Source organism: Diceros bicornis, chromosome 9 (assembly GCF_020826845.1).
Source record: "Diceros bicornis minor isolate mBicDic1 chromosome 9, mDicBic1.mat.cur, whole genome shotgun sequence".
NCBI classification, from domain to species: Eukaryota; Metazoa; Chordata; class Mammalia; order Perissodactyla; family Rhinocerotidae; genus Diceros; species Diceros bicornis.
In genome coordinates, this window is record NC_080748.1 from 39,320,064 (window position 1) to 39,392,152 (window position 72,089).

Here is a 72,089-nt window from a genome sequence, read left to right on the forward strand (position 1 = left end):
CAGGCAGAGGTTTCTGTTCAATTGCAGTCACTATGAAACACAGGCTGTTGGAGAAACTACCGTCTCAAATATTGTCAATCTTCAGTCTGCAAAGAAGAAAGAGCTTTAGGGGTCTTGTAAGGGCAATTAAATACTGTGGCCTGGAAATGACATACTTTGGTTTGTCACAACTCCGTGGACATGACCCCACTCGACCACAAAGAGGCCAGGAAGAGCAGTTTTATTAGGCCCCCGGAAGGAGAAAAATTTGGAATATTTGGTAAATAACAAGAACAACTGCCCCAGTGCTGTACTTGGATATTGTAGTTGCAAGTTGAAAACCTCTGATCTACGTAATCCATAAACATTCAACAAAATATTTGACTTGCATATTTATAGATATAATATTCAACTTCATTATCACATTATGGAATTAAATATCATAGATTACAGAGATAGGCAGATTGTGTTTAGAATCCTAACTCTGTCATGTTAATTTTGTCACCTTGAACATTATAAATTTAATTAACTCTTTTTTAAAGAGAGATAATAGTAAGTAAAACAATGCTTTTTCCTATATGAACTTGATGTGATTATCTTTATGAGGCTCTAAATATGGTGCTTGTCCGAAATTGAGCATTCACCATTAGTGGTTATAGTGGTGGCAATGGTGCTATTATGTGTGTTAGTTTTATGACCACCTAATAGTCATATATATTTTATATGTATAAACTTCCTTCAATACTTATCATCATGTGAGTTAAAATACTGATTAGATTATTCCCTTTTTATATAACACAATTGAATCTCTCACTTGCTTAGATCACTTACGGTGACTTCTTAAACATCTCAGGTCAAGGAAATGGAAGAGACTGGAATTAAAATCTGATCAATAGACCCTACCATAGATTAAAAAAAAAGAAAAGAAAAGGAATCCGTGTACAGCATATTAGCATGTAGCTGAATCTTGAAAAAGATTAAAAACACATCCTTATTAATCAATATTGAATCAAATAACATTCTGATTCCACACCAGTAATGCTATGAAACCTACTAATTATTTTCAGGTATGAATTGTGAGGATTTGATGCTAACCTTGATTTACATGCAGTGCCAAGTACAGTGTCAAGAAAACTTGGCAAAAATAACTAGAAATATCTTATTAGGAGAACAATATTCCTAACCTCATATTTTGCTTGTTTCTCTAAATTTCCATATTATCAATTCAACTCTAGTTAAATGGTTAATTACATTTCTTCTCAAATTGATATTGATAGTTCTTTTTTCAATCCTATTCCTGGACTAGATAAGCTTATCCACAAATAGCCTACGGAAATTGTGATTTTTTTGGACATAACAGGTCCCAGTGTGCCCACTCTCTGTCTCACTGGCTTCCAGAGATGCCCAAAGTACTTGTGTCTTCCTTTCTTTAAGGACCAAATGTTCTTGACATGTCACTGTCAGTACTCTCATTTAGATCTCCGGTTACTGTTTCATTGACATTTCATAAGAAGAACATCTTATTAAAGAGACAGTACTCAAAGTTATATGCAGGATGTTGATGGAAAACCACCATTGCGTGGCATTTCTACCTGAGGCAAATGTTCCATCTATTTTTGAACACATACCATGTCCCTGCAGAAGTGGATTCTATAGCCATACATCCCAAACTGAAACTGTAATACTTGCCTATTTTAAATTCCTAGGAGTTTGAAGCATATTTAATTAGATCATGGTAAGAAATATTTATTTAAATAAAATATCTTAAAGACACTTAAAAATATTTACAGTAAGACTCAAAACCACAGGATGTCCGTATAGATTTGCACTTCAATATAAATCTTGGATTCATGACAGTTTCACCACAATCAATACTTACAACCACTTCAGGTAAAATGTCCTTACCTCAAACTATGACATAGGTTCTGCTCTAGGATCCCATTTTATAAAGAAAGAAAATGAAGCTCATTACATTTGGGTCATTTCTCTAGAGTGTGACAAGTTGAACTCAGGCAGTCTGTCTTCAGAGGCACTAGTAGTCACTGTTCTTTCTCATGTCGCATAAAGCTATAAGAAGCAAAATACTATGACTTTGTCTTAGTGTGCTCTGAAGTTTCCTAACCAAGGCACTATTGACATTTTGGACCAAGCATTTTGTTTGGTGGAAGGCGGGGACCTGCATCATAGGATGTTTAGCAGCATCTCTGGCAACAACCCACAAGATGCCAGTAGTACCCTACCCCCACTTGTGACAACCAAAAGTATCTCCTGACAAAATTGCACTTGGTTGAGAACCACTGGCATTGGTTCAGTAAAATCTACTATTATAACATGATTGATTTCAAATGAACTATTATTCTTTAAAGAAAATATACTATTACTTAAGGATGCAATATAACAAAGAAGGAACCAAAGAATACATGTATATACTTTCTCTGCATATTTAAAAAGAAAATATAAAGGACTTTAAAGAGAAGAAACTGTGATTCATATTCATACATATACAAAAAAATTGATCAGTCTGTTGCTTCTTTTCTTAACATATTTTTGTTTTATTCAGATTCTTTCTCTTCTCCATTCAGAGGTAGTTATTTTAGGTCTGTTCTGAATAGAGATAGAGATATATACAGACATATAAGTACTAAACACATGCAAGAGTAAACTATACGCTGTGTAGAATTATTGTTGTATGATTTAAGTAAACTAGAAATGTGAGCAAAATAAGAATGAGAAAATAGAGGTGGCAGTCTGAATTCAAACTCCAGACTGTCTTTTCAGTTGCCAGCAGCTAAAATCTCTGTTCAATTCTTATGTCTTTAGCTGGGCTAACCTTGGAATCTACCCCCACCCCCTACACACACAGGATGGTCCAGATTCAGTCGGATAGTTGGGTCTATACACAGTTTATACTTAGTTTATACATAGATTTTGGACTCCCTTTCTCTGCTGTATTCTTTGAGATTTTTCCTCTCTCAGTATCCAGAGGCTGTGCGAACCCAGATTTCTGTGCTCTGCTTCTTTAAGACAGTAGGACTGTTGGTTTCTTCCTAAATTTTAGTGTTCATGGTGTCAATTGGCACCTTCTTCAGGCAAAAAACCATAAGAAAGAAAATCCAAAAAAACCTTAGCAAACTCAACTGGTGCCTTCACTTGTTCCAATTTCTACCTGATTTTGCTTGCTTTTCAGTGCCTTTAAGTAGTTTTTATTTCTTTGGTTTCCTTTTAAATATTTTCACAGTTTCTAGTTGCTATCCAGGTGAGGGCTAGTCTGATAAAAGAAATTCCTCCGTGAGCAGGAGTCAATCTGCCAAGCCCTTAGGATTCAAAGTGAAGCACAGACCCCAAATCTGAAGTTTTATAGTTTTCTTTTTTTTCAATCTTCCTGATTTAAGAGCACATTTAACTCCCTTAAAGGTATCTACTTTTGGCTAATGGAATTGCATGCCTTACTGATCATAAGTTGTAGAGTGTATTTTATTTGTGCTCATTTACATAATTTGCTGATTAAACTATATATTTAATCTATTGACCTTTACTCTTATATTACTTATACAGGCATATAATCAAGGCTTATACTTTGCTGGATGATGTTTATATCTTATTCACTTATTTGTCCCTATCAACCTCTGAAATACTGGAGACAAGGGCCACATGCTCTCTGCTAAACGTGGCTCTAATATTTTCTTCTTTAAAAAATGCATACTTTTTGTTAGATTTGGCTAATTCCTCTGTTCTTTTTCTTAAATTCTATTGCATTAATTTGTCTTTCTTTTCTTTTACTATCTTTTTCTCTCTCCTGTTTTCATTATATTTCTGTATAACTGTCTCTCTTTATGCCATATTCTGATCAATTATACATTTATCCTTGATATGTTCCAAGATATATGGGCTAAAATTTTTTCCCTGAAATTTTAATCAAAATATGATCTTGCTTAGGCAGGTTAGCTTGATTAGTTGTCTTTCCTCGAATTGAGAATATCTTTTTAAAGTATATTTTTGTGTTCAGTCAACATTCTCAAATTTGGTGTATGCTCTAGTTGGGGAGAGAGGTCAGGAAAGAAACAATTTTTGTAATGTGGTGAATTAAATGTTATGATAGGCATGTGCTTAATGTGCTGTGATTGCACACAGAAGGGACAATTACCTCATATCTGCGTGGGAAAAGACATCAGAAAAACTGGAAGTGGTCTGTGTGAGCTGACTCTTGAAAGATATCTGATTTCCTTAATAAATGTGAATTTATTGGAACAACATTTTTGATACTTGCCATTTTCCTTTGTGGGCTATTCTTTTAAAAAGAAACTGATAACAAGTAAAGCATAAACTGAAGCAATGCTAAGAGTACCAACCATTAGCACATTTTCTTATACCAGTAAAGATATGAAATCCAAAGAAGTTGATTGCCTATTGCCGAGAGCTAGCTACTGGCTATTTAGACTCGGTTATGAGACTCCTTATTAAACTTTGATGTGATTAAACAAGGAGTTTGTTGCCTGAGATGAAAAATAAAAAATAAATTTAAAAAATAGATGATGGATTATTAGATGATATAACTCAAAGAAAGGAAGGAAGACCATTTACAAATGAGAGTTGCAAAGTTTTGTTGGGTAAATAATATTCAAACCCAGGACCTCTGACTGAATTATTAGTTCATGTTAGTGTGCCATGCTATCAGGCCTACTTTGAAAATCTATTTCTTAACTTCAGAAATCACATATTCCTATAAAAGCAGACTATTTGATGATTATAATGTATAGCTTTTTTTTTTTTTTTTTTTTTGCTGTGGAAAATGCCCCATGAGCTAACATCTGTTGCCAATTTTCCTCTATTTTGTGTGTGGAACCCTGCCACAGCATGGCAGATGAATGGTATAGGTCTGCACCTAGGAACCCAACCCAGGTCACTAAAGCAGAGCACACCGAACTTAACCACTAGGCCATGGGGCCAGCCCCCTGTATAGCTATTTTTAAATAAACTTATTTTAGGATAGTGTTTAATTTACAGAAAAATTTTGAAGATAGTACAAATAGACCCATGTATGTCACACCCATTCCACTGCTATTAACATCTTACATTAGTATGGCACATTTGTTACAATTAATGAACCAAAAATAATGCTTTATTATTAGCTAAACTCCTTGCTTTATTCAAGTTTTCTTAAATTTTTACATAATATCTTTTTCTGTTCCAGGATCCAATCCAGAATACCACATTACATTTAGTCAATATGTCTCCTTAGGCTCCTTTAGCTGGAACAAATTTCAGATTTTCCTTGTTTTTGATGACTTTTATAGGTTTGAAGAGTACTGGTCGTATCTTTTTTAGAATGGCCTTCAATTTGGATTTGTCTGATATATTTCTCGTGATTCAACTGGGATTATGTGTTTTGGAGAGGCAGACTACAGTAGTAAAGTGTCATTATCATCACATTATATCAAGTGTTCATACTATCAGCATGATTTATCACTGTTGATGTTGACCTTGATGACCTGGCCGAGATAGTGTTTTTAAGATTTCTCCACTGTAAAGTTAGTTTAAATATTACACTTTTTAAAATATTATACTTTTTGGAAGGAAATCACTGTGTGCAGTCTACACCTAAACAGTGAGGAGTTATATTTCCCTTGTTGAGAACTGAGTATCTACATAAATTATTTGGAATTCTCCTGCATGGGAGATTTGTCTATAATCCTCAATTTATTTATTAATTCACTCATTTATAATAGTGTAGACTAATGGATATTTATTTTATATTTTAGGTAATAATCCAATACTACTTTATTTATTGTGTTGCTCAAATTCTAACTTTGGGTATCATGAGCTGTTTCAGTTGGCTCCTGTGTTCCATTTGAAATATCCCCAACATTTTGTGTGTGTGTGTGTGCACACTGAGCACTTCCTTACTTTCTGGCACTATAAGTTACCCCAAGGTCATCTTGTATATTTCCCGCTTCTGTCCTAGAATAAGCCATTTTTCCAAGGAGCCCTGGTTCCTTTTATTAAAGAATGATATTAGAAACCAATATCTGAGTGTTGTGCTAGGTATGCTTGTTCATAATGAAATTGTCGTTGCTTCTAGGCACTGTCAGCTGATTTAACAAGGATGTATATGTGAGTATGCTAACCTATATATATACACATATCTATAAACATTTCTATACGTAATCATCTGTATCTGCATTAAGCTAAATATTAATTAGTATTGATGTCTCCACTCTGATCCATTACCACTTGTATCATTGTAGTCTCCTCTTGTTTCTCTGTAAATGCCAACTATAATAGTGAGAAACTTGTCTCCCACCACCTGCCGTCCATTTAATCATTCAATTCCAGTACACATATACAACAGTATCAAAATTGTTAATCCAAACCCATACCCCTGTGGAAACAACTTTACCAACTAGAGTACAGTGCTTATGTTCAGGATAATGTTCACCATTGAAGATATATAGATGACAAATTGCACTTCATTTATTCAACCCTCCCCTCTGGGAAAGATTATTAGCAAAACAGATACAGAGAGAGGAGAAATTGAACCACATAGTCATTTGATCTTTTAAAAAGATGCAAAAGTAATTGAATGGAGAAAGAATAGGTTTTTTAACAAATGGTACTATAACAATTGGTCATCCTCAGATGACACAGAACTCAGTTCAGACACAGAACTTTCATAAAACATCCTTTATTATCTTTTGTAAGTTCATTGTGCCTGCACAAATTCTCTTTGTTTTTTTTTTTAATATGAGAATGTCTTTATTTAATCTTGATCTGAGAGGCAGTTTTCTTGGACATAAGATTCTTGATTGATAGGTTTTTTGTTTTAACACTTTAAATATATTGTCCCACTGCTTCATGGCTCTATTGCTTGCAGATGAGAAGTCAGCTATTTGTCTCATTGAACTTCCCTTTGTACATGTTAAGTCGTTTTTCTCTTGCTTCTTTCAATATTTTCTCTCTCTTTGATTTTCAAAATATTGACCATGATGTGTCTGGGTATGGAGCTCTCTGCATCTATCCTACTTGGACTTCATGGAGCTTCTTAGATGTGTAGATTAATGTTTTTTTTTTTTTGTGCGTGTGTGTGAGGAAGATCAGCCCTGAGCTAACATCCACACCAGTCCTGCTCTTTTTGCTGAGGAAGACTAGGCCTGAGCTAACATCCATGCCTATCTTCCTCCACTTTATGTGGGAAGCCACCACAGCATGGCCTGACAAGTGGCACATTGGTGCACACCTGGCATCTGAACCCGGGCTGCCAGCAGCAGAGCATGCACATTTAATTGCTACAGCACAGGGCCAGCCCCTAGAGTAATGTTTTTAATTATTTGGAAAAGTATTTAGTCATTACATCTTCAAATGACTTTACTTTCTCTCTCCTTTCCTGTACTCCCATTACTTGTATGTTGACGTGTTTAGGGTGTCCCACATTTTTCTGAAGGCTCTGTTATTTTTCTTCATTCATTTCTCTCTGTTCTTCAGATTGCAATGTGTGTATTGATATATCTTCAGGCTTGCTGTATCTTTCTTCTATGAACTCAAATATACTGTTGAACTGTACTATTGTGAATTTTTAACTTCACTAATGGTACTTTTCAACTTCAGAATATCTGATTATTTTTTTTAACTTTTTTTTTTTTTTTGGTGAGGAAGATTAGCCCTGAGCTAACATCTGTTGCCAATCCTCCTCTTTTTGCTGAGAAAGATTGGCCCTGGGATAACATCTGTGCCTGTCTTCCTCTACTTCATATGTGGGATGTCTGCCATAGCACGGCTTGATAAGCGATGCATAGGTCCGTGCCCAGGATCTGGGCCTGTGAACCCTGGGCTGCCGAGGCAGAGCATGTGAGCTTAACCACTATGCCCCTGGGCTGGCCCTCTATTTGATTATTTTAATAATTTATATCTCTTTATTCATATTTTATTTGATGAGACATTGCCATGACACCTTCCTTTAACTTTTTAGGGATAGTCTCCTTTAGTTCTTTGTGCACATTTATAATATCTGCTTTAACGTCTATCTGCTAAGTTCACCATCTGGGCCCATTCAAAGATAATTTTTAATGCCTGCTTTTTTCCTGTATAAAGATTACACTTTTCGGTGTCTTTGCATGTATCATAGTCTTATAACATTTATTGAAAACTGGACATTTTGATCATAATCACAGTAACTGTAGATAATGAGTTTGCCTCCTCCTCAGGGTTTTTGCTTGGTTCTTTATTTGTTTACTTACTTGGATGAACTAATTCTTTGAAATCTATTTCCAGTGCATTGTGCAGCCTTGAAGTCCTACTGAGGTTTATTTCTCCTTTTGTTTTTAATTTTTTTTTTACCCTGGATTACTAGAAGTTGCCCCTCAACCAACATAAGACATTTATTGTCAAAAGTGTTGGTTAAGCAATCTTCTCAGTCTTATTTTCCCCTTTACTATTTGATTTTTATAGCTTGGAGGCTGCTATCTCAATTCATGACTGTAACTGGAAAGGATAAACTCACTTTTTTTCTGAAATTATTTCATCTGTATTAATTGCAGATGACTATAGCCTAGTTGTAATTAGAGAACTGCTGTTCTTCAGTTGCAGACAAGAATTTGCTTGTTTAGTCCAAGTTCTCCTGATATTCATCTATTTCCTACCATTGAATTATGAATTTACGGCAAAATGGGATTTTGTTGTTTTTTGTACTATTGTGTCCCCAGGATCTAGGAGAGTGTCTGATTCATAACAGATGCTCAATTGTTGTTGAATGAATGGGTTGGCATGCTTCACTATCCTTTTCTACACTATCTTAATGTCAGGTGTTTGTCTCTTTTTGTGAAGACACTTACTGAAAATTATTGTAAATATACAGATTAATGTGAAATTCCAAATATAGACTTTAAAACAGTGTACTTATCAAGTATAGTTAAATTACAATGTATTTCTGTAACTTCATCTTTTTGTAACTTCTAAAGAAAAGCAACATTATCAAAGGAATCACTTTACTCTTTGTAAGGTTCTGTAAACATGTAAATGTCTTAGCTCTTTGGTGGTTGCCTTTTATGTCTTAGAGGAGCTGCTGTCTAGAAAAATATGAGGTAAATGTGACAAGGAGTGGAAACTATGATATGCCACCTAGATTATCCTCCAGGAATCACTGCCTTTAACTGTCAGAACTTTTAAGAGAATTAAGAAAATTGTCCCAACCAAAGTCCCACCTTCTGTTAAGGGGCAGCCCACATCCAATGACCGATAAATGTAGGGGTAAGGGTCCTGCCCCTCAAACCCAACTCAGGACTTCTCTGGAGTGCCATCCAATCTCCAAATGTCTCTGTGGGTTTAGTGAAAAACTTCATCTAAACTGCATCACAGCTCAACTTCTCCCTCTGCTTAATCCTGCTTCTTCCTCTTACATTCTGTAGATGTTAATGGAAAGAGTACACTGTAATAAACATCCTGCATACTAATCTGTGTCTCAGAATATTCAGAGTAAGCAAACCTATGACAATGTCCTTTTATATAACTAAAATTGATTAAATAAATTTTTATACTTTTATGCAGTACAATACGATGGAGACTTTAAAATGAACTATATACCTATCTCCATCTCTATTGCTGTATTTATCTACATCTATATAATATCTATACCTATCTATATATTTATATGTCTATATCATCTTTATCTATATATCAATATTTAATGTCCAGGAAAGATAATTTTGGTAAAAAATGAAATTTTCAGGGAACTATATTGAGTGTGATTATGACATAAATAAAATTATGGAACAATTAGCTTAAAGAGAAAGATCTGTCAGAGTAAATGTCAAACGGGTACTGTTGGCTTTGAGGAGTGAGATAACATGGAGCTCTTGTTTTTTACGTATCTTTTGCTTAATACTTTGTAATGATTATGTGCTATGTTTATAATAAGAAAAAAGGATTCACAAGGCCATAATAAAATTTTTAAAAATGATGCTGCTGATAATTATAATGCACTTAATTATGTCCCCCCAAAATTCATATCTTGAAATCCTAATCCCCAATGTGATTGTATTGGGAGACAGGGTCTTCAAGGGGGCAATTAAGGGTAAATGAGGTGACCAGAGTGAAACTCTAATCCAATAGGTCTTTAAAAACAAAGGAAAAGTTACCAGGAGTGTGCACACAGTAAGAAAAGACCATGTCAGGACACAGCAAGAAAGCATCAGTCGGCAAGCCAGGAAGAGAAGATTCACCAGAAACCAATTCCTCTGGGATATTGATCTTGGACTTTCAGTCTCCAGAACTGTGAGAAAAAAATTATGATTTTTAACCCACCCAGTCCATGGTATTCTGTTATGGTAGTCTTGGCAGATTAATACAATGATAATGATAATCCCATGATCAACAATATTTTATTTAAATTTTGCAAGTGTTCCTGATCAAGTTCTGTGAATATAACTCCTGAAGAAGCATTTTTTTTAAAAGGCCGGTGGTCAAACAAGTTTTTTGTTTTGTTTTGTTTTTTTGTGTTTTTTTTTTTTGAGGAAAATTGGCCCTGTGCTAACATCTGTTGCCATCTTTCTCTTTTTCTTTTTTCTCCCCAAAGCCCCAGTGCATAGTTGTGTATCATTGTTGTAGAGTTGTAGTTCTTCTATGTGGGACGCTGCCTCAGCATGGCTTGATGAGCAGTGAGTAGGTCCGCACCCAGGATCTGAACTGGTGAACCCTGGGCTGCCACAGTGGAACACACAAACTTAACCACTACGCCACCGGGCTGGCCCCTGAAGAAGTATTTAAAGTTTAAATGCAATTAATGTTTTATTCAGATGTAAAAATTGTCATCTTGACAAATATGAATCTTCATTTAGGAGCGTATCTCAGCATTTGTTATAATATGTGCCTTTTTTTTTCTTACTCTCTGTATAACTTGTAATTCTTCAAAATTTTTCTTTGGTTTGTTGTTATATTGTCAATATTTTAGAGACCACTATGGATTTTCTACAAACATCACACTTTCTTTTTCATTTTTTATTGTTAATTCTTGCATTGATTGTGTGTGAATCAGCCATACATCATGAAATTAATTAACTTAAATTTTATGTATTTGCACATCGCTGACATAATTCTGTTGTCATGTTGTTGTTGTTGGTACATGTTTAGTGTTAGTATTGTAGAATCACTGTTATTATTCATACTTAGCTAATATGATAGGGTTCATTGAATATTTTAAGCTTTTTCTCAAAACACTAGAATAAAGCATTTCATAGTGTTATGACTATTATGGTACCATTACCAAAAGTTTGCCAATTGCATTAAAGTTTTTATGGATATCACGAAGTATAGTATTTTTCCACATGATTATCCTCTAAGTTTGCAGTAATGTTTTATACAGGCAGAACAAGGGGCTTCTGTTTAAAATAAAAGGTGCAAATCCTAAGCACACGAGTTTTCTGCATTGAAAAGATACACTCAGCCTGTTATTTTGAACCAATTGTTGATGCATCACCAGAAATGGTTGAATTGTCAAAATAGATCCACATGAGCCATGTGTTCTGTCTAACACTGATATTTGCTAATGATTAGAGAAGAATGCAAACCACTAGGAAACAGCCACAAACTTATCATCAGTCTCTGGAATTTCGAGATTTCCAAAAGTTTCTTTTGGCACCCTGGGATGTAGTTCTATTTCAAAGTGACAAATGCCAACAGCATGCAGTACAGGTTAACACAAGGAAGCACTTAGGTTTGGGTTCTTTTCAGTTTTTTTTTTTTTTTTTTTTTTTTTTTTGCTGAGGAAGACTAGCCCTGAGCTAACATCTGTGCCAATCTTCCTCTACTTTGTATGTGGAACACCACCACAGCATGGCTTGTGAGTGGAGTAGGTCTGTATCTGGGATCTGGGCCTGTGAATCCGGGCCGCCAAAGTGGAGGATGTGGAACTTTAACCACTACACCACTGGGTCGAGCCTGGTTCTTTTCAAGTTTTATACCTTGATTGTTACGTAGCTAGAGGGTCCATGTGACCTACCTGAGCCAATCACTTGATAATCTCCGTTGTTAATCCATCTGCATCCCATAAATCCAAATCTCAGTTTCATTTATAGTAACCAATCAAGTTAGATAAGAACTTAGAGAAGAACCTAAAAGCCCCTTAGCATATTTACAGGGAGATCTGGTAGAGGGTCAAAAAGTGGGTTCCCTAGAGAAGGAGGAAGGAAGTTAGAAACCTGATGTTAACTATTTTATTCCTAGTTGCCATGCGAGAAGTTGCCCAATGAAACTGACTCTCATTTTTTAAAAGAACAGAGAAATTCAGTTTTGTGTGAAATCTTGAATGTATGATATTGGCTGAAATTTCGTGTATGATTTAACACATAGGCTGCTAGATTGTTTCTTCTACTGTAGATATAGTCAAGTCTTTCTTCCTCTCTTACTAAGTGTTGTCTTAAATCCAGCGCAATGTTCAAGAAATAATTTGCTCACTGAAGAGCATCGTAGGGCCATTATATAACATTTTAATTACGATATTTGTTTTCTGTTAAGAGAAAACAAACTAAATTGGATTAAAAAATGAAGTATATTATTCCACATAATAGGAAGCCCAAAGGCAGGGCAATTCAGAGACTGGCTGATTCAGCTGCTCAGCAACATCCTAGTTCCATATGAGATTTTCTCCTGGCTTTTTCCTGTGTATCATGATATTCCCAGAGCTCCTTCCTCATTAGATGACAAACAATGGCAAAAAAAAAAAAAGTATCATGACTAGGTTATATACCCCTTTAAGAATGAGATAAAACTTCTAGGAAGCACCCAGTAGACTTTCTCTCATATCTCACTGGCCAGAATTGTAACATATGTCCCTACCTGGACGAAGTGCTTTGTGAGAAGATTGAGCCTACCACCACTAGCTTAGAGCAATGAAGATAAGAAGATGAGCTCTTGAGGTTGCCATGGGACCTTGCCTCTACTGAAGCAGATGGTCACTTTCCAGGTATAGTGAGTCAAGAATAAGTAAAGAGCAACAAGCAACAGTCTATTTCATATCCTCTTTACATCAATTTCAATTAATATAACTTACATTAAATTACTGTCTGTCCAGTCCCACCAAACTGCTGGCTGATTTGCTCATTTTAGAACCTGTGGCTTTCTTCCCTCAAGTTGCCATCATGCTACAATATGTCATCAAATAATTGTCGTGATAAATTACAACAAATTTCCTCTCTATACTTCATATGTCACAGCAATGATTTTGGAATAGGATAGATGCCTTGACATTTACCAAGATTGTTTGCCAATGTACTTTCAAATTACGTGATGGCACAGAATGTGATGGTATCCTCTGTAGCATTTGGCACAGTATCACAAATAGAAGGGACTTGACATACATTAATTGACTGATTTAAATATCAAATTGTTGTTAGTCTGAAATAAGCTCATTGTTTACATTTGATATGTGTCCCTTCAAAACTAGTTGCATATAAACCCTAATATAATAAAATCCCTTTATTTCTGCTTCTGTTGGAAATTTATGTCTTTACTCAATACTTCATTTTAGAATATAGTCTCCATTGCTTTTATTTTCCTACATTGCACTCTTTAGTCATGTATTTTCAGACATCCTTAAAATATTTCTGAAAAAGCTTAAAATATTATAATGGTAGAGGCAACCCCTAACATAAAAATGAAAATCACAATATTGGGGTAGAACCAATCATTATTTAGAAAAAAGTTTAATATGTGTTTGTGGTAGATTATCTCATTTTCACTATAAATTTCCTCTTCAATAAGATGATTTAAATATTTATTGTTCCTAACATGGATGTATGCATGCAGTGTTATCTTCACAGTTTTTGTTGTCATTTGTTTATTTCTACAAATAATACCACAAATAAAAAACACATAATGCACAACATAAATCACGAAGAAGACAAAATTTCAGAATGCTTAGATTAGAGCACAATTTTTTCCTATAGGAAAATTATAGAATTTTAAAAGTTTCTTTTTCTTTTGGAAAAAAATATTATCAAGAGAAAATCATCAGTTGGAATTTAGTTATCCCCACAATCTTAAGCAATTTCTGTTAATAAGCTAGGAACCAGTTCTTTTGCAATACACTAAAAATTATTTAGGATTCCCTAAGAAGCATGAACATTTTTTAAGATACATTTATGTTAAGACACTCTCAAGTATTATTCTCACACTATATTATTGAAGACAGATAAATATATCAGAGTATTGCTGACAGTTATGGTGCACTATTTGTCAGGCATTATTCCATGTGCTTTTCACATAATTAATAGACTTAATCTCCACAAACAAGCACAAATAATGGAGAGAAGGTCCATTATTGTCCCCTTTTTACCTGTAAAGCCACAGAAGCACAGTGAACTTTAAACATATCACCCCTGGTCAGGTCTTACAGCTGGTAAAAGTCAGAGCCAAGGCCTCCTCAGGCCTATACAGGGCTTTCATATGAATTAGAATAAAAAAGCATCTCTTTGTCCAAGAAAGTGATTGTGAATGTAATATTATTTCGTAATAAAATGTATATCGACTGTAAATTCCTGACATATAAATTACAATAATAAAATTATTGAATATAAAACAAAATCAAATTTAACCTAATTATGAATTCAAAGCCACTAGGATATATTTTTTTAATCAAATAATATACTTCTTCCAATATTGGAAACAAATTTACTATGGAAATTTCAGTGGATTTTCCTTGCTCAACAACTTTCCTTTTTATAGAAACTGTTGCTAGTTTTGTATTGTAGACTTTTTTTGTGACAAACCTTAAATAATGTTTTTTAAGACTGTTTTTTTAGAGCAGTTTTAGGTTTACATCAAAATTGAGAGGGAAATACAGAGATTTCCCATAAACCTGTCACCGCATAGGCATAGCCTCCCTCATTGTCAACAACACCCACCAAAATGGTTCTTTTTTTTACCAAGTATGAAACTATATGACATACCATTATCACCTCAAGTCCATAGTTTACCTTAGGGTTTACTCTTGGTGTTGTACATTCTATGTGTTTGGACAAATGTACAGTGACATATATTCATCATTATAACACCATACAGAGTATTTTCACTGCCCTAAACATGCTCTCTGCTCTGCCTATTCATCTCCCCCATACTTCCTTCCCCCTCCCCCTAAACACTGATCTTTTTACTGTCTCCATAGTTTTACTTTTTACAGAATGCCATATATTTGGTATCATCCAGTATACGGCTTTTTCAGATTTGCTTCTTACACTTAGTAATATGCATTTAAACTTTCTCCATGGCTTGATAGCTCATTTCCTTTTAGCATAGAATAGTTTTTCCATTGTCTGGATATATCATCATTTATTTATCCACTTACTGGAGGACATCCTGACTGCTTTCCAGTTTTGGCAATTATGAATAAAGATGCTATGAATATCTGTGTGCAGGTTTTGTGTAGGCATAAGTTTTCACATCCTTTGGGTAAATACAAAGGAGCATGATTCCTGGATCTTACAGTAAGAGTATGCAGAGTTTTGTAAGAAAATGCCAAACTGTCTTCCAAAGTGGCTATACCATTTTGCATTTCTACCTGCAATGTAAGACAGGTCCTGTTGCTGTACATCCTCGTCAGCATTTGATAGTGTCAATGTTCCAGATTTTCGCCATTCTAGTAGGTATGTGGTGGTACGGCCTTGTTGTTTAATTTTTGGATCACTCTGCCAATCTATCTTTTAATTTGTTCATTTAGACCATTGACTTTCAAAATGATTATTGACATAGTTGGATTAATATTTACCATAGTTTTTACTGTTTTCTATTTGTTTCCCTTGTTCCTTGTTCTTATTTTTGTCTTCCACTCTTTTTCCACCTTTTGTAGTTTTAATTGAGCATTTTATAAGATTCCATCTTGTCTCCTTTGTTAAGTCTATCAGTTGTACTTTTTTTTAACTTTTTTTAGTGATTGCCCTGGAGTTTGCAACATACATTTACAACTAATACAAGTACACTTTTATTTTTTTTATTTTTATTTTTTGTGAGGAAGATCAACCCTGAGCTAACATGTGATGCCAATCCTCCTCTTTTTTTTTTTTGCCAAGGAAGATTGGCCCTGGGCTAACATCTGTGCCCATTTTCTTCTACTTTATATGGGACGCTGCCACAGCATGACTTGACAAGCAGTGTGTCAGTCCATACCCAGGATCCAAACCTGCGAACCCCAGGCCGCTGCAGCAGAGCGCATGCACTTAATCGCTACGCCACCAGGCTGGCCCCAATACAAGTCCACATTTAATTAACACTGTACCACTTCACATGTAGTGTGAGTACATTATAATAACAAAATAGTCCTAATTCCTTCCTCCCATGCCTTGCATCATTACTGTTATTCATTTCAATTATATGTTGGCATACATAAGCATATATATGATATATATGTCATATAAGATATATACATAAACATATATAATCAACTATATTGTTGCTATTATTATTTTGAGCAAACTGTTATCTGTTAGAACAATTTAGAATAAGGAATATAAAACTCTTAATTTTACCTTCACCTATTCCTTCTTCAATGCTCTTCCTTTCCTTATGTAGATCTGAGTTTCTGATTTACATCATTTTCTTTCTCTTTAAAGAATTTCTTTTAATATTTCTCGCAAGGCAGGTCTACCGGTAACAAATTTCCTCAATTTTTGTTTGTCTGAGAAAGTCTTTATTTCTCTTTCATGTTTGAAGGATAGTATCACAGGCCTTAATTAGATTTTTTAATGAAATTTCATTATTAGAACCAATAATTTACTCATGTCCCAATATTGGCAAATTTAAATATGTTCCAAAATCCATAAAATTATTCAAATAAATATGTGCTCATTGATTTGTATGAGAATAATATTATCCAAAAGATTTAAGTTATTTAGTTTGTAATACATGAGTATAACACCAATAGTAAATATTCAGCAGTTAATTTCAATGATAAAATTATACTTAGTGGGAAAAAGTCATGATTATTGTAATTTTTCATTTAAAAATATTACCAATAATACTGAAAAAATCCTTTCAGTAATTTATGATATCATTGTGTATGATAGCAAATAACATGGATTGGACATTTAGTTTTTGATTGTAGACAGGTTGATGATAATAGTCATAGTTAAAATATCTTCTTGTCAATTTTAAAGAATTTTTTTACAGGTTGAGAACTTGCCATCAATGTCAAGAAATTCTGTAAGAATAGTGCATGCTGCATTTAACTCAGATTTTAGAAATAATGACATTGATTTGACTTGCCCATTATGAATTAAATTATGTTTTCAAAATTATATTTAATAAATAAATATTTTAGCAATTAACTCATAAATTTTATAAAAACTGAAAATTAGTTGGAAGATGTTAAATCAATGGTTCTAAATGGATTTAACAAGGTTAAATAATACATAGCTTAAAAATGTCTTAAATTTATGGAGAAACTTGTATTTTTCTTTCCACTATAATTCTGTTGCGTATTTACAAAACAGTTTTATCTAAATTATTTTAGCTTAGGCTCAATTTCTATAATAGGTTAATAAATATATATATTATTTTTCAATTTGTGTTATCTCCTAGAAAATATTCCAAAGAACGTTCGGTAATAGGAATATACTTATTTTGGAAATCCAAAAATTTAATAATACTTGAATTTACAGTTCTGCATGGCTTATATTAGGCATTGTATGTTACTTAATCTTGTAATGTTTAGCTTTTATTATCCATTAAAATATTTTATTCATTTTATCTATTACAATTTAACTTATTTGGGAAATGTTAGCCATGTAAGTATTTAACATCATTTGGTATTGATATTTGCATTTTGCAAAAACACACTGTAATTTTAGAAAATCTTGCTGTGATTTCTGCAAAACGATGAAAATTCCCACTGATGCTCACAGAGGTTTTTGGTTAACCCTCTGGGTACAGGGCATAGTCTCACTGAAAACCAAAATATGTTGGAGTGACGTCAGCAACATGGAGGAGTGAGCTGTTCCCTGTGTCTCTCCCCCTTTTAAACTACAGCTAAATGGACATTCATTGACCAACAGAAGAAACCTACACAACACAACAGGATGCCTGAGGGACATGCATAGCTAGACCTCTGAGGGTGGATTGACTGACTCTTTGGGAAGCGGTGGAGATAGGGGAGCACTCCCTTCCCCTGACAGCCCTGCGCACACACAGGATCTCTTCCCAGCCTGGTGTGAGCACCCCGAAAGTGGGAATGTGACCCAGGGTGGCTGTAAGAAGAGGTAGTGGCAGCCCTTAGCCCACTCATGATCACTTTCCTGCCGGGGGGGAGCCCACTGTGCCCCTGTGGCCCCAAAGTGTGGCCCTGGCTGGGTCCCCACAGGAAGTCCCACCCACCCACCAAGCACAGCAGCCTAGAACAGCAAGCAGAGTCTGCAGCAGAACTACTATGTGCACTAGGGCAAGCATAATCCAGGGCTGCACCAGCACCCATAGTACTTCTGAGCCCTGAAAGAGGGAAGGTGCTCCAGGGCGACTGCAGGAAGAGGCCGCAGCCACCCTTATCCTGCTCATGATCGCTTTCCCAGCTGGGGTTGGGGAGCCCACTATATACTGGGGCTTTGGGGAGAAAAAGGGGAAAAAAAGAAGGAGGATTGGCAATAGATGTTAGCTCAGGGCCGGTCTTCCTCAGCAAAAAGAGGAGGATTAGCATGGATGTTAGCTCAGGGCTGATCTTCCTCGCAAAAAAAAAAACTCTGAATAAAGTGGGTACAGAAGGAAAGTATCTCAACATAATAAAGGCCATATATGACAAACCCACAGCCCACATCATACTTAATGGTGAAAAACTGAAAGCCATCCCTTTGAGCACAGGAACAAGACAAGGGTGACCACTCTCACCACTCCTATTCAAAATAGTACTGGAGGTTTTGGCCAGAGCAATTAGGCAAGAAAAAGAAATTAAAGGAATCCAAATTGGAAAGGAAAAAGTGAAACTTTCGCTGTTTGCAGATGACATGATCCTATATATAGAAAACCCTAAATAATCCATCAGAAGACTATTAGAAATAATCAACAACTATAGCAAAGTTGTAGGGTACAAAATAAACTTACAAAAATCAGTTGGGTTTCTATACACTAACAATGAAGCAGAAAGAGAAATCAAGAGTACAATCCCATTTACAGTCACAACAAAAACAATAATGCATGTAGGAATAAACTTAACCAAAAAGGTGAAAGACCTATACACTGAAAACTATAAGACGTTACTGAAAGAAATTGAAGAAGACACAAAGAAATGGAAAAATATTCCATGCTCATGGGTCAGAAGAATCAACATACCTAAAATGTGCATACTACCTAAAGCAATCTACAGAGTCAACGCAATCCCAATTAGAATCCCAATGACATTCTTCACGGAAATTGAACACAGAATCCTAAAATTTGTATGGAACAACAAAAGACCCCGAATAACCAAAGCAATCCTGAGAAAAAAGAACAAAGCTGGAGGCGTCACAACCCCTTACTTCAAAATATACTACAAAGCTATAGTAATCAAAATACAAAGCTATAGTAATCAAAACAGCATGGTACTGGCACAAAAACAGACACACACACAGATCAATGGAATAGAATTGAAAGCCCAGAAATAAAGCCACACATCTGTGGACAGGTAATCTTTGATAAAGGAGCCAAGAACATAAAATCAAAAGAGGAAAGTCTCCTCAATAAATGGTGTTGGGAAAACTGGACAGCCATGTGTAAAAGAATGAAAATAGACCATTATCTTGCACCATGCACAAAAATTAACTCAAAATGGATTAAAGACTTGAATGTTAGACCTGAAACTATAAAACTCCTAGAAGAAAATATAGGCAGTACACTATTTGACGTTGATCTTAGCAGCATCTTTTCAAATACTGTGTCTGACCAGGCAAGGATAACAAAAGAAAAAGCTAACAAATGGAACTACATCAGACTAAAAAGCTTCTGCACAGCAAAGGAAACCACGAACAAAATGAAAAGACAAACCACAAACTGGGAGAAAATCACTTCTCAGACAAGGGATTGATCTCCAAAATATACAAAGAACTCATACAACTCAACAACAACAAAAAAACAACCCAATCAAAAAAATGGGTAGAGGATATGAACAGGCATTTTTCCCAAGAAGATATACAGATGGCCAACAGGTACACGAAACAGTGTTCAACATCACTAATTATTAGGGAAATGCAAATCAAAACAACAATGAGATATCACCTTACACCAGTCAGAATGGATATAATTACCAAGACAAAAAACAGCAAACATTGGAAAGGATGTGGAGAAAAGGGAACACTCATGCACTGCTGGTGGGAATGCAAACTGATACAGCCACTAGGGAAGACAGTATGGAAATTTCTCAAAAAATTAGAAATAGAAATACCGTATGATCCAGCCATCCCACTACTGGGCATTTATCCAAAGAACTTGAAACCAATGATCCAAAGAGATATACGCACCCCTATGTTCATTGCAGCATTATTCACAATAGCCAAGATGTGGAAGCAACCCAAGAGCCCATCAATTGATGATTGGATAAAGAAGATGTGGTATATATATACAATGGAATACTACTCAATCACTAAAAAAAACACAAAATCAACCCATTTGTAACGACATGGATGGAGCTTAGGGGTATGATGTTAAGTGAAATAAGCCAGACAGAGAAAGACAAGTACTTCATGATTTCATTCATATGCAGAAAATAACAAATACATGGATAAAGAGAACAGGTTAGTGGTTACCACAGAGGAAGGGGAGTGGGAGGTGGGTGAAAGACGTAAAGGGACATGTATGTACAGTGATGGACAATAATTAGTCTACTTGGGGTGACCACAATGAAGTCTACTCAGAAATTGATAAACAATAATGTCCACCTGAAATTACATAATGTTGTAAACCATTATGATCTCAATAAAGTTACCGGAAAAAAAAATAGATAAAATAAAATAAAATAAAGTGATAAACTAAAAAAAGCCCAACAGATGTTTATTATATTTTCAACAACAGCACAATAGAGTTATGTGTATTCTAGATTTTGCCTCTGTAGAATAAAGTTACATTTTTCAGCACAAACTTTAATTTTCAATATTCATCACTATTGTTGATAAACATTTCGCTTCATTCATGGCTTTTTAGAAAATGAACTAAAATTGCTGCACTCATTCTCTTTTTTCTATTGTTTCCATCCCCTAAAGAATCTTTGAGGTAAATATAGTAACAGGTATCTAGTGATATTTCCTCTATTTGAAAGGATATGTACTGATAAATTTCTTAAAATGCCCTACTTGCATACTTTTTGGAAATTTCTATTATTTTTATATATGAGATTTTCTTTTCAACAAAATTACCCAAATTTTTATTATCAAATTATATTGCTATGTAGCTAAAAATGTCAGAAGGGTGGTTGATTTAATGAAATATTAGTCTCCCCTTTTTCCTTAAAATTCAACGCTTTTATTTGACAGATATATAATTATACATATATGTATATAAATTTGTATACTGCATTTACAGTGATATTTGTTGTTGTTAGTGCCGTCAAGTGGATTCTGACTCCTAGAGACCCTGTGTACAGCAGAGTGGAACTCTGTCTGGTCTTTTTGCACCGTCCTCTCACCTTCCAGTGCTATATCAGACAATGCTCCCCTGCTATTCACAGAGTCTTCAAGGCCAATTTTTTCAGAAGCAGGTGGCCAGGTCCTTCTTCCTAGTCTGTCTTAGTCTGGAAGCTCCCCTGAAACCTGTCCACCCTGGGTGACCCTGCTGGTATTTGAAATACGGGTGGCATAACTTTCAGCATCGCAGCAACATGCAGCCCCTGTAGTATGACAACCAAAAGCCGACAGATGGGTGGTGTGGTTCCCTGACCAGGAAATGAACCTGGGCCACACCAGTAAGAGCACCAAGTCTTCATTACTAGACCACAAAACACTGATATACATGTGTACTATATTCTGCTGAAATTAATAGATCTCATGTTTTTCACCCTTTTTTTAATGACATTCTAATTTCTCCAAAAATATATTCAACAATCGGGATTGTTTTATAAAATTTTCTTTTCAGATTGATTTCTGTTTCCGTGACCTTACCCTTGTCATTTTAATTTTTTTCCTGGCATCTGGAGAAAATAGCGTTATGGCTTAATACTTCAAGTTAGGCTTCGTAGCAATTTAAAATATTGAGTACATAAACCACTATATTTTAACAATAGTTATTTATTTACTGACAAATTTTCCTAAATAAAATTTTTAAAAAGCCATACTATAATTATATAGTATTTTCCTGTTCCTTAAAATTATGGGTTATTTTAGATGTTTTTAATCAATGAGATCTTTAAATTATCAAACCTACTCTTCCTTTTTAATATGATAAAAATGATATCATTCCACTTTGTTATGTCACTTTATTTAAAATTGTCATCATACACTGATTCTGTTAGAACAGATCTTTTGCTGCTTTCCATAAATAAACTGTTACAACATATACATAAATTTCCAATCCAGCTTTAATAGACGCATGATAAAAGTAAAAAAAAGTTTCGTGTGCATAACATGAACCCACTCATGAGGCAACCCCACATGGAGTCTGGATCCAATCCTAGGCAGTGTTCCTCCAGACCTAGGGCAGTCCTAACCTGTACACAGTAGGCCTTTGCTTCTTTTAGGGCAGATACCTGGCAGTAAGGCCCAAGGGGATGAAATAAATTTATTTAGATTAGAAGGACATATATCCTTTATTTTCTACCTTACATCTATTGAGGTTCACATTATTTTTTCCCTTCTTAACTTTTGCTTTCTCTATTTACCCTTTTTCATTTGGATATTGAGTATAGTTACAGTTATGGGTTGAATTATGTCCCCCCAAAAAATGTGTTGAAGTCCTAACCCTTACTACTTCACAACGTGACCTTATTTGGCAATAGGATCGTTACAGAGGGAATTAGAGGAAAATGTGTTCACTAAGGTGGATCCTAATCTAATAAGACTATAAAAAGGGGAAACTTACACACAGAGGTGGATGTGCCTAGGGGGAAGACAGTGTGAAAACACACAGGATGAAGATAGCTGCGTAACTGGAGCTATGCGACTACAAGCCAAGGAACACCAATGATCGCCAACAAATGTCAGAAGTTAGAACAGTCAAGAAGGTATTTCCCTACAGAACGTGGCCCTGAAGACAACTTGATATTGGAGTTCTAGCCTCCAGAACTGTGAGACAATAAATTTCTGTTGCTTTTAGCCACCCTTTGTTTGATACCTTGCTACAGCAGAGCTAGTCAACTCACAGTTACTAAGTTCTTTATGATAGCTCGTATGATTAAGGGAAAGTTACTTTAATATTACAATTTTTCAAGGAGATTCCTAAAGACTAGGGGTTTGAAAACCTTCAGGAGTCAAATAAATGTCTAATAGTTTAAATTTTGGAAATGCATTAATTTATAGTAAATCAAAAACTTCTTGTATCTCCAAATTTGGTTCAGCATCCAAATGTCAAATTCAAAGACAATTTTTGCACTCCAATATTTCTCATCCATCTCATCTTCTCTTACTTCTATACCTTAATTGGGAAGTTTCTATTCTAACTTATCTATTTTGCAGTACAAGGCAAAATTTATGATGACCATCATCCAACTAACTTCTCATATTTCTCAATAATCATTGAAAATACATATGATCCAAAATTTTTTTTCTTTTTTCTCTTTTTATTTGGCTTGAGGATGTGGTGTGCAGATATGTCTTACCGTGTTAGGAAGAATTCAAAGATTTCCCTCATGAACTTTACCTTCTGTTGTTATTGTCATGATTATATTACTGCATAGCAAAAGGGACTTTGCAGTCGCAATTAAAATTACTAACCCAGGTGGGCCTAAACTAATTACACGAGCCCTTTAAAAGCATAGAACTTTTTTCTGGCTGGTAGCATAAGTGGAAGTTGGAGAGATTCAAGAATGAGAAGGATTCATTGTGAAGGACGTGTTCTATTACTGAGAAGAAGCCAGGGGACATGGACCTGAGCACAGCCTCTTGTTGTTGCAAGTCATCCCGAGCCAACAGCCATGAAAAAAACAGAGACCTTGGTCTTAATGCCACAAGGAACTGAAGTTAACCAACAACCTGGATGAGCTTAGAAGCAGACTCTTCTCTAAATAGGCATCCAGATAAGAGTGCAGCCTTGCTAACATCTTGATTGAGGCTTGTGAGATCATAAGCAGAGAACCCAATTGAGCTCACCTGGATTTCTGGTCTGCAGAGCCACGAGAGGACAAATGGGTGTTGTTTTAAGCCCCTCAATTTGTGATAATTTTTTGCACAACAATAGAAACAAATACGCTTGTTAATTGTTATTTCTATAAATAAAATTAAATTTAATTTCACTTTTTAAATCATTCCTATCTAAACTAGCAATAAGAAGTTAGGTAAGAATACTTGTCCATCTATTATTATTATTAAAATGTTACATATTACACATTCTGTTAAATATTGCAACATTTATTCTAGATGTTAATAACAATTTTGAATATCTTCTATAGATACGCTATAATCTCCTCATGCCAGGACCATATTTTATTCCTGTCTTGTAGCAAGGTCGGTAAATATTGAACAATAGGTTAAGAATTGACTTGTGCAGATGTAAATTCTGTTGAGGAAAAAGTAAATGCGTGTGTGTGTGTGTACATATGTACATATATCTATACGCAGATATATGTACATAATCTGTATCTTGCTCTCTCTGTATATATGTATCTTTATATATATAAAAATATATATATTCTTTTGATAGGGATAGTTTTACTAAGCTCAAAATAAATTAGAAATTTGGGTTTGTCTTCAAGTGATAGTGTGCAATGGTAAAGTAATACTGAACTGGGAACTAGAATAAAAAGAATTACTATTGACTCTGCAACTAATTTGATTTCTAAACTTAGGCAAGTCATTTAAAAATTTGGGGCTCTTGTTTGTTCATTGGTAAAATGAAGGAGATGTGTTTCAGTTCCCTGACTATATAATGTTTAAGGATATAACAACTGCTTAATCCGAAGAACAGTGAGCCTGTAAGAAACAAGGAACTTAAAAATCATATGATTCAGGCAGATGCAGATTGTGTGGGTTAGAGTAGGCTAATTGCCATAACAAATATATCCAAACGTGTATAGTGTTTCAAACACAGTAAACATTGACACTCATTTAACAGTAAAAGGCCTGTGCTTATGCACGGTATTAGGCTTTCCTCTGTACAATGATTCAGAGAACTAGACTACTTCCATTTTTGCCTCCTTCAGTTTCAACATGTGATTCCTAAGTCACCTTATTGGTAAGCTCACTCTTATTTGAAAATAACAAGAACATATTGTGTTATCAAGAAAATAACACAGAGGAATGCAATACGTAGTTTTTATGGACCGAGGGTGTATAACCATTTTCCAACTGTATAATTTGGTGGTCCTATGATCTTTTCAATAATGTAATAACTCAAAAATGTATTGGATTTCGGTTCTACTTTCTTTTAATCAGTACCATGCCATGATAACCAAAGTACTTTTCTAGATATAGCTATATATCTGCTTTATCTTTTGCATCATTTTGGTAGTATGAACTGCAAACATTTAAAATGTAAAATTAAATAAATTTTGACATAGGTATATATCCATGAAAGTATTGCCACAATTTATATAATAAATATATCCATCACCCCAAAAGTTTCTTCATACTCTTTTACGATACCTCCATCTATCTCCTCCTCATCTTTACCCCAGACACATTGCCAAGCAATCATTGATTTGCTTATTGTCAATATAGATTAGGTTTCCTTTCCTATCATTGAAAGTAAATATAGTCACAACATGTATACTTTTTTTGTCTGGCTTTTTTCATTGCTTTTATAAATATTTAATTATTTTTGTAAATATTTACAAATATTTTATTTTTTTGAAAGATAGTGTCTTTTGCAAAGAAAGTTGCTATGAATATTTGCACATTGCTTGTAGACATATGCTTTCATTTCTCTTGTGTAAAATACTACAAAACCAATGGCTAGATTATATGGTACGTGCATGTTTGAAAATTTTTAAAGAAATTTACAGATTATTTTCCAAAGGGTTATGCCATTTTGCATTTCTTTCAGAAATGTATGAAAGTTCCAGTTTCTCCACATTCTTGGCCACAAGTGGTAGGGTCAGTCTTTTCAATATTAACCATTCTAATAATGACATTGTGATATGTTATTGTGGTTTCAATTTGCATTTCTCTAATAAATAATGAGGTTGAATATTTCCTATGTGATTATTTGGTATTCTTATTACTTCTTGTTGAACTATCAGTTCAAATATTTGCCCATTTTTTATTTGTTTTTGTATTTTCTTATTATTGCATTTTGAGAATTCTTTATAAAATCAGGATATAAGTCCTTTATGTGATATTTGAATTTCAAATATTTTCTCCCAGGGTTTTTCCTTTTTTAATAAAATTTCCATAATACTATCCTTTAAAGAACTGAAATTTTTAATTTTGAAGTAGTTAAATTTATCATTTTCCTCTGTACGTAGCATGCTTTTTGGATGTTGTAACTAAGAATTCTTGGTTCACCTAAGAGAACAAAGACTTCATTACGTCTTTTCTTCTAGAGGTTGAACATTTGTAATGTAATTATGCCAACTTCTTAAAGGTTCTTTTCTACTAATTCTATCATTTGTGTCGTTTCTGGGTTTGTTTCTATTGATTGATGTTCTCCTCATTAAGAATCATGTTTTCTTGCTTGTTTGAGTATTTTGTAATGTTTATTGAATAACAAACATTGTGCTTTTTTAACATTGTTGGTTCCTGAATATTTCTAATTTCTTTAATTGTTTTTGTTTTGTTTTGGACATTGTAATTTTACGTGGAAATTGTTTGATATTGTTGAGACTCATTTTAAAGATTTATTAATTTGGGACAGAGAAACCATCACTTTAAGGCAAAATTTGTCTCACTGCTGAACCAAAACCCTACTTGAGCCCTTGAATACCTGAGTGTTCTGCCTGAACCCTATGATTTTCCATTCTGACTGAAGGAAAGAGTAATTATCCTGAAAATTCTGTGAGTTCCAGTGATTGTTCCATTAAACCTTAAAGATATTTCTGTCTACAATCTTAGTATCCTTGCATGTATGCACTGGTCAGGACTCAGATGAAGACTCAAGTGGGGAATTTTACATATCTTTAGTGCTTCTCTGTCTCCCTCTGTCTCCTTCTACTATTTCTTTGCCTTTATTTTTCTCCTTTTTCTACATAAATAAAATTAGTTTTTTTTTCCTCTTGCTAAATCATGTGAAAATGACACGGAAGAGGTTCATCGTATTTGAAATATGATTTAGATGGTTTGACTTAAAGTTAGATCCAAAGGCATAAAGGAAATCCACCTGTGGGGGAAGGCGGGGCAGAGGAAGGCTCCTCTAAGTAACACGCAGCTTCTTCAAAGCAGTTGAAACTATGTAACCTCCCAAGATGCCAATCGTAGATTAGGAAATGTGAATATGTGTGTCATATACATTTGTATTCCAGAGATAGAGGAAACAAATTAATTTTCAATATAAGCAACAAATAATAGTCACAATGGTAGAAGATTTGCAGGCTGGGCATTCACAGCTAACTGAGCTTCATTTCCCTTAAGAAATTCCACGTAAGGAACTGAAGATTGAAAGGAAGCAAACTTGATTGACCTGATGATGGATAACTATTCTCCAGAGCAGGCAGGCCAGGTAGTTAACCATGCACTTGCTCCAACGAGTATAAAAATCAACTCAATCACCCTTTTCTCATACTTTGTATTTCCCCTGACTTTTTTGGGTTAGTATTTCTTCTCCTGGAATGCCTACAACTTTGGTTTAGAACATGTTGATGTATGAGAAAAAGGTAGAATAGATAAATTATTTTTTTCAAATAAAAAATGTTGAAGAAGGAAAAAAGAATTAGTGTTATTCAGTTGTTAAGTACTTTCCTAAGTATAACTCAATGATGAAAAGTAGGAGGTACTTTTTATCAGGATTCCGTCTCTTGATATTTTCTTAGTTCAATACCCATTCAACTCAAATATGAAAACCAGGGGTCTGAAAGTCCTAATCAATGATATGTAAGTTTAGGACTAATGATACAAGTTGTAGTATTGTAAGTTTTAAGTTCATGACATTTTCAAAATAATTATATGAATTACATTAAATTGATCATGAATTTGTTCCAAAGCTATAAAATATTCACTTTTGAAAAAATGTAGACAGCAGCATTTTAACGCACATCATAAGAAAACCCTCTTGTTGCCCAGAAATAAGTTCAAAATTCCGTAACACTGAGATGCTTCTTTCTTTCAGCCTTAGAAGTTTGAAAATTAAATTCAAGAACTGTTTAGGCATTGTTTATAAACATAGGGAATAAGAAAGAAAGGTCCTTTGCTCCTGATTTCTTTGAAGAACATACACAACTTGTTGCAGTCATAATGACATCTTTGTTCTCCTAAGTAATTGAATTTTTTTGACAAATTACATATAAAGTATAACGTTATTCTTCATACGCCTACAGGATGGAGTAATTTGTCAAATTTGGTACCACACAATGCACTCCTTCTAAAATATAGAGTTTAAAATGTGTAATACAAAGTAATAGAGGATGATAGCATTTTTTTGTAAATGAAAGAAAAGAAAGTTTAAAACATCAAAGCAGCATGGAACTCATCCCCATTAGACAATCTAGACTTTCAACAAGAAAAGAATATATAGAAAAAGTAACAATAAACTTTGTGTTGTCCTTTATTTCCTTGTTTATTTTGTGTAAAGGATATAAAATATCAAACTATGACATCAATTATCTCTCAGGTTTTGCACAATTTGTTCTGAATGTATAGCTCTATACATTAGTACCTATTAGTACTCTTGTTATTTAGTTTATGTTATCAATGACACAAGTAGAATTTCTGTTCAGTTCCTCTAGTCCGGTACTAACAAAACATTCTATAATGTGGACACAGTGCATAGCACTTGATAAGAAAGCTAATGTTCCAATTTACAATAGAATATAACACATTTCATTCAGAATTTTCTATTTGCTTTCCTTCTCAATAAAAGACAGTATTCTCTCATATACTTTATGTGTATGTGCTCAATGTATAGAGAGACTGTAGCATTTTCTGAATGATGATACAAAAAATCAGAATTCTCTGCATAGGATACAAAACATTATCAAAGTTGGAAAAATCGCTCCTGTGCTGCACTCTGCTCCCTATGCTATATACAGAGACAGCATTTCCTTCTCTGAAGCAGCCCAAAATGCCACAGATTCACAGCAAGGAAATAAGATTTCTTTCAAGTATTTTAGAGGGATTCTTTCCCTTCAAGTTTCCAGCTTCTGTAGCTAAGGAAAGAGACAGAGAACACGTAGCAGTTTTTCTAATTACATTGAAGTAAAAAAAAAAGTCTCAAAGTTGAAATTAGCTATATCTGATTTTTAGGTGGTTACATTTTTTGCATCTTTTCATTATAGGCTGAATTGAGGTCACAAGAAAACTGGAGTTGATCTTAAATCAGGAGCTATAAAACTTTTTCCTTAGGCTTTTCTCTAAGGGCAATATTTGAATGTGATACTATATTGAAAATAACACAGAAACAGGCAAAAGAAAGAGATGCTTATACAATTTATTGGCTTACTATCGTGTGGCTAGTCAGCATAAATCAGTTTAGATGGATATGCGTACTCTAGTATTTTCATAGAGCAAGGACTGACAGTGCCTGTACTTTAATTTTTCAGATAAATTACTTCAACTGTTTTGCATATTTTTCTTTGATACATACAATTGTAAAATCTTAGCGAGTAGATGAATTATTGGGTATGATATTTAAGGCTTTTTTTTTTTGATAAAATATCTGGTAGATATTAAAACGGCATTTCAAACGCAGTTAAATTTACTTTTGTGTTTGAAAATTGTAAGTTAAATTTAATCCAAAATATATATGTCTAAAATTTGTAGATAATAAATTATTGATGTACTTTTTTATTGCACCCAAACGGCAACTTCTTATAAATGATAGCACTCTATCAAAAAGCCTAATAGTTGTTCTTTTATGGGGGATTTAATTAGCAGACTCTCAATTCAGTGATATATAGCCACCAAATCTGTTCTTTCACTGAATCTCCATAGGCCTCCTGGGTTCTACAGATGCACAGATTATTCTAGATCCTTCAGGGGAAATTGTGTAACAGATTTCTGATGGAAGAATACCATGAAAACCACTGCAGTTTACATCTTTTGACCTGATTATTGTTGAAGTCACATGGTTAGTATTCTTGATATGGACTCTAAAGGATTATACCCAAAACTCACATTGAGATAACTCAAATAGCAAGAGGGATCTAGGGTGGTTGTGGGACAGATAGCCCCAAAACTAAAGAGGGGAAGCGACATGTTTATTGCTATGGGTTTCTCACTTTCCTATTTTCATGGGAAAGTACAACTTAATGTCTGCAGCTGATATCTCTTTTTAGCTAGTAAAATGAAATTGTATCACCAAAGAAAAGTAATTGAATGGACCAGGGAACAAATCGTTCATTTAAACGTGTTATTATGCATTAGTATTTTTGACTTGTGTAAAAATGTGCATTATTATATATCACACACAGATATATATTTTTCCTGAAACAAGCTAATTAAATTGATTGTGCATATCATTGAGAATATCTATGTGACTCTTTATTTATTCTGTCTCACCTTCTATCCCGTAAATTCTGGTTAAATTTAATGATGTTTAAGAGCCAACAAGGCCCTGATGACTCTATGAAAAGACTTCTATACTCCAGAAATGGAGGCTGGCTTTCAAGGCCAAGTCTTCACTTCTTTTTAGCCTCGGATTTTAGCTTCTTTAAAAGGCAAAGGTTCTGGGGGCCCAGCAAATTCAAGTTTTCTCAACTTCTTGTCTTACTACAAGAGAACAGGAAATACTCTGTGCTACATCAATGAGGAAAAGGGATGCAGAATAGACAGGCTGAGGTTGGTGATGGAAGTGGGGAAAAGTAGGGGTAATTTTACCTAGGTGCACTGCTTAGGCTAGGGCTGACTGGAATTTTATGTAGTATCATGTCCTACAAAATTGGCATCACAGATAAAAGATATGTTAAAGCTCTAAAATGATCAAATAATCAGACTGATTTGTTCTGGAACCAAACAAGAAGTAATAAAACTGTGATGATTACTTTAAATTTTTCTTGTAATTTTTTTTTTGAGAAGTAAAATTTCTTTTGAATTACAATTCAATTTGAATTCATTAAGGATTCCTTTTCTAGGACAACAATAAGCACCAGCCGAATTAAATATATCTCACAAAACTAAAATAGTTCTAAATATTAAGTTTCACATAATAAGATTTCTCAGATTGTAAATAGATGGCATAGGGCCAGCCCCATGGTTTAGCGGTTAAGTGCGCGCGCTCTGCTGCTGGCGGCCCTGGTTCGGATACCTGGCCGGCACTGACGCACCGCTTCTCTGGCCATGCTGAGGCCGCGTCCCACATACAGCAACTAGAAGGATGTGCAACTATGACATACTACTATCTACTGGGGCTTTGGGGAGGAAAAAAAAAAAGGAAGAGGATTGGCAATAGATGTTAGCTCAGAGTCGGTCTTCCTCAGCAAAAAGAGGAGGATTAGCATGGATGTCAGCTCAGGGCTGATCTTCCTCACCAAAAAAAAAAAAACAAAACCAGTTAATTATTCAAATAAATATAACATAGTCTAAAAATGCCATGAATCTCACATTCTAATTCTCTTGCTTACACTGGCTCCTTGGCTTGCTCGTCTTCTCTTTCTCTTTTATTTAAAACTTAAATTTCCTTCACAGTTCAAATCAGTTCCTAACATTTCTCCTTAATAGCTTATTTGACCTACTTTAGACTTTACTCTTCAAATAGCTGCCTTGCTAGATAGATTTTTTTTGTATAGAACCTATTTTCACAATTAGATTCTAAAACACTACAGAATATAGATGAATATTTTTATACTTCCTTATTTATCTAGATCCAAAATAACTCATCACTTGAGCATGTATTAAGATTTGTTCTAGATTATACTAAATTAGGAAGAAATTTTGATTAAACTTAAATTAAAAGAGTACCATTTTTGCAAATCGTATTCATTCTGGAATTATTAGACAGCTTTTGTGTGTGAGTGTGTGTGTGTGTGTTTGGGGAAGAGAGAGAGAGAGAAGAAAACAAGATACCCATGTTCCATGAGGCATACAATCTAGAATCTCCAAACAGATGAAGGTACATTAGTGCTAAAAAAACACAAAAGATTTAATTTTTTTAAACCAATCTTCTCAAAAGCAAATTCTCAAAATGAAAATGTTTATATATTTTCTTTCATAAAGATGATGTAAGCTTATTTAATAATTCAAGCAATAGTGAAAAGCTTAAAACATTTTAAGAAAAATTTTCTGCTATTAAATCTCTCTCTCTCTTTTTTCTGTTTCTCTTCATTACCGCATAAATGAGCATCTGTGTTTACACACCTAGACATAACTGTATAGACATGGGGACTTTATACGGCACATTCTCTTTTCATTTTGCAATGTATCTGTCTCAGATATGCTTTTATATCATAGGTTAATGAAAGTGTGGAAAGTCAGCCAGAATGCATCAAACAGCCAAATGTTTATTTATAATGTTATTATGATTGGTTTGCATGCCGTACCAGCTATTTACTATTTCTAATATCTCCTTTACATATAGATATAACTAACCCTTTATTAATAGCTTCACAAAACTCCATTTTATACATATTCCTTATTTATTTAATCAATCCAAAATTGTTGGCTCCAGACTTTTCAAATATGAGAAACCCTATGTTAAACATATTTATAACATATCTTAGCATACTTGACTCATATCTTCTCGGAACAAATTTAACAAGTGGAGCAAGTGGCTACAATAAATTTTGATAGATATTGTCAGAATGTACTCCAAAAGAGTAGTTTTAGTTTACATAACTTCCAAGATTGTAAGATTTTCCTTAATCCTTGGTAGGACTGAAAGGTAATATCTCATTTTGATTTCACATTTCTTTTTGTTTTTGCATTACTGGATTTTAAAAAATTTCATCTTTTCCCCATTTCTTGTACATTTCTACATTAGCTTGTTCATTTTTTCTTGTTGATTTCTCTAGCAGTGGGAAGATATTTGCACTTTATAAAAAACACAAAAGATTTAATTTTTTTAAACCAATCTTCTTTATAGATTTATAGTTTCAGCACCCTAAGGAACCTCTGTGCTCTGCCTATTCATTTCTCCCTCCTCCTAACCTCTGGTAATCGGTGATCCTTTTACTGTCTCCATAGTTTTGCTTTTTCCAGAGTGTTATATAGTTGGAATCGGCGGCGTGTAGTGTTTTCAGATTGCCTTCTTTCACTTAGGAATATGCAATTAAAGTTCCTGCAAGGCAGTCTTCTCATGGCTTAATAGCTTGTTTGTTTTTAATGTTGAGTAATATTCCATTGTCTGGACATACCACAGTTTATTTATCCTGTGCTATGGATGACCTATGGAAGGACATCTTGGTTGATTCCAAGTTTTAGTAATTATGAATAAAGCTGCTATAAGCATTTGTGTTCAAGTTTTTGTGTGAATATGTTTTTAATTCCTTTGAGTGAATGCCAAGGAGCGTGACTGCTGGATCGTATCATAAGCGTATGATTAGTTTTGTGAGAAACAGCCAAACTGTCTTCCAAAGTGGCTGTGCCATTTTGCATTCCCACCAGCAATGAATGAGATTTTTTGTTGTTTCACATCTTCACCAGCATTTGGTGTTGTCATTGTTGGTTTTGGGGCATCCTAATAGATGTGTAGTGGTATCTCATTGTTTTAATTTGCATTTCCTAATGACTGATAACATGGAGCCTCTTTTTGTATGCTTATTTTCCATCTGGTTATCTTCTTTGGTGAGACGTCCAGGTCTTTTGCTCATTTTTTAATTGAGTTGTTCCTTTTCTTACCGTTGAGTTTTAAGAGTTCTTTGTATATTCCAGACAACAGTCCTTTATCAGATATGTCTTTTGCACATGTTTTTTCCCAATCTGTGGCTTGTCTTATTTTCTTGACAGTCTCTTCTGTAGAGCAGAACTTTTAAATGTTAATAAAGTCCAGTTTATCAATTATTTCTTTCAGGGATCATGCCTTTGGTGTTGCATCTAAAAAGTTTTAATTGTGGTTTTGTTTTACAAATATTTAACTGGTAAAATCTATCACTTTGAAAAAAGTCAATCAGACTTGTCTCATTCTTTGATATGCCTTCTCCATCTCCAACTTCTGTAAAAAATATGCAAATATATTTTTGGTAAGCACATTACAAACACCAAACTATTAAACAAACCAGCAAAGAAATTTTATGAAATTGTACAATCAGAATCAAAATATATCTTTAAGTAAACTTATTTATATGAAAAGTCTGGGAAAAATCATGCAATGTCTACATCTTTTGAGTTACCAAAATAATACTTACTGGGTGCCTTATATGTGCCGGGCACTAATCTCAGTGCTGAGGATAAAACTACAAATAAAATAAAGGCCTTGTTTTCATGCAATTTACAATTAAAAGGATAAAAATAAAGTATGGTGAGGTAAAGGGTGCTTGGATGAACAGGTTTGTGAGAAGCCCTCACTATTAACATCACATCACAGAGATGTGAAGGAAATAGCCATAAACATATGTGGAAGAAGAGTCTTCTACACAGAGGTATAGAAAGTTCATAGGCTGTAGGAAAGATGTGTACTTGGTGTAGTCAATGAAAAAATAAGGAAACTAATGGAGAGATAGTTGAAATAAAGTCAGAGATGAAGGGGAGTTGGGGAAGACCCAGTATGATCTTGTTGGTCATTGTAAGGATTTTGGATTTTACTCTAAGTTACGTAATAAAATATTGTGGAATTTTGAACAGAGGAGAAGCAAGATTTAAACTATATTATAAAATGAGCACTCAGTCAACTATGTCGAGAATATTGTGTGTGTGTGTTGTGTGTATTGGTGGGGGGAAGATATATTAGAAAGTACTAGGAGTAAACTGGTACATATCCTAAGTCACATCTCAATAATACAGCGTTGTTAGGACAAAAATAAACAATTGACACCAATATGTCATTCAAATGCAAATTTACAAATGCATTTGTGTTGATTAAAATTAAAATATCTTTCATCTTTTGTAGTTTTTTTTTTCCTTTTATGTATATCACTTGTGTAAACTTGAGTTGCTTTACATTTTCGTTTTTTCCTTTTACCATCTCAACATGGGTTGAAGTGGTAAAGAACTGCCTGAAAACTGATTCTACTCTTCATCCAGATCCTGTATATTTACATCAGAAAGTTTTCCCGGCAGTGGTTGAATTTACATAGAATTTTTTATTTTTTCCATGAACCAAATGCTTTTGCTGCACAATATATATGATCTATATAAGAATGATGGAAAGTTCATGGTAAGGTGGAAGAATTCGAGGAATGGGGAAGGTGGGAAAAGTGGGCATGGGGGAACCTGACTCACTCAGCAGTTCCAAGTGCAGTCATTTCACTTTTGCTCCCTGTGATCGCCCCACCAACCACTCCCTATGTGTAGAATCAGAGCCATGAGCACGTACTGATTTTCATCAGAGAAGGGTTATATTTCATGTATTTTGAATTACAACTTTTATTATTTTCCTCATAAATTTAATTTCCTTTATTCTTCCTATAATATCCATGGTCAGTTTAATTCTATGATGTACCTGTTTTGTTTTCCAATAGAGTTATGTTTTCTTTCATTAAAGTACATTTCTTCTAATTTCAATAATAACATAAAATAGAGGAGAGAGAGATGTGGAAACTCAGTCATTTGCATACAGGCATACTTAAAAAACACGCTGTGAACAAGAATTAGGATTCTACTTCCACCAAATATGCTAGAAAGAATATGAAAGAAAACATAACTCATCAAATATGCTAGTAGAATCTAGTTCTTTTTCACACTATGTTTTTAAGTGCGCCTATATGCAAATGACTGAGTTTCCACAAACAGAATGTGTAGCAAAGCTTATGAACACAGACATGTACACAGTTCAAGAGACAGAGAAGCATTGGATTGAAAACACAACATTAATAGCATTAAATTGTCATTTTTCAAGGTTGGAATTATCTGATGAAAAGACTGATACTGAAATTATCAAATTATTGCAGTGGAATGTCTCTGGGATGGCGTTTTGATAGCATTTAAACCTATTGGTCTAGCTTGGGAAATCAGATAGAATACTGAATCATTTTTGTAAACTTAAATCATTCAATATATTGTCAAACATATTTCATGGCATTTTACTAACCACCATATGTTAAAATAGTAAATATGCAAATAGTCATGCATATAAAAGTAAAAATAAATAAACACTAATGTTCTCAGACAAGCAAAAGAAGAGAACTTAACAACAGCAAAATGGCTATATTTAAGATTACCGTTTTAGGCCCTTGTCAAACTTAATAACTCAATAATTGAAAGAATTCTAAAAAATTACTTGAAAATCTTACTGTTAAATTTCTTTAGCTTTATCGAAGTCCTTTATATTTCCGAAAAGATGATATTTGTCAAATATTGAGAGGTAGTCACAGATCCACATAATGCCCTTCTTTTTCTCTCTCTTTTTTAAAACATACAATTTAAATAAAGTGGAAACATGGCTTCATTGAGATAGACCTCAAAAACCTAAAAATTATATGCAATCAGATTGATAATTATAATTAGCAATAATTTTTTTCTAAAGAACACCAACAGACTCACAGAATACTATAGTTCAGACCGTTTAAGTATCAAAAATTTTGTATTGTGCTTTAGAAAATTATGTTACTATTTCCTTTAGCAGAATCCAGTGAGTTGGGAATGGAAATGCTGCTTTTTCTTGCAAAACAATCAGTGTGTGATTGATTATGCCTGTCCATACACATGTCTGATGGATTTAAAAGTGATAGTATCTCTAATTGCAAATCCAATACCTGATTAATGTTGTTCTGAAGTTTAGTGACCTTTTAAAACAGAAACATAATTCATATCAATCCCTGTATTGTTACTCATCAGAATATCCATTTTCACTCATTTGGATATGTGCTGCTATTGTGCAATGTGCCATTATTCCTTAACAACTGGGGCTTAAACTACTAAATTGCTTTTATATAGAGAAAAATAAATGTAGATGTAAGCCATATAGATGCCTCTGATTCACAATATGCGTTACAAGTGGAATGCTCTTTTGGAAGAGAGGAATCTGAGTAGAGTAGACTATAATAGGTTTTGGTTCATAAGGAGCCACAAAATGCCCTCAACCTTAGCAACATCTCTGGATAAATTAAAGAAAACTTCATAGGTGCATCAGTGATATGCACACAATAGGAATTCGTTAACAATTGTGTATGAACAACTATAATACTGACATTTTATGCAACCATGCAAATTTATGCAGTAGTGTCAGAATAACAAAGCTAAATTATACAGGTAGACAACTTTACAATGATTAATAAGCAATTTCAAGCATTTAGGTTGTTTTTCAGTAAATGTTATGCAAATATGCTTGAATCAAGAATTAAAAGCTAAGCAAACATGCCAAACTTTCAAATAACTGCTAACACAAATGTTAATCTGACACAAATACTCTTTTGTTATTTATTTTACTTGTCAGACACTCCGTGACCTATGTTAAGTAGAAATCACTAGTGTGCTCACATATTACAAAGATAGAATAAATTTACATATTTTTAGTTCTCATTTTTTTAAATGAAGGAGTAAACTGGAATATAACCGAATAACCCACATATTGAAATTATATATTTCCTCTAAAATTGTACTTTTTTAGCTCTATTGAGTTATAATTGATATATAGTAAATTGCATAATTGAACATCTTTGAATTAGTATGTTTTGACATCTATACACCCATGAAGCTATCATCAAAATGTTCAAAATACATCCATCACTCTTCAAAATTTTCTTATACCCTTTTTGATACATATTGTCTGCCTCTCCCACATCCCTTCAACCCCTCACCTTCCCCAGGTAATCACTGATCTGCTTAATGTCATTCTAGACTAATTTGCATTATATAAAATTTCAGATAAATGGAATTATACAGGATGCACTTATTTTGTATGTTATTTTCCAGTCTGCATAATTATTTTGAGATATAAGCATGCTGTGGCATGCATTATTAGTTTACTCCTTTTTATTGCTGAATTGTTTTCCATTGTATACATTATCACATTTGTTATCCATTCACCTATTGTTAGATACTTGAGCTATTTTCAGTTTTACAAACAAATATTCTTTGAATATATGTATACAAGTCTTTGTATGGCTAAACATTTTTATTTCCCTGAGATAAATATCTAGGACTAAAGAGTTATGTTATTTGGTTTCAAATATTTGCAGATTTTCCAGATATCGTTCTTTTATTTTCTCATTGAATTCCACTGTGATCAAAGAACATACTTTAAATAACTTGAATACTTTTTACATTTATTACACTTTGTTTTATAGCCCATAATATGATCTGTTTTGGGAAATGTCCCAAGTGCATTTGCAAATTAAGTTATATTCTGCTGGTATAGGGTAAAGTGTTCTGTAAATGTTAATTAGATCAAGATGGCTAATAGGGTTATTTAAGTATTCCATATGTACTGATTTTCTCCCTATTTCTTCTGTCTATCGAGATACATATTAAAATTGTCTCTATAACTGATAATATGTCTATTTACATTTTCAGTTCCATTAGTTTTTACTTCATATATTTTTAAGCTCTGTAGTTAGATACATACCCATTTAGGATCATTATGTCCTCTTGATTAACAGACATATTTATCATTATGAAATGACCATGTTCATCCTTATTGATATTCTTTGCAATGAAATCTATGTTGTCTTATATTTATAGAGTTCCTCTCACCTTTTTCTTAAAACTAATGTTGGCATGATATATCCTTTTCCATTCTATTACTTTTATTTAGTGCATATTTATACTTAACGTGAATTTCTTGGTAGGCAGTATATAGTTGGGTGTTGCTTTGTTTTTTAATCCAATCTGACAATCTCTCTTTCAAATGGGGTATTTAGACCATTTATATTTAGCAGGTTTACTGATATGATTGACTTTACACCTATCAACTTGCTCTATCTTTCTATCTTTTTTTCTTATCTGTTCCTTGTTCCCCTTTTCCTACTTTCTATTTGGTTTTGGATTAACAGAGTATGTTTCAAGATTCTGATTTACCTCATTTATTAGCTTATTATTCATTACTCTTTCCTTTGTTACTTTAGTGGTTGCTTAATGGTTTATAATACACATATTTAATTTGTCAACACATATGTTAAAGCTATGTTAAACTGCTTCATGTATAATATAAGATTCTTACATTATTATATTTCTGTATATCCCTTTCTGGACTTTGTGTTATTGTAATTATATATCTTAATTCTGCATATTTTGCATCTTCCACACAATATTGCATTTATTTTTTCTTAAACTGTTAATTATCTTTTAAAGAGATTTAATTGCTTTTTAAAATCTCATATATACAGTTACCATTTCTGGTGGTATTTATTCATTTTTATATACCTATATTTCTGTCTGGTATAATCTTCCCTCTGCTTAAAGGACTTCCTTAACATTTTTTATTGTGCACGTCTGCTGATAACGAACTTTTTGAGCTTCGGCATGTCTTAATAAGTATTTTACCTTTGTTTTTGAACAATATTCTTCACTGAGTATGAAATTCTGTATTAATAAGTTTTCTTTTCAGTACTTTAAAGACATTGTTTCACTATCGTCTCATTGTCACTGTTTACAATGGAAAATCTGCTATTAATTTAACTTTGTTGCTCTGCACAAATGTCTCTTATCTCTGACTTGTTTTTTTAATTTCTCTTTATCACTAATTTTAAGCAATTTGGTTATCATGTGCCTTGGTGTAGTTTTTGTAATGTTTATTTGTGTGGGAGTTTGGGTGGAGAGTTGTTACACTTCTTGAATCTGTGGGTATATACTTATCATCAAGTTGGGAAGTATCTTAGCCATTATTTTTCAGTTAGATTTTTTGCTCCTATGTCTCTCTGCTGTCCTACAGAGATTCCAATATATTTGTGTCAGGCCACTTAAAGTGTCCTATAGCTCACTGATGATGTACTCCTTTTAATAAAAAATTCTCTTTTCTGTGTTTCATATTAGATCGTTTCTATTTCCGTGTCTTCAAATTTACTAATCTTTTATTCTGCAATGTCATCTTTTGTTAATAACATCCACTATATTTTTCATTTCAGACATTCTAGTTTTTATCTCAATACATTTAGCTTGGAACTTCTTTACATCTTCTATTTCTCAATTTAACATATTCAATCTTCCCACCAACTTCTTGAACATATTAATCTCAGTTATAATTGTTTTTATACCCTTGTTCACTAATTTTAACAACCGTGTCAGTTGTGGGTCATTTTGATTGATTGATCCTCATCTCAAGAAGTCTTTCTAGCTCTGTCTTGATTCACTTCCCTGTTCTGCAGCCTGCAACTCATTCAAGGCAGTAAATTGGAGAAATTGTAGAGCTTGCCTAATGTATTTCTCATTTCTTAATTATCGCTCTTCTTTGTTTGATATCTGTTTTCTTGAAAACCATTGTTTCATTATTTTTTCCAAATTTTTTTGTTGTTTGAGGCAAGAATTAAAGATGATTCTTGTTGACCCATCTTGCCAGAATTGGAAGTCGTGTCTTTTATATGCCACGTCTCCAATAAATTATTGAATCGAAAGGTTTGGAGTCAAGAATATAGTAATTTTATCTAAAAATCTTTAACAATTTAGTTTCCATTACAACAACATTACATTGATATTTACCATTGGAAACCCCTCTTTTTTTTTTTTTTTAACTGGTTCCTTTTTGTTTTGTGATGCCAAAATATTTTTGGAATTGTAAAGCATTAAGCATTAATCTTGGGTAATTTACACTACAAAATCAAGGAAATGATTAGATATACCATTACTCCAAATACCATTCCCCAAAATAATAGAGTGGCTTAAAGCATATAAATTATTCTATTAAGGGCAAGTGGAAACTTTGCCTAAAATACAATAAACATCTTTTTTATGGGTATTGAAGAGATTCTGAGACAGTCACAACTTCAGAGATCAAGATCCTGAGGAAAACGGAACTACAGAGAAATGAGATTAACACTATATTATTTTTATTCTTAGGGTATTCTTAAGGCCAAGATGCCAAGGAATTGAGCAAAAAACTGATTATAAAGTGAAAGATTTTTACTCAGCAGGCTCAAAGAAACAAAAGTTGGTGTCAAAAATCCACCAAACATATAACTCTGCTAACACCTGTTTCTCAGTTGGAATTTCTGCTGGTCTATGCTTAGAAATGGGAGGAAAACAGAGACTGACACTCAACCTCTAGTTAATTATGTTCCTGTTTAGATTTAGGTGTTCTGACCCTAATTTAGCTCCCTGTTGGAGAATAAGGTAAATTCTCTCTAAGGGCAGGTGATAGTACTCAAAAGCTTTATTGTTTTTACATCTAATAGATGACATCTAATAAAAAATTTAACAGGCATTTCAAGACAGAAGACCATAAAAGAAAAGAAAAAGAAGAAAATAGGATTATGAATGATCTTTGTATTGGAATTTTTAGCATAGAAACAGTGATTAATACATTCCAGAAGATAGATGACAAGATGGAAAACATTACTGGAGAGTTGAAATCTATAACCAAGAAACAATGGAAACTCTGTATTTAAAATTAAGAACAGTGAAGATTGGTAGTAGCACGAAGGGAGACTTATGGAATGGGAAGGTAGGTAAATAGAAAATATACAGTCTGAAAGACAAAGAATTAAGAAATTAAAATACAGAAAAGAGTAGAAGACACCTGTGGGACATAGTGAAAGGTCTAACATTCGTGTATTTGAACTAGCAGGAGAGAAACAGTGGGAAAATGGAGTAGACGCAATGTTTGAAGAAATAATGGTTAGAAATTTTCCAAAAAATCTGAAAGAATTATACTACATATTTAAGAATCTCTGCACATTCCAAGCAGAATAAATGGAAAGAAAATCGTACTTAAGTACAGCACAGCTAAACTACTGAAATCCTGAGATAAAGTAAAAATATTAAGAGTAGTAGGGCAGCAGTGGAAGGGATTCATTGTCTTCAAAAGAGCAATAGTAAAACTTGCAATTAACTTCTCCCTAGAAAGGGTGGAAACCACACAGACACACACACACACAAACACCCTTATATCGTATTCATGGTGTTGGAAGAAAATCACTACGATATAAAATTCTATAATAGGGAAATATTTTAAGCAGTCAAAGTAAAGTAAAAATATTTCCATACCAGTGGAGGAAACAGTGGGTAGGAAATTGGCAAGAATTTATTCCTAAAAGGAATTTTTTATGCTGTGGAAAAAAATCCCAGGTAAGAAGAAAAAAAAGAATAAATGAAAGGGAAAATACATAGGCATATTTAAATAAATAATGCTGTACAAAAACGTAATATTTCTAAGGCTCTCTTGTGGGACTAAAATATATAGAGAACTATACTTCGTGACAAACACAAAATACCAAAAAGTGTTTAAGGAAGCTATGTTCTGAGACCCTTGTATTGAACTCTTGTATTGAAATGTGGTAAAACTACTAATAAGCTAGGATTTACATTGTTATATGGGAAGTAACTAAAAGAAGAGTGGAAAATGAACAAATAGAAGCTAAAATAAGAGAAAATTCATAATAAATATACTTAATCCAAATGTATCCCAAGGAGAGCTAAAGAAATATGGAACAGATGGGAAAAACAGAAAATACATATTTAGATTGGATCTCTAAATCAAAATGTCAGCAATTACATAAAATTCTTATGAATTAAATTTCCTGTTAATGATTAAAGAAAAAACCCAAAGCCTAGGGACATGCAGCTTACAAGAGATACACACATATATAATTAGATAGAAAGGGTTAAAGCAAAAGTATGGATAAAGATATATCACAAAAAATTTAATCAAAATAAGCTAATGTGTCTATATTAACGTTATATACAATACAATTTGACAAGAAAGATTTATGGAAACAAAGATTTATATATAGAATAATAAAAAATTTAATCCTCTCTTATTATATAACAATTCTAAATCTGTATATAACTAGTATTATGACTTTTAAATGTGTAAAGGGAAAATTGACAGATATTAGAGGAGAAATATACAAATAATATTACTTCTCTCTGTAACAGATATAAAAAAAAAACGAAAATATCAAGAAGATAATAAAATACCTGAACAGCCCGATTAACAAAACTCACATAAATGGCATATATGAAAGTACACTGAACAATGACAGAATAAATATTCTTGGCATTATCTCACAGAAATTTTACCAAAATTGATGAAAGTTGGGCTCTAAAGAAAGTCTCCACCAATTCCAAAGGAATAAATATTGTAAAATATGTTTTCCAACCTCAATGGAATTCAAGTAGAACTCAGTAACATGAGATAACTAGCAAAATTCTCATCTCTATATAGCTAGGAAAATAGTAAAAACACTTCCATTCAAAAATGAAAATTAGAAAATATTTTCAACTATATAAAAATGAAATATATCAAAAAGTGTGGAAGGCAGATAAAACTGTGCTTCTAGAGAAATCCATAGATTTAGATGCAAGTACTAGAAAAGAAGAAAGGCTGAAAATTCAACAATATAAGTATACTTCTCAACTAATTAGGAAAATCATAGAAAATTAAACCAAAAAAAAGTGAATAAAGGAAATGAAAATTCCAATAAGCAGAAAACTATAGTATATTATCGAGACTAATTAAATATCTACATACGTGACTTCTAAAAGCTACAGATTCGGAGAAGCCATTTGCAACTGCGTACATCAGCAAAGAATTTCTATCTAGAATGGATTAGAGTGAACCTATGAACTTGCTGATTTCTATCTAGTTTTAAAACAAAATAATTTCCTAGTTCTCAATCTAATATAGTCTCATAAAATAAAAATACAGACAATACAAAATTTTAAAAAGCAAATATGTTTGTAGGAACATCATAAAAATGATATGACAATGATAAATCCATGGAAGGAACACAATTCTTAGTCATCAGGAAGATGCAGGACGTGGAGCAACTGAATACAAAGAACATTATTGCTGAGAGTTTACATTGGAAAACTCTCTGCTATATGTAAAAAAATTCAACGTATGCTTGCTCTTTGAACGAGCAATTCCACTCACAGTTATATACAAAACGTGTGTGTGTGTGTGTGTGTGTGTGTGTGTGACAAAAGACATGGTTAAGAATATTCATTTATGATGGCCCCAGCCAGAAGCAATCCAAATCTGCAACCATGTATGGATAATAATGCATGGTATATTTTAAAGCAGAATATTGTAAAATGATGGCAATGAACAGACCACTGCTGCTTGCAACAACATAGATGAGCTTCTGTATAATAAACAAACAAACCAAGACACAAAAGGATACCTACTGTATAATTCCATTATTGTAAAGTTTAGAAACAGGCAAAATTAGTGTATAGTGACATAAATCAGGCTAAGAGCTAACCTTGGAAAGTGAAAAGAGGAGAAGGTATGGGGGGATATTGAATGTTGGTAATTTCTCATTTCTGGATCTTCATGGTGTTCTTACAGATGTTGACTTTGAAATAAAATCATGGAGCCATCCAATTTCTTCACTTTTTATAAATATATTTCCATAAAAATTGCTTAAAAATAAATACTATTACCTTTCTTCCCTTCTCTGTGTCCTTTGATCATTGATACATACATTGCCCTGCCCTCTCATTACTCTTACCTTCAGTGAAGGATATAGTGATTTAATGCTATAGGAAAAAGTTCAAATGTATAGACTAGACAGGTGAAATTTTTCACTGAAAAGGAATAAAGTATCTATAAAAAATTAGTTCTGACTTGCCTCCATTATTATATTCTTCTAAACTAAGTTTAAGAAATGATAAATGGAAAGAAGAGAAAAGGGAGAAGACAGGAAAGGAGGGATGCAAGAAAGAGAGAGAGAGGAAATGAAGGAAATATGACAGAGAAAATGGGCGTGAATTGAGAGTAGGAAGTTAATGGAATTCAGAAAGTGCTAAAGAAAAAAGGAAATAAGAAAGGGAAGTCAGAAAACTTGCTTTCGGTCTTTTCACTAACATTAAATACTATTTATAATTTTGACAGTTAGGTACATAGCTATGAATTCTTCAATGAGTGCTGTTTTTCATTTTACCAGCTGCCATGTGACAATGACATGTAAGTAAATCTCTTTTACTATCTCATAGTCCTTTGATAGGAATTTTTTCATTGTCTCATTTTCAAGGTGAATCTCTCAGCCCATATTTTAAATTAAAATTTTCTTTTTGCTAGAGTTTATTGCTTATAAAGTTTTAATAAAATTATATCAAAACTTCTTATAGCTAGATGAGTAATACATAAAGATATTTTCCCTTATATTTTAAAGCTCTCTCTTTATATATATATGTATATTTTTTTTTTGTAAGAAAGATCAGCCCTGAGCTAACATCTGTGCCAATCCTCCTCTTTTTGCTGAGGAAGACCGGCCCTGGGCTACCATCTGTGCCTATCATCCTCCACTTTATATGGGACACCGCCACAGCATGGCCTGACAGGTTGTGCGTCGGTGTGCGCCTGGGATCCGAACCCAGGCCACCAGCAGTGGAGCACCCGCACTTAACCGCTATGCCAGGGGGCCGGCCCCTAAAGCTATGTATTTTTAAGCTATTTATCAGTGCATTAATATATTCAGCTTTGAGTGCACTATGTTTTATGAAGAGTTGACATTTCTCTAAAATTTCAAAACTCCTACCTCGTCAGTATTACTAATTAAATATATTCAAAGAGAAGTTTTTAGGTGTTGAAATATACGTGAGGTTTTTTGGGACAAATTTGGAAATGTAAAATGTTGTATGTATACCAATACATATATAATACTTAGTAGTAAATATATTCCCAATAACAAAAAACATCATGATTTCGTAGAAAAAAATGGATTTAGTATGGAAGTAATTATATCCATATTTTAGGATAAAATATTTACCTGAAATATGCAAACAATTATTTCATTGATCCTAAGTGAACATTTCACTGATACTAAGAAATGTATTCTGCATATTTTTATATTTCTAATAGTGAGATGCATCTGACAATTGTTGTCACAATTGTAACAGTCTTACATTTATTGTAAGACTGTTAGCAGTTAAGACAGAGCTGTCATTACCTGCCATGTATGACCTTGGTCTCAGCTATTCATATTGTAATTACTTCAATTGAGTCATGCGTGTTATTGGAACTACACACGTCAAGTTTGATTACCGTTTAAAATGACTTTTAAAATGTTCAACTATGTCTCAGCATTGAAACGCAAAATATTATTGTGTATGCAGAGGCACAGATGCAGAACCACAGGGTATACATAAGGGATTAGTGGAGGAAATATTCATTGTTGAAGGAATGGTTGCATTTTCAAATTTTCTTGAAAGCAATGAGCAAATACTTTATGGGGCTTGAAAAAGGAAGACACTCTCAAGTAGGAAAGCTATCTTATTTTATTAATCTGAAACATGCAAAAGAATTTCCAATCGCTAGCCATGGGAAAAAATGAAACAGGAAATTGTCGAATTCCTAGTAATATTTGAACAAAATAAAGAGAGGGAAAGAGAGACTAGACTATAAACAATTTATATATTTTTTGGTTATCAGTTTGTTAGAACTTCCAAGAGATTTTGTAAAGAGCAGCTTAAATTCCAGGAACAAGTAATTACCTTGAGCAAAGAAAACAAATAACGAATATATCAAATAAAACATACCGATGTAATACTAGCGTCAAATTTTGAAAAACGAGTTTCAGTGGCCGGGAAGAAAATTCTGGAGACAACAATTAAGTACTTGTCTAAAAATTGCTAGATAACCAATGCTCTTGACAGTGGGCATAGAGTACTCCATTATGTGGAAACATGAAATTGTTGACTATGATTAGAAAAATTGAAATAGAAGATTTAGACTATATGAGAGAGAATTTATAAAATTTCTTTTTTTTTCTTTTTTTTCTTTTTTATTGAATTAACTTTGGTTTATAACATTATATAAATTTCAGATGTACATCATTATATTTCTATTTCTGCATAGATTACTTCATGTTCACCACTCAAATACTAATTACAATCCATCACCACACACATGTGCCTAATTATCCCTTTCGCCCTCCTCCCTCCCCATTTCCCCTCTGGTAACCACCAATCCAATCTCTGTCTCTATGTGTTTGTTGTTGTTTTTACCCTCTACTTATGAGTGAGATCATACAGTACTTAACTTTCTCTCTCTGACTTATTTCACTTAGCATAATACCCTCAATGTCCGTCCATGTTGTCACAAACGGCTGGATTTCATTGTTTCTTATGGCTGAGTAGTATTCCATTGTGTATGTACACCACATCGTCTTCATCCATTCGTCCTTTGTTGGGCACTTAGGTTGCTTCCAAGCATAATAATGCTGCAATGAACACAGGGGTGCATGTATCTTTACGCATTGGTGATTTTATAAAATTTCTTAATCATTTTTTTCATGTATATATTTTTTGTTTATATGTACCCAAAATTGGTATATGAAAAATATCTAAGAAATTTAAAATAGCTCATTCAACAATTGTAATATTCTATCCAAAACAAAGGTAAAAGCTTAGACAACACATGCACCAACGCTGCTAGAGAAGCATTTACTTTTGAAAATGCACAGAGACAGGAGCCGCAGCAGGAATGTGGGCTCTCCTCGTCCCACTGCAGTTTAGGGCAGAACACAGTGATTTAGCCAAGCTGGATGTTGGTGTACAGGAAAGACTCAGACTCTGGGGTTTTTAGCTGCATAGTTAAGGAAGTACATACTCTCTCTCTGGATGAAGCAGTTTATGGGATTCAATAACACATGATATGGCAGAAACATGGGTCCAGTTCTATACGGAAATCTCAACTGATTCACCGTTTGAGGAATATCAACTCCTCCCCTGCATGATCATAAGCCTTGGAGCTATGCCTTGGGATTGTAGCAGAAAAGACATGACAAGCTTTTCATAAGCATTCACGAGGGAAAAGAAGGAATTGGGTGATAGCTCAACGTGCATTATTCTTCTCTTCCATAGTAGTAAATTTATAGAATGGTGCATTATATGATTAAATGTGTCTTAGAATTGATAAAATGTGGCAACTGAAGCAGTTGTCCATTTTGTTTCCCCATTGAAGAAAATTGATAGTTGCATGGATTCTGTTTTCAATATTGATTTATACTCATAAATATATCAGCAGTGTTCTAAACTTGTTCCAGAGAATAGTAATAAATGTAAGTGAGAATATATAACACCGTTTTCCCTTCATATATTACTGCATATATAAAATAAAGGTTAAGTTTGAGCAATTCTTGGCTATCTTTGGCTATCTTGGCTTATAAACGTTTAAATAAAACAGGGCATGACTGGAACATGCCATTAATAACATTAAATGTAACATTTATTAAATCATTGTATACTCCAATGTTTCCCTATTATGCTCTTTATGAACTTTCTATTAAAATGTTCTATACATTTATCATTTTAAAGGTAATTTTATTTTGTTATACTGATATCCTCACATCTGGTAATAAAGTCCTTACAGTAATGCAATGTGAATTTTTAATATTTACTTTCTGATAATAAATAAAGATCTTGATATGTTTCATAAGGTATGCCTAAGTAAAATCACTTATATTACATTTTTATCAGTGAAACAGTGTCAGGATCCAAGATCAATGATCTTCTAGAAATATTAGTGATGTAATTTCTATGTTTGCAGCTACACTGAAATACTGCATAAAAGAATATATTCTCTTTGAAATTCTCATTATTGCTTCACGTAAGTGGTGACTGAGAATGTCTGAATACTTTTCCCAAAATCATCTCTTTAGCTCTGATATGATACACTGTTGGTCAGATGAGAGGGCTATAGAATTTTTTAAGCATTCAGTAGTCTATTCAATTTGGATATGATAAGATTCTTTTAAAATTTAGTATAATCTTTTATATTTAAATAGTTGAAGTCTTTCCATACTAATCAGCCTTCTGTCTGCATTACTAATATTTTGGCTCTCTATGTTGTTAACTTACCAGGTCCAGTTTGGTCATGCACTGTTGTTGGGTTATTTTGGTAGATACTAATAATATCAATAATCTCCCATAAATCAACATAGGTGAGGGCATGGCTCCATTTCCTCACAACTGAGATACCAGGTGGTATATTATAATAAAAACAAATCTAACATTAAATTCTACCACAAATAAAAACAGGTATTGAGAATATAACACAAAAAAATTATAGGCTTGATAAAAACACAGCTATCTATGCCAACAAGTATTTTTAGAGTTTACTGTAGGGAGATGTGATAACACTATATTTTAGGATTCAAATAATTTTCCAGGCAGGCCATGTGACAGAATCCTCTTTTCATGGTAGAACGTGGACTTGGTCAGCGTTCTAGGCATGTGACACGACATCAAAGAGTGAGAATAGTTCATTATGTATAGATCTTCCAGCATGCTCAGTTTTTAATATTTTGTAGTTAGATTTCTCAGCTTCAGAGGTAGATACGTTATGAACAATTACAACAACTGTTTGATAGAGGACCTCACACGGATAACACTAGTCAATCTCATAAATTTGCTGAGCAATGACCTTTGCCAAGCCATCAATGGGAAGAATCATGGGCATTAAGGAATCATTGTTATACAATGCTTCCTTGCTCTCTAAATATAATCTTTAGGAAAAGTCCTGACTAAATCACATTCATTTATTAGATGAGCTAATAAATATTGGGAGCCACATCTAGAAATCTCTTAGCAATCATATGAGAAAGACCGCACCTAACACATGAATGACTTTCATAATTCATCAAATATCACACAAATTCACTCTTGACTGGAGAATTTTCTGAGCATTTTAGACCAGTATTTACTTAGGTCAGTACTGAGTGCCCAGATGGTGTTAAATGGCGATTCCTATATTCAAATATAGTGGATTGGAGAATTGTAGGAAAATAGTAGTAGTAACAGGATTTGTGAATCTCTTCTAATATCCTCTCAAAAAAAAAAAAAAAAGGACAGAACAACTAGATTAACAAAAGACCCGCTAAACTAAGGGATCCATTAGTCCCACCAACTGCCAAATGTGAGTGGAAGGGGACTGAGAATTACACCATTGATAACTGTAAGAGGAGGAAGCGGAAGGAGACATTGGGCTTCTTGTGGTTCTTGAAGAGGAGAAACTCTACACCAGCCAAAAAGTACTCACTAGAAAGCATAGCAGGTGAAGGTAAGGATGAAAACTGAACCTGGAAGGTAGCCATGCAGGTCTAATATACGAGTGAGCGCAAGGGAGTGCACGTGGCATGATGATGTCTTTTATAACTGGAGAATTCTGAGCTCTATAAGCTCAGATATAAAACCTCAAACTAAGAAAGAACTGCTGAGAGTAAAATCCAAATTTATCAGGGCAGGGACATTAGAGGAAAACAACTAAGAGTCAAAGGAAATTTGGGGAAGTTGGGCAGAAGGATGTCTCACGAAGTAGGAGACCATTTATTCCACCACTTTGCAAAAACAAGAGAAGAAATTTAAAACCCAGGAAGCTAGAAAAGTAATCTTGACCCACTTCTCCCTCTAAAAGAACGAGAATACTTCTTTTCACATCAAAAATGAGCAAGAGAAAAGTATTTTGATGTAATTCCACACAAAGTTGACAAAGGAAAAAAGAGAATGAAGAGCAGAATAACATCCCTACAATCGATGAAAGAATGTTAGAAAGGTATTATTATAAAATAGATGGAAATAATAAGTTAAAATTTTATCATGTAATAAATTAAGAAAAATATAGAAGCAATAAAAGAAAAACAAAAAAGAGTATTAGAAAAACTCACAAATCAGTTAATTGGATAAAAGGAATAGTTGACATTAGAAGTGACAGAACTCAGGAAAACAATGTAATGAAATGTAAACATTCATAACAAATATAAAGACTAAACCAGAAGGAACTCAAGAGATTATAAATTCAAAACATGCTTTAAGAGAAGCAAAAAATGTGAAGTAGTAAAATTTTAAACATCAAAAGAAATGAGAAAAAGAGTTAAAAGTATTTTTTAAAAAGGGAGAGTTATGGTACATAGGCAAAAAAAAAAGGTGCAATTCACTTATAGGAATATTCCAAGATGAAAACAGAAATGAATGGAATATGACAAATATTTATAGCAGCACTTGAAGAAAATTTTACTGAAGTAAAATTGAACTTGAAACTGTACAGTGGTATGTACCATATACCTGAAAAAAAATCAACCCAGAATGGGAAACTGAGACATTTTATAGTAAAAATATTGGACTTAAAAAAAAATAATCTGTGTGGTATTCAGGCAAAAGGTCAAGTCACTTTTAAGTGACAGAAAATCAAATTGTCATCACACTTTTTGACAGGAATTTATGCTAAAATGAAATGGAATAACCTATGTAAGATACTCAAGGGAAAAAATGTGAATCATAGATTTTTTATAAAGACAAAATGACCTTAAAGCATAACGAATGCACTCAAATATGAAAGACATGTTGGAATGGTGTTCTTACGAGCCCTTTCTGAAGAATTTGGTAAAGAATGAAATTCAGACAAGAAAATGTCTGGTAAGAATTCCACATACAGAATGGTGGCAAACATTAAACGTATATATACCTTTAGAACAAAGTCTATGTTATGGCTATATGGGAGAGAGTAGATTATATAATAGCTGTTGACTCTGCTAATTGCGTTTATAGTACAAAGATTATACAGCACTGTAGAGATGTTACGCTGTGAAAACCATCTAGATAATAATCTCCACCAATCAGATTGTTGGAAAGTCCCGCAGACTAAAATATTATATGTTTTTTGTGTTAAACTTTAATAATTACCATTAACAGGTTTATACTGGGCAAATCAGAATGTCAATCTAAATTTATTTGATGAAATATTGCTGAAAGGCCTTCTTCAAAAACATACTTATCCACATAAGGCTATACCAACACTTCCAGTATGCTAAGTTAGGAAAAATGTCTCAATTAGGTACAAAGGGACTTAGGTTAGTAGATCAATGTTGGCTTCATTTAAATAGATAACTTCCTAGTTAACAACCCAAAAAGACAAACTAGTAGAAACATTATGATAAAACCAAATGTTTTATACGTAAAACAGTCTTACAGTATACCACTCTCAAATTTTCTGAGGATGATTGTCTGCCAAGAATAATGACTATTTTTATCTATAGAATTCCTGAATCCACCCAATAGAGCATTCTGTGACCACTGTAGAAGGAGAGAAGTTGCCTTAATGTGGGAGGGTGAAAGACAAGGAATATCAGGATTAGAATATGACCAATTTACATACAACAATTCATCTACTCAAAAATGGCAAGAATTATTGAATATTATGGAAATGCCCAGGCAAGAATGGTGGCTTTGGATGAATTGAGTTTCATAAATTCTTATGATGATATATTAGATGTGGTAAGGGCTGTGACTAGGGTATTCTCAGATATTGAAGAGAGTTTAAATAACAACATGAAACAAAACAAAGAAACAAACAATTCATACTTTCATTCCCAGGTAGCTATAGTGATATGTTTAATCACCAAATTAATAAAATAATAATTTTGGAGCAATCTAAATGGTCTATCACAAAGGAGAAATATGTTGAGAAAATTATGATTACTAGGTAACAATTTTAGAGGAAATCTAAGTAAAGAACTGAACATTATCATTCTTTTCCAGTAGGAAAGGCATCCCCATATAAATGAACAGCCTTGAACAATCAGTGGAAGCTCTACTTAAAGAGCTTTTAAGACCTACTTTTAGAGATAAAAGCTAATCACTATTAATCACTATTAAATTGTAGATTTTTTAAAAAGTCACTACTTCTCAACTCCTAATATGACCATTAGTTTAGGCAAGAGTAATCAATTGATATTGGCAATTGTCTGGCACACGGTTGGTCGGGGGGGGGGGGGGTGCGGGGCTAGATATTCATGTTCTGCCAAGATATGTTTTGATAACAAAAGGAAAAACAATACATGAAGAAGGAATCCAATTGTCACCATTTTAATCAATTGGCCAATATCAGCATCAATCATATTGCGCTGACTGAATACAATGTAACATTTAATGCAAAATTAGGCACCAAATGTCATGTATAATATAATTTTAAGAAAGAAAAGTTTAACTTGAGCCTAATAAAGTCTTTTGTTTTCACTTCCCGATTTACAAGAATTACAGAGAATTGGGGTAATTTAAACCTCCCCAAAATAGGGCAGTCAGATACATCTGCTTCCTTCAACAGATAAGAATATTACTAACAAAAAGGACTGTTAAAAATTGAGACAGTCTGGAGGTGCATAACAACCAAATGTGGTTGGTCCTGAATTAGATCACGATGTGGAGAAATAACTTGTGAAGATAATTTTGCGGGGAAAATGTTCAGCTGGTATATTTAATGAATTTTTATTAAATTATTATAAAGTTTTTGAGAATGTAATCCTCATGATATAAGGGGATGCTTTAATTTTTCTAGAGGACCATACTGAAATATGTAGGGATTGAAAATTATATTGTTTTTAATTTTCTTTTTGATCTGTTAGCATTAACTGTAGTTATTTATTGATGTAAATTAGTTTTAATGTACAATTTAGAGTTGTGTAGTTCATATTTGAAGTAAACTAAGAAAAAATATATACTATAGACATTTTTAGTTAAGATTAGTCAGAGATATTTCAACTATCTTTATCTCCGACCAGCAGTATAGAATTTATTAATTAGCATAATTAATATTATACATAATTTTTTTCCCTTTAAAACGTGTTTAAGACATGTGATTTGAAGGGAAATATTGTTTAAGCATCCTTATCTTCTTTGAATAATGTTTAAAAACTCTATAAGAATCAGAAGGTGGCCCTTCAGAAAGATGCCCTGGGCCTGGACTCCCATCTAGTCCTGTATGTTTAGCTAATAAGAAGATCTTCATGCAGTCAGATTAAAATGTAAGTTAAAGTCTGCCTCTAGGATATTGTCATAATAATCTCAAATAAACCTTTCATACAAAGTACTTTTCAAGTATGTTAAAATGACAGAGTTTGAGCATTATCAAAGTTACAGGTTATATGATAGTTTTTTGTCTTCTTGCTAAGGCGTGTTTGTGTGTGTCAGAATCTCATTCTAGATTTGCTTCCACTTGGTAGTAGATTTAAGTAGGAGGAGGAGAAAGACTTTTATATCTCATTTGTCTCTAATTATTTAATTGTATTGATATTGGACAAAAGAAAGTAATAAATGTAATTGCCAACATTGGCTTAACTCAGTTTGCAATATCCTCAAATCACAAATATGATTTATTTCCTTTGTTATTATTCTCTTCATATTTAAATACTCTAAAGTTTCCAATTCTTTATGTTAGGCAAACTTCCTGTAGTCTTGCCTTATGATTATAACAATATATTTTTACTTAGAGAAACTTTCTTTAAATGATCCAGTCACAGCTTATTACTTTCTTTACTATAATAAACATGTGCTCGCCTAATTGTTTCAGAGCTATCTACTACCCTGAAATAAAACCTAGAAGTAAACACTAGTGAAAATACTAATTCTATGAATTACCCAAGAAATACTTTTCAATTTCCCACTTGCAAACTCTCAGTGCCTAAGAAAACCATGCAGCACAAAGTAAGGCTATATTATTTATTATTAAATTCAATGGAAGACAGGGAAGGTAGGCTTCTTAATTATCTGTGACTATCACAGTGATTAAAGTGTATTAGATGGAAAATAGGTGGATGGAAACCACGAAACATATGTATGAAATATATATTTCTGAAATCTAGCCTATTAACATTTAAGGCAGAAAAAGTATTCAACCTTAAGTAAGAGTCACGTTATCTACCAGTATTCTCTTTTAGAAAAAGTTTATTCCATTGGTTAAATATGAAGGACATGAGTAAATCACCTCCAATGTTAGTTCAAATTTCATGCTTTAAATAAATGGGGTACTTGTAAGCCGATATCATGACCACATTTGGAATGTCTTGCTGGTGCAATAAAGTCAGTTCAGTCAGTAGAAGTCATCCTGATAGTAATTCCATCATCCTCAGGAAAACAAATCATACTTCTTGGAATCACATCTCATTTTCAGCCAATGTTGAGTGGCTAATAGAGTTGTGTATCATTTTTTCAAACTGAATAAAATTTTTCTTCCTAATTAATCATCTAAATGAATGCCCAGGTTTCTTCACCTTCAGTTCTGAATATGAATCAATTTCAAACAGAAGCTTAATGAGAAAGAGAGCAAGTAAAATTTTGCCTCAGAAGGAAGTGATGTACAAAGGGTCAAAATACTCAATCAGCACTGTCTTCATTAGAACTACTTGCATAAATGAAGACTAAATACTTCTTAGACTAAAATAAGAAGTTTATTATTTCATTCATTAGCCTATTTTGCTTTATGAATCCTAATTATTACAAATTATTAATACTTCATTTATTCATATGCAGAGATAACTATTGCTATCCCTCTAGATTACGTTCTGATTTGTAACACTCAATTGCAAGAGAATTAATATTTGTGGTATAATTTATGGTCAGGTTTTTATTTGTAAAAAAAAATCCAAAATTAACAACATTCGTGCCCTAATCAATCAGACTCATCAATCACATGATTTGATAGAGAGACATGTCTAGTCATCTTCCCCACTTTCATACAAAAAATTAATTTAGGTAGGACAAGATCTACTGGAAAGAATTAACAATCCAATTAAGGTCACCTTGATATTGGCTTTCAGTTTACATTTTTATTAATATGATTAATCTTTTCCACCATTCTTGGTGGTAAATAGAAAATTTCCGTTTGATATTTATAAATATTTTGATGAAGAAGATGAAGTTCAGACTGCAAAGTTTTAGTAAATGATCATATGATTTGTTAATGACAATGTTAAGATCTCAACTCAACTCAGAATTTTTTGACTTCTATCTAGTTGCATTTTAAATTACAATACACTGGCTTAAACGATATATTTTGGCTTGAGAATCAATTTAAATCTAATCTAAAAGAATTTAGTAAAAACTGTCATTATTGAACACTCATTAAGGCCAAATACTCTTCAAGAGTTACACTTCATCCTATAGAAAATCATTCAAATTGTTATTGCTAATCATATTTTACAATCACCGTATATATTCATTCTTCTCAATGTTTTATTCAAATATGTTTACTTAAACTTGACAGTGATACTAAGATGAAAGTAAAAGTATCACTCCCAATTTGAAAATAAGAAAAGTGAGGTATAGTAAATTTATGATTGCCCAAATTTATATGGCTAGGAGGTTGTAGGACTGCAACATGAATGGTGGTCTCGATTTGAGAACTTACATTTATAATGATGATGACAATGATGATGCTATGATAAGCAACTTAATAAATGCAACAACTATGGGACAATGATGTCAATGATACTAAAAGTGATGATGTGATGACTGGGAGAATGTTAATGAACAGATAACTGAGGTGATATAAGAAGGGATAGTACTTATTTAGTTAGATTTTGGGTTTGGAGATCACTTTGTCTATGTTTAAACATGAGCTTGGTCACTTGTCTCCTTTCTGACCATAAAGAAATTACTTAAGCCTTAATTTCTTTATTTGAAAAATGGGTAAAATAACAGTCATTATCTCATAGGATGTCGCTGTCAGGGTCTGCATAGGTTATCTCATGTAATCTCTACCACAACCCAATATGGCAATTTTACAGATGGTTGGAAAAGTAAATCTTGGGAAATTTAGTTAATAAATTTGTCCATGCTTTCACAGCAAGTGTGTGAACGAATTTGGATTCATACTCTGATTTGTCTGACACAAAGTTCACATTCTTTCCACTGGGCCGCATAGTTTTACTAACAGCATATTTAATAAAACACAATATCACTGATGAAACATTTGTAGAATCTTTGAATGAAATTTCAATGCTGATCATTTTTAGCCAACTAAACAAATGCAGAAATTACTCTGCCAGAAAGCAATGTGTAACCCATTCAAGTCATACCGATGGTTTTTAGAAATTGTACGCAAAAGCCCTTTCACAAAATGGTTGATTTTTCCCAATACACACATCTGGCTATCTCAAAGCTTTTTTAAATACAGAAATATAATTTACAGAAGTATAAGTTTACAAAGCATGGTGGTCATGAACTCTTCTCCATATTTCAAAACTGGGCAGCCAGACACAGAGCTCCTCTGGGCAGTTGGCCCAGTAAATCATGTCACAAATATAGTACTGGTCGAAAGTACCGAGTGCCAAACTAAACTCCTAAGGTTCTATTTCAATCCAGCGGATTCTATTGTGGCTGATTTTGGAAGAAGGGCAGGTTGGCTTACTGCCCTATTTCTCACTCAACTCTGTGTTGAAGGCAAAGAGCCAGACCTTGAGAGAAATCTATGGGTTTTTTTTTTTAATTCCTTTCTTCTATATAATTACATACATTAATTGTATTCCATGGATAGTTGGGAAAACAATTCAGAAAAGGAATCTTGCTGTCTCTTGACTATGTGTAGTTAAGATGGAAATTGGGTCATACTTTGAATAATTACTTTATGACCAGTTGAATTTAATAAGCTGTGGGGAATAAGAGTGAGGAGACAATTGGTTTCCTACATTTAAGTAGGAGGCAACACGTCTAAAGGCAATAGCAGCCAATTGGTCTCAAAATAGTTTATAACAGGACTAGAAATTTCAAGAGTAAATAAAAGGTTACCTACTTATAGTCTTCGGGTTTAAATCTCAGAATAGAGCTTAAGCTGAAGTAGATACATTGGTAGTCAGTGGCATAATCAAATAGAAGAGAAACTTGAGAAGAAAGTGCAAATACCTGCATTGCCAGCAGAGGTATAATAGTTCATTTCAAGTCAGTGTATCGAGTTGTTATACCGATATATAGTTTTCTTAGGTCACATTTCTCTCTGTCTAATTTACTCTTGTCTCCAAATTTAATAATCAAAGCACATCAAACTAAAAATAGGAACCAACACACAAGCAAAAGTTTAATTATTCTCACGTCTTGTCCCTCATTTTTTAATCCCCCTTAATTTGTCTCAAATTACATAATTGGAAAGTGTCTTTTCAGCTTTTATAGAAGGAATAACGTCATAAACACAGTGTCTGATATTTTTCTGATTACCACAGCTCTATTTTCTTAAAAAATAGATTATTTCAAAGATAATGAGGGAATGATGAACCGAAAAAAGAGAATGTATCACTGGATTGACAATTGTAGTACTGAAGATGACAATGTCACTGTGATTATTGTATCCCCTAATAGACCTTGTATTGTTTATGAAGGTGAGCGATGTCCTCAGACATTTCCAGAAATATACCTAACTCTAGAAATATAGGTCTTCTTCTTCAGATCTTTTGATGGATTTAATAATTTTGAAAATGCAAATAAGAAACAATAGTGTAACAGAGATTTGAATTCAGTTGTTCTAATCTGTTACCAAATTAATAAGTGATATAGTTTTAGCCTCCATTACAATGGAGGATCACTATCAATAATTATATCAATCACTATCAATAATATATATCATTTTCTATTTATATAAGGTTAGTTAGTTTTCAACTTAAGCCAGACTAATGAAATTCTGGAAACTTGTGATTTTTTTTCCTTAAAATTCTTTTTGTTATTTTGAATTGAAAAAAAATTCAGGACTTCTGTATTCAGTTAAACCTCATGTGGTATATGGACTGCTTTACAAATATGTTTTGTTGTAATTTTATCCAGAGTTGATAAGAGAAAAAAGAGATCAAGGTGTCCCAAAAATCTAAGTGGGCTCAGGACTGGTTTGCAGCAGAGGTTGACTGTGAGTTCGTTTTTAGTTGAATGATGAATATATGGTAACACTGATTGTTAAAAAAGTAATCAAGGAAATTGAAGTATATTTTAATTCTTTTATGCAAGCCACCTTGAAAAGCAGTAAGAATATCCTATTCGGAATAAAGGGTTTTGAATGTGGTGTCATCTGAAGAATGCTGACATTTAGTTGATATTAGCAAGTAGGAGGAGATTAATAGGAAAAGTTTGAGTTGCCAAAAGGGCTTATTAAGGAAACAGAGTAGTGTCCAAATGATACTTTGGAGGAGACAGTGAGTATGAGAAAATAAATGTGGAGACTGAGAATGTGAAAATAATAACTATATTACAGAAGCATTAAAGTCAAATCGGAGACCAGTAGGCAAATATGCTACTTATGAACAAGAGATTTTGAGGGTTGGAGGAGTTGTAACTTATGTTGGAGAGATACAGTAGTGACAGATGATAAGAAATGCTAAATCTCCAGAGAAATTGTTCATATTTAAACATCACTATTATATGATGTGTGATTATGATGCTACTTTCATATCATGATACACCAGAAGAAGCATGACCAAATACATAGATCCTTACTTTTATGAAACTTTACCTAACATTAATGAGCTAAAATTTTATAAATTCTCATCTCTAGCTTGAGATTATAAGAAAAAATAGAGCTGCAAAGGTGAAAGTTGTGTTTAAAATATGAATAAGGAGAATTTCCTACTAGCAAATAATATATTTTACAATAATTTCTTCAAGAAATAATTTAAAAGTTATACAAAAATTCACAAATTAGCCGCCAAATATGCTAATGTTCAGCACCTTGAACAAAATACACAACTGATGAAGAAAAGAGGGACAATATGCTAATCCTCAATTTATTGCTCATTTTACTTTGTTTCTATGAGTTAATAACTCAAATAATTGAATGCTAGAGTGAATATTAGAATATAGATGTAATATTTTTAAAGCTTTCATTTAAAAGAATGAACCCACATTTACAATATAATATTATAAAAGGTAAAAGCATATTCTACACTCATTTAAAATTATACATTTGACACATCATACAATATTGCATTTATTTTCATCCATGTCATCATTCTTTCTCTCTTGCAGTCTTACATTTTCTATATTTTGGTTCTGTTAATTGGCAGTTTATCAATTGTCTGCGTTGAACCCTTTCATCAGCTCTATAAACACTCCTATTTGGAGATAGCATCATACAATGCTCGCTTACAAATGTCGTGAAATAAATGGCTACATTGTGCACTGCATTGAGCAAATATGGGGTTTAGTGATTTTAAAGCCAAAGTTATTTGTCCCTCATGCTGTGCAAAGGGATGTTTCAAAATCTGAGAAGAGAGCCTACTTTTAAAAAAGATAAAATTCTTAAATGATGGTGCTGGTTTTTATAGATTGTTGAAAGGAATGATATGACATGCTTGTAAATGTTACTGAGATAAACATGAGGTGGTCTGTACCTAAAGTCTAAAATTGAGGAATATGCTCTTTCTATCCTATCAGACCCAAGATACCAAGGAATATATAAAATTCATGTGCTAAATATAACTGTTTTTCATTCAAGCAAAGCAAGCCCCTGACCCTTTATAAGCTCTCTGCATCTACTTATCTTATAGTTAGTTGGGAGGAGGGATAAGAAACTCTTAATTATTAGCATATAGACAAAATACATTGGGTTATATAGTCTGATGAAAAAAGTTTTGCCTCTTGCATGATTATTTCTTTATAAAATTAATAGTTTTTACTGGCATATTCTTGTTTTGTAACCATCTTATGTGATTATCAGTGTCAAATACAATGCTTTTGAATTTTATTGAATTGGTTGTAAGTCAGGAAAATAAAACAGCTTATGCTTTTCCATTCTAAATACACATCAGGCAATTTTGAATAGACTAACTTGGCTAATTGTATGCTATCACTTTTATATTTTATAGCATCTCAGATCTGCTATAGTTTGAGTATTCTCTTCATACTTTCTGGACTAGTGGCTTTATTTTCCCTACTAATGAGACAGTCAAAATACCAACTACCTGTCTCCTCTCTATCTCCACATCACTTCTACACTTTACCTGTATCTCTTGTTCTCCTCAACTCTACGGCACAGACAGGGAGAAATAGTACAATAAACTTTTTTATTTTTGTAATTATGTGTATACATATATATATATTTTTTTCATATATGAAGAGTAAGTAACTGCTTAATGATATCAGTTAGGGATTAAAATTTTACTGTTATTATTTTTTTCACTTGGAGAATATTTATTATTTGGGAAGGTGTTCATCACAATCCAAACTCTTTTGCTACCAGTTTTATTATGCAAATATGTTAGTTAATATATGGAGATAATATGTATATATATCTATGTATATATTTTGGAATGTGCATGATATATAGGTATACATGTGTGTATTTTTGTGTGTATTCATTTCTTCTTTGAGTTTATAATATCACCACACACACAAAGGAATAAAGGGGAAAAAAAAAAACTAACAAGTTATTGAAAAGAAACATAGGAGGAAAAGGATTATCTGGAATGAAGTCTCCATACTGTCTACTCCTGACCTGCAATTCACAGCTGATATTCGTAAATTCTTAATGGGTTTCTCCATTATACATATCAAAAAATATTCACATTCTCCTGATTTAAATGAAATTTCCTTGTGGTTATTTCCACAATGCCTTCCTCATATTCATTTAGTATTTCCATAGCTTTTTATTATTTAAGGATGTACGTCTGTCTTTGTGCTCTTGAAACAGCCACTAATTTATTGCATTTGCTGTCTGATATTTCCAATATCTCACAAGAAATCTCTCCCTCTCTAGCCATTGCAAAACTTGACTTTTTAATTCAAACATCAAGCAACAATAATTTTGGGAATAGCAAATTCTTGTCTTTGTCATCCTGGCAAAACATGTAATCTTGATGAAGATCTGTCTTTTTATTAATCACAGGAAGATAATAACTTGCTGTTTAATTTATGGTATTAAATTAGATATAGTTTTACAAAAACACTTTGAAGATTTATATCATAATCCAAATGGAATAAGAACTCAGTAACAATTGTTTTGATGTGCTTCCTAATTTTAATAATATAAAGATAGAAATGAAATACAGTAGTTTTTGTTCTTTACTACACCCTGATTTAACAGGGAAGATAAATGCAAACAAGTCATCTAATATATAATGAATGCAAAGCCAGTTTTATAGAAGCTAATGAGAAAATGTGACATATTCTCAAAGAAAAAAATCAACAGAAATGAACCTTGATATTACACAAATGTTAGAATTATCAGACAAATACTATAAAGTGGATATCACTATAACTATGATCCATAAATGAAAGTAAGCACATCTGAAATGAATTGAAAGAAGAGGGACATGTTCATCAAATAAATATAAGCTTAGAAAATGTACCAAATGGAAATTTTATAACGAGAAAGTATATTTGAAATTTAAAAAAAATGTTCAAAGGGCATAATAGCAGAATGAAAGTGATAGAGGAAAGACTCAATTAAATTGAAGATAGAGCAATAGAAATGATCCAATCTGAAGAAAAAACAAAATTAAAAAAATAAAAACATGGGCCGGCCCCGTGGCTTAGCGGTTAAGTGCACGCCCTCCGCCACTGGCAGCCCAGTTTCGGATCCCAGGCTTGCACCAACGTACCGCTTCTCCGGCCATGCTGAGGCCGTGTCCCACATACAGCAACTAGAAGGATGTGCAACTATGACATACAGCTATCTACTGGGGCTTTGGGGGAAAAATAAATAAATAAATAAAAATTTAAAAAAAATAAACAAAAACAAAGGATCTCAGATTCTGATATTCAAAAGTATAATACATGTGTCATTGGAATATCAAATGGATAGAAGAATGAAATTTGGCCAGAAAAAAGATATATTTGAAGAAATAATTCCTAGATTTGATGTAAGAAATAAATGTACATATTTATAGAAAAAGCTCAGTGAGCCTCGAATAGGATAATCTAAAAGAAAACCATGACAAGACAAATCATAATGAAACTGCTGAACACAAAGATAAAGAAAATAATTTGAAAGCAGCCAGAGTAAAACACTAAAGCAAAACAATACATACAAATGCAAAACAATACATACAAGGAGAGAATGATGGAAATGCCACTGGATGTCTCAATAGAAATCATAGAAGCGGAAGACATTGGGACAATGTAGATAAAATTCTAAAATGAAAGAACTGTCAAACCTAAGTTTAATATCTTTTAAGATACTGTTCAGGATTGAGGACGAAATAAAGAGATTCTCAAATGGCAGAAAACTATGAGAAAATTTTGCCAACACACCTACTTGATATGAAATGCTACATATTGAAGGTGAATGATTCCAGAGGGAAACGGATCTTCAAAAATGAAGGAGCAAGAAAGTGGTAAACATGTACGCATAATAAAAGACTATTGCTTTCTTCTTAAGTTTTAAAAAATATCTCCAATATTGAGTTATACGTATATATAGAGAGAGAGAATATAGAGTACAGAATTGTGACATATGTTAGAAATTCTATTAATATAGATAAGAGACTGGATCATGTAGGGTTTCATAACGTTGTTCTGTATCCACTGTATAAAATTTCATTTAAAATATTATATCCAGAATTATTCTTTCTATTTATACAGTAGCAAAAATGCATTCATATTTATATTGACTTACAATTCAACTTGCATTCCAGTGATCTGTCCAAATGGTAAAAAAATCAGGCTTTTTCAATAGTGTAACAAGTTTTTAAAAATTCTCTTATACACTTTACAGAGAGACAATGAGGTTTTAGCAATTTCTGGATATGAGATATGAATGAGCAGCTTTATATTGTGAGTCTGGTTATAATTTGGGGAGATCCGATTGGCTCATGTTGATAAAGAGATTAGTAAATGACATGGGTCCACTTTTTTGTTTGCTTCTAAATTACTCTCTCCTTCACATGTGCACAACAAGAAATATAACAAAGCTCGCACATTTGTTGGAGGATATTCCTTGCACTCAGTGATAGTCAGACTCCTCATAGAAAGATTGAAATATCCAGAGAGAGAGAGAGGGGTGGGAGAGGGAGAGAGGCTGAGGGGGGGGGGCGGAGAGAGAAAGAGAGAGAGAAAAGGCACAGTCTCTTGTAGTTGATTGGGTTTCATGCAATCGAATATTCATTTTTGTGCTTTGCATCTATTTTTAAGCATGATCATAATATATTTACCTATAAAATGCCTATTTGTTTCAAGTTATTGTCAAACCAGGGAGATCTTTGCTCAGGTAGATTGTTTTGCAGGGCAAAATAACTATAGCCCACTGATTTGTTAGAAAATCATTTAGTGATGTGAACACTGTTAACACAAAACAAAACATTAAAAACTCAACTGGCAGTTAGCAAAATTTCGCCTTTGGCAAATTTAGCAGCCATTGTCTGTTGGGGATATCAAAGCAATGCCAGTCAAAATATAATTTATATAGAGAAAACAAAATAGTGACAAAAATAATTGAAGAAAATGAAACAACCAATAAGTAACTGAGGTATACTTTTCTTCTTTGCCCTCTCTTGCTTCTGTTCCAGTTTTTAGTCCTGTGAAACCAGTCCATTTGAAAGTCATTCACTTTCGGTGAATTGAATGGGCAATGCTATTCATGAAAACAGTGAACACATACAAATTTACTTTGTGCTGAATTTTCTCTACATGGAGTCAGTGACATTTTTTTCTACAATTAAGTTAACGTTCTCTGATGCAAAATGCACTTTTATATTCACTTTTGTAAATAGCTTAAAGAACATTTGGATACTACATATTTCTATAATGTCATAATAATTATATTTAATGTATTATCAGAGAGTGAGTATTTGAAGTTAATGGCATTTTAATGTTCTTTATATTCTCAGTGTGAATCTCAATTACAGGAACTGTTTCCCCCTGGGATGACTAAGAACCCCCAATTTCAATCTTTGAATATCCCTCTAAACTCTGGCAACAGGATGCAGAGCTTTTGGAAATTGTGCCCCTAAAAATGTCCACCTTTCTACTCACATGGGGAGAACATTATTATGTCCGTTAATTGTGAATATACAGTCTTATATTGTTTTGAAAAATGACCAAATTACCCCACAGCATCAGACTCTGGTTGTTTTCTCTTTCTTTTCTTTTTTTCTTTATATTCAGTATCAAAAGTTAGGTGGAAATAGTAATGGCAATAACAGAATTAGACAGAGAAAGACCCTATTGCTGAGCCAATTTCCCTTTCAAGTTAACTTACAAATATTTCCTAAGCGTATATATTTTAAAAACACTATGAAATGTACAGATGGTATAAAGATGATTAATGGTCACTCCTGCTTTCAAAGAGCTCATACTTTAAAGGGAGAGGAAAATTAAAAACACATGTATGATTAATTATGTTATTATTCTCAACAATTCATGTCTTCCCAGTTAAAGGATCAAGTATCCCCTCCCATTGTCACAGGTAGGCAGAGTACACTTCCCCACCTCACTCTCCAGCATGGTCATGTGACTTTCTTGGATCAATGTGAGCAGAGGTAACAATATGCCAGTTTTGAACTAAAGACTTTAAAAGGAACCATTTTTTCTGCCACTTCTTGCTCTTTTCACACGACCTCAAGAGTAACATGTTCCAAAAAAAGCCTTATTCTTCAGTGTCAGTATCAGAAGGATAAGAAATATGGAGCAAGTTGAGGCCGGCCCCATGGCTTAGCAGTTAAGTGAGCGCGCTCCGCTACTGGCAGCCTGGGTTCGGATCCCGGGCGTGCACCGACGCACAGCTTTTCTGGCCATGCTGAGGCCGCGTCCCACATACAGCAACTAGAAGGATGTGCAACTATGACATACAACTATCTACTGGGGCTTTGGGGAGAAAAAAAAGGAGGAGGAGGATTGGCAATAGATGTTAGCTCAGAGCCGGTCTTCCTCAGCAAAAAGAGGAGAATTAGCACGGATGTTAGCTCAGGGCTGATCGTCCTCACAGAAAAAAATATATAAAAAAAAAAAGAAAGAAATATGGAGCAAGTTCAATAACTTATCTTCAACTACTGATAAGTAATATAATCTGGAAATAAATATGTCTTCATAATACACTGAGATTTTGAGTTATTTGTTAATGAAACAAAGCTAAGTAATACAATATTGTTATGATGAAAATGCTTAATGTTCAATTCTATTTACATTGGAATATTCTGAAAGACACAGATTGCCTATGTGTTTTTTTAGTCAAATATTTTGAAGGATAGTATTTTTTCAGAAGTAGGTGGCCAGGTCCTTCTCCCTAGTCTGTCTTAGCCTGGAAACTCCACTGAAACCCGTTCACCATGGGTGACCCTGCTGGTATTTGAAATACCAGTGGCAAAGCTTTCAGCATCACAGCAACATGCAGCCACCACAGTATGACAACCGACAGATGGTGGTGTGGTTCCCTGACTGGGAAATGACCCGGGCCACAGCAGTGAGAGTGCTGAATCTCACCCACTAGACCACCAAGGCTGGGTTTCAGGTCTTATGTTTAAGCACTTAATCCACTTTATTTTTGTGCAAGGTATTAAAAAAAGGTCCAACCTCATCCTTTTATGTGTGAATATCCAGTGTTCCCAAGACCATTTATTGAAGAGACTATCCTTCCTGCACTGTATATTCTTAAGACCGTGTCAAATATGACTTGACGGTGTATGTATGGTTTTATTTCTGGACTCTCTATTCTGTTCCATTGGTCTATATATTTGTCTTTATGTCAATACCATACTGTTTAAATTACTGTAGTTTTGTAACATACTTTGAAATAAGGAAGTGTTCAGCTTTTTGTTTGTTTCTCACTATTTTTTGGCTCCTTGAAGTGTCCTTTGTGATTCCACATGAATTTTATTTTTTTTTCTATTTCTGTGAAGAATGCCATCGGGATTTTGATAGTGATTGCATTGAATTTGCAGATCTCAAAAGCAAAAATAAACAAGTGGGACAACATAGAACTAAAATGCACAGCCAAAGAAAAAATTAACAGAGTGAAAAAACAACCTACAGAGTGAGAGAAAATATCTGCAAACCTTATATCTGATGAAGGATTAATATCCAAAATATATAAAGAACTCCTACAATTCAATACCAAAATAACAAATAACCTGATTAAAAATGGGCATGAAAAAGACATTTTGAATGGCCAACAGATATATGAAAACACCACTAATCATCAGAGAAATGCAAATGAAAACCACAATGATATATCACCTCATACCTGTAAGGATGGATATTATCAAAATAAACAAATATAATGTGTTGACAAGGATGGGGAGAAGTTGGAACTTCTGTACCCTGTTGGTGGGAATGTAAAGTGGTGTAGCCACCATGGAAAGCAGTATGAAGTTTCCTCAAAACTTAAAAATAGAAGTACCATATGATCCAGCAATCTCATTCATGGGTATTTATACAAAAGAATTGAAATCAGGATCTTGAGGATATATTTTCATTGCAACATTATTCACAATAGCCAGGAGGTGAAAACAATCTAAACGTCCATCAATGGAAGAACGGATAAAGAAAATGTGACATGTACATACAATGGATATTATTCAGCCTTAAAAAAGAAAGAATTTCTGCAATACGCAATAACATGGATGAATCTGAAGGACATTACGCTATGTGGAATGCGCCAGTCACAGAAGGACAAATACTGTATTATTTCACTTTAATGGGCTATCTAAAGTAGTCTAATTCATAGAAGTAGAGAATAGAATGGTGATTGCCAAGGGCTGAACGGGGGGAAATGAGGAGTTACTATTCAAAGGATATAAAGTGTCAGTTATACAATATGAATAAATTCTTGAGATCTGCTGTTCAACATTGCGCTTATAATTAACAATACTATATTAGACACTTAAAATTTTGTTAAGACGGTAAATATGTTAATTGTTCTTACTACAATAAATAAGATTAAAAAAAAAAAGAAATGCAGTAAATCTATTAATGTATCATATAAAGTTTTACTCCTTTCTGGCATAATTGAGTGTGCCTCCACTATGGAGTTTCTCTTGATTCTCAAAGTTGAGTTCCTGGAACAACATGCTTTGGACAATTTAAAGAGCAATTCACTAATTTTTTTTTCTTCTTAAAGTGTAATATCGACTAACTCAGCATTGTGATATCCAGTGAAAAGTCTCTGTAAGACACTCACTGCCTTCAGCTTGTCTGTGTCACCTTTCTTTTACTATAAGTTTATGTCCTCCCCAGGTCTCATTATCACTATAAATTAGTAGTAGTGAATGTTGCTAGCATTTTAATGTCAAACAATCCTTGTAATACAACATTTTCACATTCTATATCTGAGACATCGCTAGTTTCATTTTTGAATCTTGGAAACAAGTTATAATCATTTAAATGCATTTAATTGAGTAAATATATCTGTTATTTATTGCCTTGTTCAAGCAAATATATAACAATATAATGTCTATAATCTTATTTATTTGTTCATTTATTTCATCTGTTCTATATTTTTAAACAATTACATACCTTTCTTTGAATGGTTTTTTACTTCATAATTTTTCTATTCTGACAAGGTAATAATTGCTGCAAATTAATGCTTCTCTAAAGTAGAACATTGTTTCTAGATTGTAAACACAATGTGAATCAGAATGACACCTGTTTTGCTCAATACTATACCTTTATTACCCAGACACTGCCTAGTGCATAGTCATCAAATGGACACTAGTTGTAGGAAAGAAAAGAAGGATGAAAGGAATGGGAGGAGCCAAGGTAGATGTTGGGTTGTTAGCCAATAAACGCAATATATCTACTTCTAATTATCTACTCAAATACATCTAAAAACAGAAAGACAATTTATAGTCCTCAACATTAGTTTCTATTGCTAGATTGCTCACCAACCTCATGAAATAGATTAAGTTAAAAACTTTTTTTACATTTAAGATCTAATTCAGAGAGAAAATGTACAGATTTAGCAGTCAAATACAAAATACAATGTCTTCCATTTCCTCTCTATTTCCCCCAACCCCATCTCATTATATCCTCCACCTCCCACCTCTGTGTCCTTTCCTCCTTATATAAAGAACTTACTAACTTACTATGGAAAGAGATTCACAGGGTAGCAGATCCCCTCAAATCAGGAAGCAGTGGATGTTTCATCAGGAACATTTCTTGGCAGTGGTGTAGGAGATAGCAGGATTGTAGGAAAGATGATGGATTAGGAGTGAGGGAGTATATTATAATTGACATTGTTTAGAATTTCCAGCACATGGTAATAATTTAAAGCATATGGATTTTATATTCTCTACTCCTCCCACTCTCTCTTGCTATACTTGCTAGGATATTATATATTATCATAGAGAGACATATTTTCCTTTATTTAAATAATGAAAATAAATGTGCAGGTTACATATTTTATTCTACTTTTTTAATCATAACTCAGCTGCCTACTTATACCCATCCTTCAATTGCTACTTATCCAGAAAGGATGTGGAAGATCATCAAGTCTTATTCAGGCACTGCCATCACAATGACCCCACTTGCCTTATTTAGTGGGTCTAGTAGTGCTTTCTCTGATAGCTCCTGGCTGTCTGCAATAATGGACATTTTTAGAAGTTTGGATTACAAATCCTCATATCTTCTAATTCTGAGATGTTTTTCTATTTATCTCCAAGTTTGTTCTATATATCCTCTACTCATATCCATCTACCCACACAAAAGTGTTTAACCACAATTCAAACTGGGTGATCATAGAAACCTTGGATTTATTTACTAATAAATATCTATAAACCTACATATAAATCATGTTTTAAGATGTAAACTAACATTGCCCAATTTATACTTATATCTATGACTTCTTAACATTTAAAATATTCAAAATTATCCCAAGGGAAGGTACAAACTGAAATTTGTGATTATCTATACATGGGAGATGAACATATGCTAAGATCATTAAATCCTACCACAGCATGACATCTTGTCATTTGCCTAAAATAAAGAGGGATATGAGCTAGTTCTTTTATCTCACTTTGTAATAAGCTTTAGCATTTCCTATTTATTCAGATTGAAAGTACAGAATGTTGCATATCAAAGTATCTATTACCTAGTGAGCTGTGTAAACGATTGGGATATCTACCACTAAGTGAGAGGAGATAAGGTTTAAAGTGTTAAATACATAGAGGCTAAATACATTCTGGTATCAATTGCAATGTGTGTGGGGGCGTGTTCCCCACACCAACAAGCAATTCTTAGAGCACCAGTTGAGTGTCCTACAATTCAACTCAGTTTTGAACTATCTACCTGGAGGTAGCATCAGATTCCACAGGTTAAGTGTTCAGTCCTACAAAACTGCCCCCACACCAACTTCAGAAGCCAAGTGGAAGCCCAAGTTGTTATTTGTGCTTCTGACCTATCAGCTGCAGACTGGAGGTTCCCAAGACCTCCTCTTGGACTTCAGATACTAGCCACAAGTCCAGTTTGTTACCTGTACTTCTGACCAACCGGCTATAAATCAGAGGTGCCCACAACCTCCTCCTTAGGTTCAATTGAGTTGCTAGAGGTGCTCACAAAACTCAGAGAAACAATTTACTTACTAGATTACCGGTTTATTAAAACAATATAATTCAGGAATAGCCAGATGGAAGACCTGCATAGGGTAAGGTATAGGGAAAGGGCATAGAACTTTCAGGCCCTCTCCAGGTGTACATTTTCCCCATATCTCCAAGTGTTCACCAATCTGAAGTTCTTTGAACAGTGTCCTTTTGGGTTTTTATGGAGGCTTCATTACATTGTGGTGATTGATTAAATAATTAACCATTGGTGATTGATTCAACCTCCAGCCCTTCTCCCCTCCCTAGAAATTGCGGGTGGGGTACTGAAAGTTCCAACCCTCTAATCACATGATGAGTTTACCTGGCAACCAGCTTCCATCCTTAAATTACCTAAAGGCTTTCCAGAAGTCACATTTGACATAATAAAAGACACTTTTATCATTCTCATCACAGAAAATTTCAAGGGTTTTAGGAGCTCTGTTACAGAAGTGAGGACAAAGGCCAAATATATATTTATTATAAATCACAATATCACAGAGACGTATACCATCAATAACAGAAAAAACAAAAAAAGAAAAAAATCCTCTGACATATTAGGAGCTTCAAGTTTAGGAATACACTTAATTGTATTTCCAAAAAAACAAAAAAAGCAGAAACAAAAACAAATCCAAACAAATAAGTGGAATCTATCAAAACCACAAAAATATAATTATTTTCCATGATGGGTAATTCAGCATCAACTAAAAATGTAGTTAGGCTTAATTCATTATGATCTAAATCCAGCAGGTCAAGTACATTAAAAAAAAAATACCATGTAGTATAAAATCACCTACTGTAGCACGAAGTTCATAAAGAGGAGGGGGATTCTACACAGTCAATCCTGGTGTCAGTAGAATCAGAAAATGGGTTGGATAGTACATTGAGTATATCCCAAAATTCATGGTCACCCGAAAATCAGAATGTGATCTTATTTGGAAATAGGGTCTATGCAGAGGTAATTGGTTAAAATGAGTTATCAAACTGAGTTCAACAGCACATTAAAAGCACAAATCAACCAATGATTAACAGCACAAATTAACCATTAATTAAACATTAACAGCACAAGTTAACCATTAATTAACCATTAACAGCACAAATCAACCAATATGATAAAAAATGCTAACAAAATGAAATTTAAAAATCACATGATAATCTCAACAGATGTAGAGAAAGTATCTGACAAAGTCCAGCATCTATTCATGATTAATAGTATCAATAATATAGGTATAGAATGAATTTGCCTCAACACGGTAAAGGCCATGCATGAAAAACTCACAGGTAACATCATAATCAATGGGAAAAAACTGAAAGCTTTACTTCTAAGGTTTGGTACAAAGTAAGGAAGACACTCTAACAACTTCTTGTCAACATAGTACTAGAAATCCTAGCCAGAACAATTAGACAAGAAAAAGAAATAAAATACATTCCAATCGGAAAGGAAGAAGTAAAATTATGTGTTTGCAGATGACACAACTGTATATGTAGAAAGTCCTAAAGACTCAAC